The sequence below is a fragment of the Lissotriton helveticus genome, chromosome 12, assembly GCF_964261635.1.
Source record: "Lissotriton helveticus chromosome 12, aLisHel1.1, whole genome shotgun sequence".
Lineage (NCBI taxonomy): Eukaryota > Metazoa > Chordata > Amphibia > Caudata > Salamandridae > Lissotriton > Lissotriton helveticus.
Window position 1 is genome coordinate 482,874,867 of NC_136073.1, and position 72,089 is coordinate 482,946,955.

Sequence of the window (72,089 nt, forward strand, 5' to 3'; positions counted from 1 at the left end):
CATACCCAGTTACTATCATAGCCTCTCCCAGGAGATGCAAGATACATTTGTTTCTTCAGTGCGCCTATTTACTCAGTCCTGCTGTAGGGGGACCCACACATTTTGATTTGCAGAGCCTTGCTCAGCAAGAAAAAATGACCTCTCTGGTAATGACATATTCTAGGTGGCTGTGCATGAGGAGGGTCATGCCTTGGGCATAGAACACTCCAATGATCCATCTGCCATAATGGCACCCTCCTACCAGTGGAAGGGCACCCAGAACTTTGAGATGTCAGTCGATAACCACCTTGGCATCCAGCAGTTGTGTGGAAATGTTGATGGACAATATGTTCCAACCAGGTCCCCCAAAACCACAACAACCAACAAGCCAAAAAGGCCCATCCACATATTTCTACATTCAGGCCCAACACACGTGAAAGAAATTTTGACACCATGGCTGAGCTGAGGTGGGGATGTTTTTGATCAAGGAATGCTAGTTTTAGAGGGTATATGATACCAGGTGTTGAATAGCTACCCTCTCCCTGTTAGGCCGTTTTAGCTAGGTCTTCCCAGTGCCATCAATGCTGCCTTTGAATGGAAGGATGGCAACTTTGTGTTCTTCAAAAGGGACAAACAGGGTTAAAAAAAGCCATCTTGGAACTTGAGTACACCACATCACTGAAGGAGCTTGGGAGTGGTCTGACCAGTGTCCAGATTGGTTTAGTTATCTACTGGATCCCCAATGACAAGATGCACCTCTTCTGAGGTAAAAATTATTATAGATTTCATGAGGAGATAAGAGCAGTGAACAACGATTACCTCAAAATGCATCAGGTTGTGGGATGGAGTTTCAGACTTTCCTAAAGCAGCCATTATGGGCCCAATGGGACCCTCACCTCTTTCTACAATGGCAACAAGTACTGGGAGCTCAACATCCAGCAGCTGAAGTCTGAGCCCGCTACTCCAAATCAGTTTTGCACCACTGGATCGGTTACCACCCGACTCTTACGGAGGCATGTGAGACAGAGGTGGTCATCGCGAAGATGGATGAGGAGGGAGGCTTAATGAGCTGGAACACCATTGATGCACCTGTCTTCCTTGTCTGTGCTCTTGGCATCTCTTTCGGTGGCATGTTGTTACCCCAAAAAGCTCATCAGCTGCAAGAGACTATGGTTCTTGCAGGTCGATATTGTGCTTGTGCTGGCATCCGTGCTGCACATCAACAAAACAAATAGATGGATTCCCATCTCTACACATTGAAAAATGTGAGTTGTTTCCTTATTTTTTTGGGGGGCTTTGGGATGAGAGAAGTAAGTTAAAGGGGATAACAATCATTCCTTTCAATGGTGTTTTCTCTCATACAAGCGACAAACCCTACAACCTTCTCTTTGCTTCATACCAGATTATTTTAGACCGGAGTATTTACGCTATAGGTAGATGCAAACTCGGCTGTGATTAGAGATTGAAATTCAAATTACTAAATTGCCATTTGTTTAACGTTTCAACGTTTCAACAATCTAACAGCATTACTTATATAATTCACGAAGCCCCAAGGACAGCTTTTGGGCAGAATCCTAATTGGAGGAACTTAAATACTAATACTTAGGCTATCTTCATGTTTGCTCTTGGCCTGTATCTCTTGACTTTCTTCCCATTTGAAAAGTGTTTCATTTTACAATGTCTCTAAGGCTCTAATAATCAGGAAAACTCTGATTGGTTGATTGGTATAATGATTGAACGAGTTTTTGAACAGAGAGCATGTCTGGAAAAGCAAATGGATATTAAGGGAGTAACAAAGTAAAGAAGGCATTACTTCTTATCGATTTCCTTGCGATATCACAAGTGAGGAAGGCAGTAAACGGGAATATGACCAAATCTAGGTTACTCGGACAATTTCCAGCTCTTCACATTCTCATTCATGGTAGTAAACTTGATTTAACAACAAAATTCGCATCAACAATGTAGAAGTTACCACAAACACTTATTGAGACAACATAAATATGGCAATATTTCTGATCGGGGACGGGTCTCAATAACTTGCAGAAGGATGACAAAAATTATGTTATTCTGTAAGGGGAACTAGAATTCACTATCTTGTTCCAAATTGTTTCCCTACAAAACGCTTTACCTTGTTTGATACCTTCCATGAAGCTGGTCAGGTGGTGAAGCTACATGGTGTAGATGTGTGCTACTTGGTGGAGCATCTGTTAACGTGTCAATTGTGGAATAATTTGCATCCAGCAAAATCTCTCTCAACTATCTTAAAACACTATCAATCTAGCCATGGTCTTTCATTTTAGTATAAACCATCTTTATCCACTTCTTACAACAGCACAAAGAGATTTGCAGGAGGGCATACACCACTTGCTAGATGGTGGGTTAAGGCTGCATCCCCCACCTTGCAAAAGTCTCTTAAAAACCATAGAATTTAATCAATGGACTTGACAAATATGATTTCATAAATCACACTCATCACTTGGTCAACAAATTTAAATTGTGTTCGCTCACTCATGTGCAATGTTTTAACTATTCAAAATAAGCTTCCTCGTATCTACACTGTTATTGACAATAATTAATGTAACTTTAAAATCATTGACAATAGCTTTTCCCCCAAAATAATTACATATATGTGTGTGTGTTAAGTTGTTTCTTTTCCGCCAGTGAATGCTGGTGGGTGGGTGTATTTAGATGCTTGTAATTTTACAATGTGTGTTTTAGTATTCAGTGCAAGTATTCTTAACGCACATCTATATGTGAGCGAGTAAAGAGACAGTGCAGTAAATCTGTCTGTCTGGAGTGTCGTGCGGTACAAGGATGTGGAAAAGTGTGATATTGAATATGTCTATACCTCGTCATTAGGAAGAAACACATTACAGAACACCGAGAGAACAGATCCTTTAATGAAAGTTCGACCACCCAGGACGATCCTCTCATTTGATTTTAATGCTCAAGGGTAACTGGAGGTCACTTGTTTTTACAATGGTTAATGCAGTAATTTATACTCCATTATTTACAAGTGAAATGTGTTTTCTCGGGCTCTAAATTCACATTACTCAGAGATAGGTTCTCCTGTGTTCTGTCCTCTCCGAGGCCTCAGAGTTCAATCCATCAGTTGTTGCGATAGCAGAAGCATTACCGACTTCGGGTCATCCACCAACACACACAGCATGCTGGCTTAATGACTACAACATTGCACTGGCCCCAAAGATGCTCTCTTGATTAGCCCGCATGATCAGCATGAATAATGGATCACCTGTGCTGAGCAAGGGTGGTGGTGGCGGGAGCTGGAAAATGCAGAGCGGGCAGGGCTGCTATGGCAGAATAAAGCATCAGATTCAAATTGTTTTCATACCATGCCACATACTGCAAGGAGTGAGCACAGACAACATGCGCTCCAACGTAGTGGGCAATTCTCGCTCTGTATTCTTAAAAAAATATATATATATATACTGAGGGTAAGTGATTCATTTTATAGTACAATTGTGCAAAGATAGTGGTAAGAACAAGACATCGAGCCCTTTTTAGAGTTTGGCAGACAGTATAATCCACCACTAACGTGGCCACCTATTACAAGTGTATTATAGTCTATGGCACTTAGAATACAGCGGGTGATATATTTGTCATATTTTGACAAGGTATCCCGTCTGCTAAATTCTAATGCCCATATTTATGAAAAAGAGGCACTACGCAGCCAGTCATCTAGCTACACTGCATCACAGGGAAAGGGCAGTAATGTGCTGTATTTACAGCAATAAAGAGCATTCTTGTCCCTTCCCTGCGCTGGCGCACAATGGGCTGCCTAGCGCCAACACAGCCAGCCTTGTGTCATGGTGCAAGGGTGCCTGCATTGCATCCAGGATTGTTTTGGATTGTTCAGGAGGAGGCACCTTTCTGCCCAAACAATCCTGAGAGGCTTTTTCCTCTTTCTATATGTGCTGCAGAATGTGTATTTTTCAGCTTCACGCCTCTCTCTGGGAGGCGCTTCATACAGGCGCATTCCCAGGTTTACCTGTTCTTCTAAATCTGGGAATGCATCAAAATCCATGGAAGTTACATGGGAACACCCACGCAACACCCATGGAAATGCCTCCCTTGCGCAGAGTATTGAACGCAGTGATTTGTGCTGCGTTACTTTACTCAAGTTTTATGAAGCCACGCAAGGCCGCGCAAGGCGACCTTGCGGGGCTGCATAAGTCTCACGTTGCGTGGTGCAAGAGAGACCCAAAGGGGCTCGTAAATATGCCCCTAAACAAGACCTAAAGGGCCTCATTTATGAGGCCTTGCGTCAGTTTTGCGACGCCGGTGAGTCACTCTTTGTGACGCACCAGTGGCCTAAAAAATGCGCCTTGTTGCACCATATTTACAAAGTGATGCATCTAGGTAGATGCGTCACTTTGTAAACCCCTGTGCCACATTATACCTGCGCCAGGTATAATGTATGCAAGGGGGGGCATATTGACGCAAAGAAGGGTCGTAGAAGTGACACAGTGAAATCTATGAGATTTCACTGCGTCACTTTTAGGACGCCGTTGCGTCAAAATCTTGCGCCTGCCTCACAGCAGGCGTAAGACTGACGCAGGCCCTTTCACATGGCTTGGCTCATGTGAAAGGGCGCATTGCTGGAGCTGCGTCACTTTTGTGACACACTCCAGGAATGGGTCACTTTTGCGCTTAGAGATACGTCAGAAATACTGACGTATCTGTAGCTCCTTGCGCCATGATGCGTCATTCATTAAATATGACGCATAAGGAATGTCGTAAGGAGTGCGCACTGAGAAGTGAAGCATCGCTGCTTTCACGCAGTGATGCGTCATTTCTCATAAATGAGGCCCATAGTTTTTAGAGACAGAAGGAAAACTTATGAAATAACCCGAAACTTCTTTTTCTGGCTCAATATCCAAGAGCGTTATTTCGCTGCAAATCATGTATGTGCATGTACGAAAATACAACTGAGTTCTAATCCCTCAGGGTTACTTTTGGTGTTGAATTAGCAGGTGATGCTTCCAGCCACGGGCTCACCCTCTGCCCTTTCGTCAACAAAGCACCTTTTCCCTCTGTCCTAATTAGAATGCCCCACCCTCTATAACGTAACCTAGCAGTAAGTCTTTGGGCACATTCAAATTTCATTTTTTATTTCAAGGTAAAAGTCTCGAAATTCTGTGAATAATGAAAAACGAATATTGAAACTAAAATATAACGTGGGGGTATAAAAGATAACTTCACTTAATGATGAAAGTGCAGATATAAATCCGAAGAACAGATAACAGAAGTTCAGAATGCTCAAGAATTAGTACAATAACCAGATAGTGTCCAATTGCAGGAGGCAAAACACATTAGGTTCTACTGGCATAACACTTCAGAGGTATATTCATAGATGCAAGACAGCGGCCATTTCCATACTGGTAGGAAAAAAATGGAACATATAAATATTTTAAAGAAATGCTTTCCTAGTTCAAATCAAGCATTGAGGCGGCAACTGCAACTAAATATTTGAAAGCAACAAATCTCCTCCTACTGTGTACAAACTAAATGCAAAAAAGTAGGAAGTCAGCTCATCTCTTGGCAAAACACCGTGAATAAGACAAAATCTGTGACAAATCTGTCACAGAGTAAAAAAAATGAAAAGCAGCAGCTGTGTCAGGCAGATGCCTCTGGTAGTAAAAGTGACAGTGACATAAGCCGTGACAGTGGCAAAGGCAGCACTCGAGCTGGGAATGAAGAAAAGCATCCCTCCTCATCCACAGGCTTTGAGAGAAGCCACTTAAAATGAGCTCATAAAACACCCGAAGAAGGAAGGGCCGGTGTTTGTTTCACAACATAATGTGCAATTAGGTGGAGCTCTGGTCTTCGACTATTTGTGTCAGTTTCTCATTAGCTGGTACAGGGTTGTATTACCGCTAAGAAGCTGCCACATTCTAAAAACAGTAATCAAACAATTCGTTGATGAGCAGGAGAAATGGTAAAAAGTGGAAAAGGGAAAGGAAACCAAGCATCAATTAGAAACAAAAACAATCCCTTTCTCTCTACTAATGAAGCTACGAAGATAATTCTGTGGAAAGAAGATTTAGCGTTCCAGTTTTCCAACTTCAAACATCAGAGAGGCATCATATTATGTGGTCTATAATACATCTTTGTAATTTGGTTCCCAGTTTGGGGCAAAAGTAGCAATACTCATGATGGTAATTTTCCGCCCAAAATGTAGTTTTCTGATGATAAGATTGTTCGAAGGTGGAGAATTTGTACTTTGGCAGGTTTATAAAGTTCTCCAACTTCAAAATGTTTGCTATAAAAATACAACCAAAAGTGAGGTTTTCGTAAGAAAAAGGCCAATGTCAACTTCTGACAAGATTGATGTTGCAATAATGCCATTGATGGAGCAATCTCAAGAAATGTCAAGAGCGAGGGAAGTTTTGTAAAGGTGACAACATTTTGTGAATCTGCAATGTTGGTCATCTTTGCAAAACCTGGCCTGCTCAGCTATAATTTTGGACACCACTAAGATTTGACTCCATCAATCACACCACTGAAAAGCATCTGAGGTTTTCACAGAGTGGACAGGCTCTCATACATACCACAATGTCCTTGCCAAGTGGAAGTACCATTGTGAACAAATCATCTCCAGGTTACTTTTCACAGCAAGCATTTCATTGCCAAAGTAATGGGAAAGAGAGTGCACTCATGGGGGAAGAGATATATTAGCTGGTGCTCAGTGGTGGGAGTGAGTGCAGTTTACTGGCCGGTTCCTTTACCCTTTGCCTCCCTATGATGATGACTATAAATCGTGTTGCTTTTTTCCATGCATAGTTTCTCTAGTGCTTGTGTCCAATGAACATTATACTCTGACTTTGTTCTGTGAAATTGTGGCAGGTGTTCTCTTCCTTTTCATGTGTCTCCTAATTTATTTGGTCTCATTAAATCACATTTTTAGAGGAACATTATCTCTAGTAAAGAAGCACACTCCCCTGATGCATTTAATGCCGGGGTGCAAAAAACCTGCACACATTATACCATCCAAGCCAACTTGGAATGAATAAAAGTAGCCCCTGACACGTGTTTTGCTCTTATTAGAGCTAGTCAGAGAGGCATACCGTTGTCCAGGTACAGGGGGCAGCAAGTATAAGCAAAAACAATGCCCTTTCAGGCTTAGAGTGCTACAAATGTTATGTAAAACAGGAAGCTGAGCATCCTGGTTAGTTCCAAAGTTAAGGTTGAGAGCATCTCCTTTATATGGAACACTCTACACACCTCCGACACCCTAAAACTGCTCACCTCAAATGTATGTTTTTTTAGGACTCAATATTATCCTGCAATCAAAGCAATTAATTCTCAGGTATTTAGTTCCCAAAGCAAACACAAATGCACTGCTGCCTTTGCAGCGGAAATAAAGAATAACTATAACAGTAATCACCAAGGGCCGTGTCATGAAAAGGTGCACTGTCTTAGGGTATAGCCGAGCACCTGCTTTTTTGCATGTGAACTTTCTAAAGTTCATACCTATAACTCAGAATTTCTCTGAGTTAATGCATGGACTTTAAACAACACTAGTCAGAAAGAGAGAGCAGAAATGTGTGCTTGCTGTTTCTGACTTATGCAGTGTGCACTCCAATCACTACCTCAGAGAATTTCTGAGTTATATGTATGAACTTCAGACACCTCAAATGCAAAACAAAAAAAAGAAAACAGGTGCTTAGCTCTGCACTGAGCCACCGTACAATCTTCGAGATATGGCCTCAGGCAGGCAGTGGGAGCCAAATAGCCACACACAGCATATGAGTTCCATCTTCTTTTAGATAGAAACAGTAAGGCTAAACAGTGATATAATATTCATTGGCCAGAATTTAAAAAAAATCATGGAATGAAATTTGTATCTTGGTTATTTTATATGAAAAATGTTAAATGCTGATTATGTCTGTTGGATTGTGAATGGATCGGCTAGTAAACAGAAATAAAAAAAGGTCTACACTTCTTTGGGAAATGGGAAATATTTCAGTATACCTCATACAGGAAAAGCATCTACACCAAGATGAGGGCAGACATCTTCAAATAGCTTGGGATGAGATTTCTACACTACTTGTGCTAAGACTCATCAAAAGAACGCAGTAAAATGAAGCATATCATCACTGTGTGAAAGTTTTCTAAAAATAAACAAACATATATGAAGTGGAGGTTGTACAGCATCATTCAGCAATCTACTGTAATGAATGTTAAATTATCAATGAAAAAGTATATCATTAATTTTAAGCCACCCTAGGTTTCCCTAGAAGGAAATTACTTTTTTGAAACATTAGGTCTTAAATAAGTAATATAAGGTTCAGTAGGGCACTACATCAGATGACCTGCCTGGTAACATTTATGAGGTGTTTTCTAACAATTGATTGAGTAAACTTAGTCAGCAGGTTTTGAAGATGGACTACCACACACAAAGAGTGATGTAATTATCCTCTTTCAGCTAGGAGTGTAGAAATCAAAATGTTTGTTAATCACATTATCCAAATTCCCTTTGAATATATAATCAAATATTTTTTTTAAAGTACAAGTAGAGAGAGTTACACACATTGTACTGGTCTAGACGAACAGGGTGTTGGCTTATGGTTAATGATGGAAATTCAGAATTATAATTTGACTAATGTATTTGATTGTGCACAGCAGCAGAAATTGCAATTCATGATCATTAGTGTGGCTGCTGATAAACGGTTTGGGAATTTGTTTCTGGAAATCAAAAACATGTGATGCACAGTCTAAAAAGCACCAAACTTTCAATGCCTTAAAGGAGCCGACAAATAAAGCATCCTGGGAATGCATAGACTTGGCCAGCAATGTACTCAAAATATGGTGGTCTTCTGTCCATTCAGGATGGCAGCATGTGGGCCCTATTACGATGCTGGTTGGACGAGAGTCCGACTGGCACCGTAGGGGAAGAAGGACTGCCCGACAACGATTCGGCGAGACCGCTCCATTATTTGGATGTGACCGCCTTCTTGGCGGTTGGAAAGTGTATACTTTCCATTGCGACTTATGCTATGAGCCGCATCACAAGCCACAATAACAAATATTCACTTTTTAAACATTCATGCACCATGTGGCAGGCACCATGCGGAGCCTGCCAAACGATGCATGGATGTTTAGGGTGCACCAGAGGTGCCCCCCAAGGCCCATAACGGAGGGTCATGAGGGACAGTGTCCCTGCTAGGTAACCCAAAAAAGCCTTTCTGCCAGCCTTTTCATGTCAGAAGAAGTGACATGAAAAGGCTGACGGAAACGCGGACCGTAATCCCCATGACAGTGACTGAGAAGACACTGCCTCCATTGTGGGAAATGTCACCCGATCAACCGCCTGACGGGCTACTTGAGCCCATCGGAAGCTGTGATTGGTCCCTCCACCAATGCGGTCTGACGACCCGCATCATAATGTGGCAGTCTGACCGTGGCCACAGATGTCGGTGGGATCGACATGCCGTCAGGCCCACAAATATATAGTACTGAGGCCCATAGTGTCCAGTACCATCCTTAGAGCAGAGTAAAGACTGCCAAGGGCTAAATCAGCTCCTAAATCTTTATCCACTATGCAATTTGTGAAATGGGATCAAATCATATATATGTATGTTTTTTAAGCAATTGCCAAGGTCTTTCCTTTTACTGGCTTATTTTCTTGTTGAGATCAACTTTGGGAGTGCAAGGGCTGTATGGTTGCAGTTGAGAGTTCAGTGTTTACCCAGTGTGGGTTTCTGGGTGGAGGAGGCCCATGGAAACTGGGTAAGTGGCGGGCTGCACTCCAGTGATTAGAAATAAAGCTGCAAAATCTAAAACATGACATTTAGTGATAAAGGTTTGACATGTGTCATGTGGTCAAACAGATAATTTGACATTCATTTAAAGCTAATTCTAGTTTCAATACGGTGAAGCAACCAATTTCGAAGGGCTCACTTAATAAGTGTATCACATTTTAATCACATTTACACCTTGCCAATTACGTTTTCACATCTTATATTCATTTTCTCTTTTACAATTTAGAGGCAAATTGTCCTTTGGTTGTTTTATACATAATTGAACAGATACATTGGAAAACACACTTGCATTTGGGAATGGTTGAATGAAGTTCAAGAAGTAGAAGATATTAAACTTTTTTGGTAACTCGACACATATAGGTTGAATTGCTGCAGAGCTACGCTCCTGCCTGGAATGTTGAATCTCTCCCTCTCTTTGAAGGGACAGTGAACAAAAATGATATACCATTAAAACATGTATTTAAAGAAATATAAACCTCAAGATTGGTATTTAAGGTGAGAAAAATAACGTGAGTTCTCTTTTGCGCACACATACTCACTCATATGATAAACTAAAGTTATTCTGCTTTCTTCTAACCACCATCTATTCATATGAATGGATGGTTATAAATGCACCAGATTCTTTCTATCAAACAAATGATATTGCAGATAACGCACAATATGCAATAATGGAATAAACGAACCAGCTACTGCAAATTTACAGTGGCTTGCGTGCCTTAATTAAATGAGAAAATACACTAAAACGTGGGTCCTTGAAAGAAATATAAGACAAAGTATACAACAAGATCCTCTGGGTAATGATTATGGATTTGAATAATGAGGGGAATGTGGCCTCTTTTGAAAGTATGGTAAATGTGTAGGTTTCTCTTCTTTTATAAGCACTTTTACATTTAGATTTAAATTTGGGAGTTCTTAAAAGGAGGGCCTGAGATCAACTTCTTTCTGAGTTGTGATACATTCCTTCACTAGAGGTGTAATGCTTTCAGACCAACAAGATGCATTGTCGCAGTAATGTTGCGCTTTATTTAGGCTATATTGTAATAAAAAAATACACATCCTATTACACACAGTGTGATAGAGATAGAAGAAACACTGGACATGCCTAAAACCGCAAACGGTCTTCATTTAAATATTTGCCCCTTCATGGCTTTCCTCCTTTCTGTATAGGTTTTCTGTTTGTTTTTAATGACCCATTTGCTGGAAGTGCAATTTTTATTGGTTTTGCCCTTAAGCTGTGTGATGTGCTAAGGGTTCCCTGTCATTCTGTATTTCTGTGCTAGTGTTGTGATGGGAAGTACAATGAGTTGGGATGCGTCACTCTTGTTGTCAGCCTATGTCTTACCTCTTGACTCTGTTGCCATGCTCTTGTGGTAAGTAGGTGTATTGTTGTTCTAGCTATTAATTTGTTCTTTTGAAAGAGTTTTGAGGATACACCATGGAGTGGATGAGCTCCAGTTAAATTTACAATTGTCCTGTGCTGTTATAATTTCTTTAAATCATTGGCTGTCTTGGCTGTCGCGAACACCTGAGCAGGTTGGCTGCACACCATGTTTTGTCACTCTTAGCTTGCAAATGATTTGAGTAAATGGCATACTTTGTAAGTTGTTCTAGAGGTGCAACATTGGCCCACTGAGCTCCTCATTGTACTGCAGTTAGCCTGTCCTATTTTTGTTATTTCTATGATCCTCCTCTGCCTCACCTCCTTGCAAAGCCTGATGAGGTTGGCTACATTAGCGTGAGAAGCCTGTTTAGTGTTTGGCCATGCACACACATGCCTCTGCCACACCAAAGGCATGGGAAAACTCCCAGGTTGTCAGGGCCATTAGTTTGTTTGTTTTTTCAGAAACAAACTCCCACTTTGGGAAAAATGTCAAAAGCTTGGTGCTTGCCCATCAAAACCGACGAATGCCATACACCAAACGTTTGCCACATTGAAAGAAACCGAGGTACCTTTCACTGTACAGAGATGACCACACAGCTGGCAGTCATTTTCTATCTACCAAAGGACAAGCTAATCCTGCCTTCTCCTTTTCTAGATGGTGCTACTTCCTGAATCACACAAGCGGGTGTTCCCAGGAAAGTTGGTAAATTGTGCTTCTTAAAATTGGAAGAGAAGGTGCAGGAAAAAAGAGAGCGAAAACTCATTTTAGGCAGGATGGTTGGTAGAAGATCTAGACTGGACTCTTTGGGATACAGGATTGCACAGCATCACAGAGACACGACAAGACTCATTGTCAAGAGAGCAAACAGAAGACAGTACGTATTAGATAATGAAAGTTTGGTAATTGTAACAGCTAAATACTGTTAAAATATTTGAGGAAGTTTACACAGTGAAGCTTCGCTGTAACTATTATCCAATACAAACCCGGAAACTTGCCTCAGAATAGAAGATGAGAGAATAATAGTCACCAAACCATAAGAGGAAATCTGAAGGTAGGTCAGCGTCCTAGTCAACTAAGCTGAGTCACAGGAAATACCTAGAGCAATGTTAACAAACAGTAACTGGATCAAAATACCAAAATCTGTCCAAAAAACATATATAGGTGTCAGTACAAGGAAGCGAGAGACGGGATGGAATCGTTTTGATAGTACAAGCTGAGGCATCTGTCTCCAAGTTCAAGGGCAATTCATTATGATTTTTCAAAGTGGGACAGTAGTAATGACCTCTTTTAGTCTCTCAAATGCCTTTTTCTAATCATTCCCCGCCCAAATAAAACTTCTGTGCAAGTCGTGATATAGGTCTAACAGTCTCTGAGAATCCTTGTAGAAAATGCATGTAAGAAATGACAATTCCAAGATACTGTTGAACCTTTTTCACTGATATAGGGGACAGTCACTCTTTTACTGTCTTAATTTTCTTAATTCATATGGCTTCCCTTATTAGACATTTTACAACCCAAAAGACCACTGCAGTAACCTCAAAGTAACATTTTTTTACATTTTACAAACAGTGTGTCAGTAATCTTTGCAATACTTCCTTTACATGTTGCTGGTGTTCCTAAAGGGACTCGGAAAAAAATAAAATTTAATTCAGGTAAATTAAAACATAGATATCTAATACAGCTCTAAAAATATCATGAACAGATTGTTGAAACACCGTGGGGGCATTGTACAGACCAAGTGGCATGACTATATATTGAACATTTCCATATAGGGTATTAAAGGCATCTGCCATTAACCCCTTCGACGCTCATGACGAGCTGGGCTCGTCATGAGGTAGCCTCCTGGCACGCTCATGACGAGCCCAGCTCGTCACGTAACATGCGAATCCGCAAAATCCAGCGTACGGGCGGAAATCATGCCGCACGCATGCGGTTAATCTCCCTGCCTGATTCCCACCAAATTGTATGCACCCCTCAAATCCAATTTTGAGAATATCTTTCCTGATTTTATTTGATCTAGCAGGACTGATTTGAGTGGTAAAGAATATATATTAAGTATTGTGAACGCACAGTCAATGTCTGGAAGTTACTCACCTCCTGGTTTTGATATAAAGAAGCTGGGAAACCCAGCTAGAAAGGCATAGTGGCGGATTAACTCTTTCTGTAGATTTTCTTATATATAAGTACAAAGTACTTAATCTTCTTTACTAGTCAAAGTACAAATGTGACTATGAGGATCTTACTTTCAGGAAGATCAATTGGACAGTCATATGACTGATGCAGTGGTAGCCAATCGGCCCCTTAATTACTGAACACATCTTCAGACTGTTAAGTAAGGTTCTAGGATAGGTAATTGTAGCGTCCTCCCCAGCCTGGGTGCACACTAATTACTATGCTACACACAGAGCTTTGGAATTACACATCTTTATTTGTCTGCGTATAACTGAAAACTCAACATTCTAAACTAGCATTCACTTCATTATGCTGTAAAACATATGTCACAGTTCTACGCAGTCCATCAGGAGCCAAATGGGTTTTGTCATTGTTATAACTCACACGACACTACATCTCTCCCTCTGTTAAATAAAAAAATATTTTTTTTACAAATATATATACAATCATAGCTCTTTGATAAGTCCTCGTGGTGCTCTGATCACATGTTCTGATGAGGGGTGATACTCTTAAACCGGTCTAAGGATGTTTGTTCTGGTCAGGGAAGACCTGGCTTGGCAGTTCAGGCTGGACTGTTCCCTTGGGGAGCAGGGTCAAGACTGATTTGCATATAGCTAGGTCTAAACTAGAATGGAATGGCATGCAAAAAAAGATGGATTCAACCCAGATCTGTGACTGGGGTGAATGTTTGATTGGTCATTATTTCGTTCATCATCTGTTCTTTTTCGCACAGGTCATGATTGTGTCAAAAGAAACAGGGGTCAGTCAGTAGAACTGTCCATGATCTGCACTGGCCATGTAGAGACAACAGCAGTGAGGGGGTTTTCAATTGTCTTTTCAGACGCAGTCTCTACGTTGACATCAGTGCCTGATGTGCGATAAGGCATGTCGGAAATGTGAAGAATCTTGCATAATAGGACTTTCCAGGACATTGGGCAGTCACCATGTGTCCTTTGCTGGCCACAACATGAAATGGCTCAGCATCGAAGGGAGCATAAGATTTGTGTTTTCTAGACTGACAGACAAGTACTTGAACTCCTCTAATAAAAGTAACGTCTTTTGCATGTTGCCATTTGTCTGATAAGCCTTAATTTTCCTTTTACGATCAAGTCTTTTATATTGATTTCTTCTGTTGGTCCATTGAGGTAACTTAGTCGTCAAGTCTCACCCGAACATCAAGGTTACAGGGCTTCACCTGCGGTTGAGTGAGGGGGTTGAGCAGTAAGCTCAAAGAGTAGAATTCAAGACACTTTCAAGGTTGAGCTTTTCCAATACAGTACACTGGACAGAGTTCTTAAGAGTACTCATGAACAATTTGACAAAGCCATTGGACTGCGGCCAAAGAGGGGTGCCCTTAATATGCTTCACATTGAGATGACTGGGAAAGTCTCTGAATGCTCAACTGTGAAAGGTGGCTGTTGTCAGATTTCAAGATTGCAGGAAACCCCATGTTGTGAAGATGGAGTCTAATCTCTCAATTACTCTTTCTTGAGTGACAGATGAGAGATCTTCTATCAATGGAAAACGGGAGTAATCATCAACAATCACCATCAGGTGATGTCCATTGTCAAGAGGATCGAAGAAGTGAATGGCAAATCTTTACCAAACATGCTTTGGCAACTTTGACATGTTTAAGGTATGTTGAGTGGTTTTTGATGAAAGGCATTTACATAAATGAGAGGTATTCAATTATCTTTCAAATTTCTCATTGAGGTGAGGAAATCAGACTTGGTCTCAGAGAACTCGTTTTGTGGCAACCATTCCATAATGTCTTTCATGGGCCACTTCAATAATCTGTTGTTGCTGCCTTTAAGGAATAACAATTCTCAAACCTCTAAGGATAACACCTTCTTGAGTAATGGACAGTTCATCTGTGACATTCTTTAACTTCTGGTATTCACTGTCACTGGTAAGAGGTCGAGTGTGCTGGTTCCATGACTGATGTGTTATAATGTCTTTTAGTTTTAACATGTCACTATATTGACTTGTGGCAGTGACAATTTGTTCGAACGATATGGGAGCTAGTGTGTTTTATTTCACAATCAAATTTATGTAGGCTTCAGCCATCTTGGAAGAGGTACCATGGCACTGTAGAGGCACAAATAAAAAGTAGACAGCAGGGTTTTGTTTTTTCCCTGGATGGTGCCCGATTGTGTAGTTGTATTCTTGTAATCGTAGAACTCAATGTTCAATGCAGGTTGGCATCTTGGCCTTTGGATTGCCAAAGATGGTGCTTGATGATCCTTCACAAGCGTGAAAGGCTTTAAATATAAGAATACCTGGAAACGTTCACAAGCCTACACCACTTATAAACTTTCTTTCTCAAGTTGTGAATAAGCACGTTCAGTTTGGGACAAACTTCTACTTACGTATGCCACAATAGGTCTTTGCAACACAAAAAGATGATGGCCAGAATGTTGAACCTTGTCAAACATTCACCCCCAGTCACAGATCTGGTTTTAATCCATCGCTATTTTGCTCGCCATGCCATTCCAGTTTGGACCCAGCCATATGCAAATCAGCCTTGACCGTGTTTCCTATGGGAATAGTCCAGCCCGAACTGCCAGGCCAGGTCCTCCCTATACCGGAAAAAAAGCATCCTGGGACCGGTTTCGGGGCGTCATCCCAAATCAGCCAGCCTAGCTTGAAACTGGTAGTGTAGTGAGCACAGGACCCACGTCCAAGGGAACAGTCCAGCCCGAACTGCCAGGCCAGGTCCTCCCTGGACCGGAAAACAAGCATCCTGGAACGGGTTCAGGACATCACCCCTCATCAGCCAGGCTAGCTTGAAACCGGTGGCGTAGCGAACAAGGGACCCATGTCTAGGCATACCCTTCCCACTTAGGGTGAAATTGCAACACAAAAAGATGATGGACGGAATGTTGAACATTCTCAAACATTCATCTCGAGTCACAGATATGGGTTTAATCCATTGTTATTTTGCTCACCATGCCATTTCAGTTTGGACCCATCCATATGCAAATCAGCCTTGACCCTATTCCCATGGGAACAGTCCAGCCCAAACTGCCAGGCCAGGTCCTCCCTGGACCAGAAAACAAGCATCCTGGGATCGGTTTCGGGGCATCACCCCTCATCAGCCAGGCTAGTTTGAAACCGGTGACATAGTGAGCACAGGACCCACGTCTGGTCATACCCTTCCCACTTAGGGTAAAATTGCAACACAAAAAGAGGATGGCCGGGATGTTGAACATTGTCACACATTTACCCCAGTCACAGATCTCGGGTTAATCCATTGTTATTTTGCTTGCCACGCCATTCCAATTTGGACCCACCGATATGCAAATCAGCCTTGACCACAGTCCAGTCCGTACAGACAAGCCAGGTTCTCCTTGGACTGGAAAACAAGCATCCTGGGACTGGTTTTGGGACATCACCCCTCATCAGCCAGGCTAGCTTGAAACCAATTGCGTAGCGAGATATGGGATCCTTGTTTGGGCATACACTTCCAACTTAGGGTGAAATTGGAACACAAAAAGATGAGGGACGGAATGTTGAACATTGTCAAACATTCACCCCAGTCATAGATCTGGGTACAGTCCATTGTTATTTTGTTTGCCACGCCATTCCAGTTTGGACCAAGGCATATACAAAATCAGCCTTGACCCTGTTCCCCATGGGAACAGTCCAGCCCGAACTGCCATGCCAGGTCCTCCTTGGACCAGAAAACAAACATCCAGGGACCGGTTTCGGGGCATCACCCCATTTCAGCCAGGCAAGCTTGAACCCAGTAGTGTGGCGACCAAGGGACCCACGTCTGGGCATACCCTTCCCACTTAGGGTGAAATTTCAACACAAAAAGATGATGGGCGGAAGCTTGAACATTGTCAAACATTCACCCCGTCACAGATCTGAGTTTAATCCATCGTTATTTTGCTTGCTACGCCATTCCAGTTTGGACCCAGCCATATGTAAATCAGCCTTGACCCTGTTCCCCATGGGCACAGTCCAGTCAGAACTGCCAGGCCAGGTCCCTAGACCGGAAAACAAGCATCCTGGGACAGGTTTCAGGGCATCAGCCCGCATCAGCCAGGCTAGCTTGTAACCGTTGGTATAGTGAGCGCGGGACCAACGTCTGGGCATACCCTTTCCACTTAAGGTGAAATTGGAACACAAAAAGATGATGGACGGAATGTTGAGCATTGTCAAACATTCACCCCCACTCACAGATCTGAGCATTTGTGTGTTCGCTGTGCTGTACAAGCATTGTGCCTAACACAACTGGGCTAGCATTAACAACAACCTCTGTATGAAGTTTTGGATCAAAGTAAGCCATTTCAGTAGGGTTCTCGAGAGCTTGTTTGATTCTCTTGAATCTTTGCTCATATTCATGTGAACAATTAAATTAAACATTCTTTTTGTCAAATCTCTCAACGGAGCACTTACAGTGGAAAATACTCATATGTATCTAGAACAGTTGCTGGCCATGCCGAGGAATGAATGTAACATGGAAACTTCTTGTGGGGGACTGGCAGTTGACAACGCTTGCACTTAAGCTGGATCAGGTGTCATAACCCCATCAGAAAAGATATGGCCCAAAATGTTAGCTCTGTCTTATAGCACTCACATTTCTCAGCATTCAAAGTTAAGTGTGCCTCGATTAGGAAATGCAACACTTTTGTGAGAGTTTGATTGTGCTCCTTCGGTGAAGCTCCGAAAACCAATATGTCATCTCTATAATTGAAAGCATTCTTGACAAGTTGACTGATACATCAAATGACATCTTGAAAAAGCTCTGCAGCTAATGACACACCAAAACTTAGTCTTTTAAAGTGGAGCAAGACCAATATCTGTAGAAAGGTTTCATGTACCTGCAATTCTCCTTGAGTTCCAACTGATGCTACCCATTATTCAAATCAAGGTGAGGGAAGATCTTCATACTTGTGTTGTTATGTCAGCAATGCGCGGATCTGGATATTGTTCTCTTTCAAATGCCTTATTCGCTTGATGCTTATCAACACAGATGCAAACATCTCCATCACAGTCCTTTTTGCATAATTCCACTATGGGAGATACCCATGCATTGGAACAGTGAAATGCTCAATGGTATCATATTTGAGTAATGATTCAAGTTCTTTTTCAGAAGCTTCCTATAAATGAAATGCAATTTGTCTGTGTCTCTAAGCAACAGGACGGACATCCTCATTAATATGTAATTATACTTTCATAGTCTTGAGTTTTTCTAACCCATCATACACAAAGGGAACTGACTTACTATTTCGTGTTGAGCATTCATGTTATAGTTCACTGATATCAGTCCCATATCAGCATTTGTGCTGAATCTGAGTAAACAGGCACTTGACACTGTACCTCAAAGTTCACAAATGGGTGCTTTTACTTTGGTTATCTTGTTTTTCATCATTTCAAACGAACCTTGACTTTTTAATACTGTGGATGCAGCCCAGGCATACACTTTAGATTTCGAAGGCATATGTCTTGGCAATGGGGATAGTTCATTGTATTTCTCCTCAAGTATTTTGTTTATGAGGCACCACTGTAGATAATAAAAGGTATTGGTCAACCTTTTACTTTTAGTGTAATCTTCAGACAATGTTTGAATGACTTTTATGCTTTTTTATGTCAATTTTTCTTTGATTTGTATTTTTCCTCACAAGCGGCCAATCCAACATACACGTTTTTCTGAGGTAAACATCAACATTTCAGAACCATCATCTTTACTTTCACTTGATGTTAATACTGAAGAGCTTTTTGATGATGATTTAGATGACTTCTTTGTTTGGTGTTGATTTACCTCAACTGGTGTTGTCGCAGGGTCTTGTGGGCATGCATAGAACGTCGCTTCTTGAATGTTCGGGTGGCCATTTTGTCTTTCCGCAGTGACACACTAAGGGGATTATTTACAAGCCCTGTGCGCTGCAGGAGCGTCACTTTAGTTGATTTTCCGGTGGTGCAGAGCCATATCTACGAGGCAATGAGAAGTCACCCTGCGTGACTTTTCATGGCCTCGAAGATATGCTAAAAGGCAAGTTGCCGAGTTGCCTCACACTGCTTCGGGGAGACGTTCCATGGGCATTGCGGTGGGTGTTCCCACTCAGCTCCCATGGTATTTAACCCATTCCCAAACAACACAGTATAAATCTTGGAATCCGTCAAAACTGTACGCCTCCCCAGGGCAGGATTAACAATTGTTTTTGTGCTGGAAGGTGCCCCTTCCTGCACAAAAACAATCATGCCAACAATGCACACACCCTGGCATAATAGAGCAAGGGTGCCTGCCTTGGCGCTAGGCACCAATTTGTGCACCGGCAGAAAGGACAGGAATGTGCCGTATTTCATTAATACTGTGCGTTCCTGCCCTTTCAATTTGGTGTAGGGCAGCACAGCAAAAAGACTTGTGGCACTGCCCTATGCCAAATCTTTGCAAATGGGGCCCTCACTTTTTTCCTCGACTTGCAAACCATAAAATAATTCTCTCCTTCTCATAGCATTTCCAAACCTGTCAAATAGCAGGACATTTACCTTCATGTGAAAATGAATATCCACACCTGAAGCACAACTTCTTTATTCCTGGAGACATCACTCTGTGTCCTTCTGCCTTGTGCTTCAGCTTACGTTTCATGTTTATGACTGACTCACTCAGGGCACCTCCGACCTCCATGTCAGAAGCTTGTTGAGCGGCATGCTCTTAATTTCTGGCAGCCATGAGAACTCTCTCCAGACTAAGGTCACATGTATCAACCAATTTTGCCATCGCAAATTGGCCGATTAACAGAATCGGCCTCTTGCGAATGCAAAAAAGGCTATTTTCATGTATCAAACCCTATTTTGTAATTCTGTAACCTGTTACTGAATCGCAAAATTGGTTAGCTATTCGGTATTTAGAAGGGGTGTGTTTAAGGAGTTCCTTCCAAATAGCGAATTGCAGCGGTATGTATGAATGTATGAATGTTTTGTGACCGTGAAGACGGTCGCAAAAAGTTTGCAATTTACCACCAACTTCAAGTTGGTGGTAACCCATTCGCAAATGGGAACAAGTGCCCAAGGGACCCCTTCCCCTTTGGGAATGGTGGCAAAAACGTTTTTGAGAGCAGGCAGTGGTCTCATGGACCACTGCCTGCTCTTACAAAATGAAAAGAAAATGAAAAGAAAGCTTTTAAAAATGTTTTCCTTTCATTTAAAATAAAAAAGGTTTGCTTTACTTACAAGCAATTACGGACATGGTGGTCTGCTGACTACAGCAGGCAACCATCCCTGTGATTTTAGAGATTCCTAGGGGGTCATAAATTGTGACCTACCTCATTATTATTAATGAGGTAGGTCGATTTGTGAGCCCTTACAAATACATGAAAATCGCAATTAGGTAATTGCTAATACAACGGTTGATACACGTATACAGTTTCTCAACAAATTTGTCAATGGTTTCACCCACATGTTTTCATTCTTGACTGAAAATGTACCTTTTGCAACCTACATTTGGCATTGGATTGAACTTGAGATTCATGGCCTCTTTGATTTGATGGTATGTAATTTAATCAGTTCACAGCATTTTCTTTATGACTTCTTTTACACCTTCACAAGCAAGATTCTGAAGGTATTTGATAATTCTCTTGTGATCTGTTTCTTCTATCGCATCAATGAAATCATTAAATGTCTCTATCCAAGCAGTCCATCTGGCGCACATTTATGGGATTGGCTGACACTGAGTGTGGAGCTCTGTTCGACACTGTCTGCTTCATGCATCCCATCTCTAAGGACCTTTGCTGTGCTGGCCATTGAGTCATCTTACACAGTCTGTGGAACCTTGACCTCTTTCTCAATTCTCCATTGGAGTCTTTCACTTTTCTGGTAAGCACATGACTGTTTCTTGTATCTGAATCGCTTTGTTTCTAGGCATCTCTTTGTACTGTTAACACCTGTTTGATCTTTGCCTCACAGCATTACGATCGTAGTGTTATCTTGCAATTTGTTGTCGCTATTGGCTGCTCTTTCAAAACCTGGTTGTATCTGCCTTTACGTTGTCACTCCGTGTTATGTTTAGCTTTAGGTTGCGTAGTAGAGCAGTACCTCTCCTTATGGATTTACCAGCAAGTTCTTGGCCAAAGATGTTGAGTCTACTTAGTGAAGTTTTCATTACCTACAAATGCTTAACACTGGTTAGAGCTGGATTTTTAATCCACATGCGTGAAGCGTCAATTCTGCACTTTGACAGAGGCACATGTGGCGCACCCGGGCAGGTACTGGACCATGGCAAACTCTCTGGGAGAGCACTGTCGATCTTCAGCTTACTTATCCCCTATCTCGTTCCCCGTTGTAGCATCCTCCCCAGCCTGGGTACCAGTAAATGACTACGCCACACATGGAGATGTAGTATCACATGTAATTTTTCGCCTGCGTGTAATCACAAGCTAAAAATTCTAAACCTACATTCACTTCAACCCGCTCTAACACTTATGTAACACATCTAGGGAGTCCATCAGGCGCTGAAAGGGTTCCATCATTGTTAACTCATACAACACTAGCTACAATAATGAAGGGGATTCAGTCTGTAATCCAACACACTCTGAGGGCAGAAGTTGTTTTTGATCTTGGCGTGGAAAACTTTTCAGTTCGTCGCACTGGGAAGAAAAAACTTTAGTACTGCTCTCTCCAGCTAATCTGGGGGTTATGAGGATCCACATAATTCTGACAGTCACAGTGACTGTAGGGGCATCTATGAGGTCAGATCGTATCTTTTCTCTATGCTCTTTCTCTAACGGCATAACCAGTCTGATGTTTTTTAGCGAACTCCTACATTTATCAAAAAATTGTCTTGAAACCCTATAAAGGCTTTGGGTTTATCTTTTTCCTGTTTTAAAAGCCCAATTAATGTATGAAACGACTGATCCATGAAACAACCTGATACCTCATACACAATTTGAGGAACCAGATTCAAGGGCCATATTAGGGATGAGTTATTTAGCAGGAGTTGGAAATGGGCTCTTTCTATTTCTTCAACCCTTTGAACTCCTACATTTATCAAAAAATTGTCTTGAAACCCTTTAGAGGCTTTGGGTTTATCTTTTTCCTGTTTTAAAAGCCCAATTAATGTATGAAACGACTGATCCATGAAACAACCTGATACCTCATACACAATTTGAGGAACCAGATTCAAGGGCCATATTAGGGATGAGTTATTTAGCAGGAGTTGGAAATGGGCTCTTTCTATTTCTTCAACCCTTTGCACAAACTTGTCATCCTGGGGGAACCTGACAGTTGTATATCTGTTCCAGTCATTCTTTGTAGTTTCCCGCCTGGCGAGGACTGTTTTTAACAAAGTACCCTGCAATCCGACAAAAGAGTCATAATCCTAAGCCCTATGTTTGTTCCTTTTCTTCCAGAGTGAGAGTCTTTCCGATGATACCAACTGGCATCAGCTCTTCAGGAGACTTTATACAGTCTTCTGTGGAGCTCTTTTCAAATCCTCACTAAGGGCACAAGGATCTATTATGGTGTCCTGGTTCATTCTGGGTATCAGTTTGTAGTTTTAATTCTATCAGAGCCTGTAAGAGATTGTGGTGTTTGTTGAGGTGGTAAGTACCCACCTCAAGTAATAACCACAACTCTTGTCAGGGTCAATTACCAAATTCACTGACTAAGCCTGAGCTCTAACTCGTGTAGCTATGGCACAGAGCAAAGAAGCTTAACATGGAAGCAACGTGTAAAGTATTTATGCACAGGGCCAGCTTTAGCACTGGTGGCACCAAGTGTAAGAGTCTTTTTTGTGCCCACCACCCATGACCTCCTTCTCAACGGGTTCCCTCACTGCCACCCCAACAGTGCCCCTCATCTCTTCATAGCCTCTCTCTCTCATACATTTTATTTGTTTCATAGCGGTACTGTTGGAAACTGGGTTACTGGTTGAGGAGGGTAAAATGTAATAAATTGTTTGACACTCATCCGACAAAAATCTAATTAGAAGAACATAGGCTATTAGAAAGATTTACATAAAACAGTGCCTAGAGGCAAAAACAGCCAACTGTGATGATCTGGTTGCACAAGACAGGGACGAAGCAACAGGTTTAGGCCGACCACTAAAGAGTGCACGCTGGATACAGAGACCAGGTTAGGCCAACTGAACAAAGTACTTTAAATCCTGGTTTGCAGACAGTTGTGAAATCCCAGGTCGAGGATGCGCTGCACAGCAGCGGTTGAAGGGAAGCTGTGGGCTGTGATGCACAGTCCGGTGCCGTCATCGAGGATGCAGTAGATGAGGAGCTTGTGATGTAAAGGCATGCGTCGGGCATGCATTGCACAGCAGCGGTTCTGAAGAAGCTGCGGGCTGCAATGTCATTCTTTGAGGATTTTTCACTCAGTAGCAGTTCCAATGCGGCTGCAGGGAGAGGCATCTCACTGCATTGGTTCTGCTCATTGGACCACAGCAGAGCACTTTCAGGCCCATTTCCAAGGGTCCAGGACTGGTTTGGCACCACTTGTGGGAAAGATTCACAGCAGGAAGAGTCCAGGTTCTCAATAGTATGTTAGTGGGATTGTTAGCAGAAGGACACCTTTGCGTGTATGTGAGTTTCATTGCAACTCCTACTCTGTGTGTTACCCTGCTGCAGTTGCAATAATTTCTTCCAAAGCTGAAGCAACCAATCTACTCAGAAGAGTTTCTGTATGAAAGATTGTTCAAATCAACATTAACACAGCATGTATCAATTCATCACAATTGTGTAACAGAGTGTTTAGGAAGAATGTATATGTGATGTGCTACTGACATTGCTGGTAAGAATGTAGGACAGATATTGATGATAGGTTGTAGGTTTTGTTTTATAGAGAAAGAGAGAGTTGGGGGTTATACTAATAACTGGCGTGACATTAATGTTGTTGGGAAGAGGCTGACCATAAGAGCAGGTGCAGGTGCATTGTGTAGAGAACAGCTTCTTAAGTGGGGTGAGATGGAGATGGGATGTAGTTGACCCTCCAGGCAGAATTATAGCCAGCTGAACCTAGAGAACATCTCCTTAACCTGCTTACTCTTGTATCATTACCTCTTTTTAATGTGCCCCTTGGTGTGTGCCTCCTCTCCCAATGCTTTCAGATAGTCTGTGACCTCCTGCCATAAAGTTGTCTTCTGGGCTCCACTGAGGGTGTTTGGAGGTAACCCATGCAGTTGTTTCCTCTTCAGTGAAATTTCTCTCACTCTTGAAGTGAGTGGTGGTCTGCATGGTTCTGCCTGAAGGTGTGTGCAACAAGATCCAGATGACAAAGATAAAAAAAAGCAGATCCTACAATGTAGGCAGTATTTATGTTGTTGAAAGGGAATGTGTGTCAGCTGATTATCATTTTACTATTCACTTCCATGAGGAGGTCTCCTATTCACTATCATGCAGAGGTTTCTGCCCTTACTGCAGGGGTTCTGCCCGATTGTGGAGGTCTCCAATTAACTACTTTGTATTTGTATTCCCCTCCAGTGTCAAGTTTCAGCCAAGAGTATTGAGGTCACGCCACATGCAAAATATGTTTGTAAGTTATTAGGAGTACCAAAGGAAATGATGGACGGAGCGTTGACAATACAAGCACTCACCCCCAGTCAACTGATCTGGGATTAATCCATCACCGTTCTTTAGCCCACTCTGCCACCCCAGTTCAGACATGGCCATGTTCAAATCAGTCTGACCCTGTGCCTCATGGGAACAGTCCAGCCCAAACTGCCAAGCCATGCCTTCCCTGGACCGGAAACAAGCTACCGAGGACCGGTTTCTGGCATTTCAGCCGTCTTCAGCCCGGCTTGCTTGAACCCCGCGGCAAAGTGAGCAAGGGACTCACGTCTGAGCATACCCTGCCAACTTATGGCGAACAAAGAAAAAACAAAGGAAACAATGGACAGAGCGTTGACAATACAAGCACTCACCCCCAGTCAACTGATCAGGGTTTAATCCATCACCGTTCTTTAGCCCACTCTGCCACCCCAGTTCAGACATGGCCATATGCAAATCAGTCTGACCCTGTGCCTCATGGGAACAGTCCAGCCCGAACTGCCAAGCCATGCCTTCCCTGGACCGGAAACAAGCTACCGAGGACCGGTTTCTGGCATTTCAGCTGTCTTCAGCCCGGCTTGCTTGAATCCAGTGCCAAAGTGAGCAAGGGATTCACGTCTGAGCATACCCTGCCAACTTATGGAAAACAAAGAAAAACCAAAGGAAATGATGGACGGAGCATTGACAATACAAGCACTTACCCACAGTCAACTGATCTGGGTTTAATCCATCACCGTTCTTTACCCCACTTTGCCACCCCAGTTCAGACATGGCCATATGCAAATCAGTCTGACCCTGTGCCTCATGGGAACAGTCCAGCCCGAACTGCCAAGCCATGCCTTCCCTGGACCGGAAACAAGCTACCGAGGACCGGTTTCTGGCATTTCAGCCGTCTTCAGTCCGGCTTGCTTGCATCCAGTAGCAAAGTGAGCAAGGGACTCACGTCTGAACATACCCTGCCAACTTATGGCGAACAAAGAAAAACCAAAGGAAATGATGGCGGAGCGTTGACAATACAAGCACTCACCCTCAGTCAACTGATCTGGGTTTAATCCATCACCGTTCTTTAGCCCACTCTGCCACCCTAATTCAGACATGGCCATATGCAAATCAGTCTGACCCTGTGCCTCATGGGAACAGTCCAGCCCGAACTGCCAAGCCATGCCTTCCCTGGACCGGAAACAAGCTACCGAGGACCGGTTTCTGGCATTTCAGCCGTCTTCAGCCCGGCTTGCTTGAACCCCGCGGCAAAGTGAGCAAGGGACTCACGTCTGAGCATACCCTGCCAACTTATGGCGAACAAAGAAAAAACAAAGGAAATAATGGACAGAGCGTTGACAATACAAGCACTCACCCCCAGTCAACTGATCAGGGTTTAATCCATCACCGTTCTTTAGCCCACTCTACCACCCCAGTTCAGACATGGCCATATGCAAATCAGTCTGACCCTGTGCCTCATGGGAACAGTCCAGCCCGAACTGCCAAGCCATGCCTTCCCTGGACCGGAAACAAGCTACCGAGGACCGGTTTCTGGCATTTCAGCTGTCTTCAGCCCGGCTTGCTTGAATCCAGTGCCAAAGTGAGCAAGGGATTCACGTCTGAGCATACCCTGCCAACTTATGGAAAACAAAGAAAAACCAAAGGAAATGATGGACGGAGCATTGACAATACAAGCACTTACCCACAGTCAACTGATCTGGGTTTAATCCATCACCGTTCTTTACCCCACTTTGCCACCCCAGTTCAGACATGGCCATATGCAAATCAGTCTGACCCTGTGCCTCATGGGAACAGTCCAGCCCGAACTGCCAAGCCATGCCTTCCCTGGACCGGAAACAAGCTACCGAGGACCGGTTTCTGGCATTTCAGCCGTCTTCAGTCCGGCTTGCTTGCATCCAGTAGCAAAGTGAGCAAGGGACTCACGTCTGAACATACCCTGCCAACTTATGGCGAACAAAGAAAAACCAAAGGAAATGATGGCGGAGCGTTGACAATACAAGCACTCACCCTCAGTCAACTGATCTGGGTTTAATCCATCACCGTTCTTTAGCCCACTCTGCCACCCTAATTCAGACATGGCCATATGCAAATCAGTCTGACCCTGTGCCTCATGGGAACAGTCCAGCCCGAACTGCCAAGCCATGCCTTCCCTGGACCGGAAACAAGCTACCGAGGACCGGTTTCTGGCATTTCAGCCATCTTCAGCCCGGATTGCTTGAATCCAGTGGCAAAGTGAGCAAGGGACTCACGTCTGAGCATACCCTGCCAACTTATGGAGTAACTATAAATTATGATTATTCTGACTCCGCCCCAAAACAGAGGAGCTGGGGACATGAAGTAACTTTACACTTGAAATTTGTAAATATGCAAAAGTAATAAAGTCACTCCAAACTGTAAGAGTAAAGTTACACATGTAAATTACCCACAAGTGTTAGTTACCTTTGTTAATAGCCCCTCAGTGTTTAAGCTCAGTGCTCTCAGCAGAAACACAGCACAATGGCACCAGTATCTTGTTACGGTCTATTTGTAATGTTCAGTACGTCCAGCAACATCACTATCCCTTTTATTTAGTTTGCTGAGATTTCAATTTTTCGTATAGTGGATCTTTCATTGGGCTACAGGCAATGCCTTCTTTGTTCTGTGATTCCCTCCTCCTAGAATCTGGTTTGCAGACTGCATTTTATGCCAAGTTTCTGCCTTCTCAATATTCTTTAAAATAGTGCCTTTTCTTTGTTCCAGTTGTGAATGCAAATAGTCCTTAGCTGATTCCCAGAAAAACATTGTTTAATTTTATTTTATCAACAACTTCCTGGGAAATTCTAGTTGAATATACCACATGCTCTACTTCTTTAAGGATGAGGCTTTGACATGCAACATTTGAGTCTATCCATTGTTTTGTTTTGCGGTGTATCCACAAGATAGTTTCTTTTTCTTTTTATCTTCAATTGTCACCGGGCTTGCATGTCCCTGATTTAAAAAAAACAGGCTGTTAGCAGCTTTATACTGCAAGTCTTGCCTGTGCTTCTCAGATTGATAGCTCTTTGAAATTCCAGTGGTGGGAGAAACTGATTTCATGAAACATTGATAGCAAAGCGTCAGGTAATCCTGTTGGGTGTTCTGCAATGCCTTCGCAAGGTCCTTCCTACCCGCACGTGCACCTTTGAGATGATGCACCTGTTTACATAAAGCATCAACCTGATGCACTCTGTCATTCATGGTGGTGCTCAGTTTATTCTGTACTGACCCATCCATTGCTCTGATCCACACTATATTACCAGTCGGATGTATGACGTTACAACGCATACATTTACATTGCGGTTTTTACAATGCAAGTAATTACAACGACTTGCGTTGGAGGGCACTGGACTTAGGAGTAGTATAATTTACTATTCCAACTCCAGTCTACGTACAGTAGGGAAGGTGTTGGATAGTAAATTATACTATTCCTTGTCCTAGAGCACCATCTAGGGCAAGTCGTTGTAACGACTTGCGTTGTGAAAACCGCGATGTAATAGCATCGCGATGTAATCCCTGTGTTGTCAACGATGTTTCCCTACCAGTCAGATGTATTTTCTTTTTCTCATTTTGCACATTGTTGAGTTTTATCAGTCACAGGGGCTGATTTACCGTATGCTGCGCTGCGTGAAAAGGAGTGAGGAGGAATGCGCCAAATTTACTGATATATGGCACATTATTCCCCTTTCCCTAGCACTGAAATTGTCTGCCGTGCGCCACGGAGACACCTTTGCGACATGGTGCAAGGGTGTCTCTGTGAGTCTAGCATAGGTTTTGTACTGGAAGGGTACACTTCCAGTACAAAATACTATGCATAGACTGACTTAAACCATTTCCTTCTTTTTATGTGTGCTGTACAGTGCAGCACACTTACAAAGTCGGACAGGAAGGAGAAATTAAAGCATTTCTCCCTCCTCGCGCCGCCTTCAAAAAGGCGCAGTTTTCTTAAGCAAAACTCTGTCTACTTTATTGAGTAAGCTGGGTTCAGCTTCAGAAACCTTGGTGGTTGCATGTGAATGCCCATGCTCCACACATGGTATGCCCCCTTGGCGCTAAGTAAAGGAAAGCAGCCCTATACACTGCTATGCGTTACTTGCACATTATTTCCAGCGATAGAAATTAAATAGCAAAAAAAGATTTTGCAATGATTTGCTTCACTTCTGTGACACAAGCATGGCATACAATCTTAGTAAATCTCCTCCACAGTGTTTATCATTATATTCATGATATAAAGCTGTATGTCAACATAGTCCAAGCAAACGTTTTCGCCTTGACTCTAGCACAGGTCTCCTCCCCACATGCTTTCTAATCTATGTGTCATTACAGGTACCTTTTCATGTTATTAGTATGAACTAATAGTTTACTGGACTGACCTGGCACCTTCAACCACAATGAGCTGGTTATAATTATGCCTGCTTCGAACAGGGAACAAGTTGCGTACTTGAGCACCTTTCGTTGTTCCCATATTTGAGCTCATCTCTCAGTCTGTAGAGTGTCGGGGTAAGTCATATACATTTTGAAAGTTCTGCCTTACATTAAGATTTTTTGTTCATGGTTTCATCTTCTCCCACCCTGTCGGACAGTGGATCAATATATCGATGATTGTATATTTTTATTCAGAGTTAGAATTTCTATAGACCTTGGTTGAAATCCCTGACTCTAAATGTGAGAGGATTCTCATAAGACTCAACTAAGATATTCATAAAAACTTTCTCTCACGCTGAACTCAAGTGCTGAGTGTCACACACTGTTACTAGTGACTATTCATGTAGCTGTGTGCAAAATATCAGTGCAGGATTTAAAGATGTTCATAGGGGATCCCAGTGCTGGACTGAGAGAATGCACTAGTTGGAGTCATTTAACCCTTTCTGTATGATTTTCTATAGTACTTCCTCAGCAGAATATCAATTGTGTCATATTTTTTTGCCTATCTAACCTTAAATGCCATCTCACCTATCAGGTGGAAAAAGAGGAGCAGTGATGTGTGGGTGGATCACCACTGGGGCGGGACCCGGGTGGTGTGGTAGTCATTCATGTAACATACATGATATTATATTTACACACATACAATGCATACTGCTCCAACTTGCTGGACGATCCCAAATCACTCCTTCTTCAGAGTACTGGCTACTAAATCCGTTTCAGTGCATTTTTATTGTCATTTTTTAGACTTAAATGATTCCATATCCTTGAAAATGTCCAAGTGAAGGGGGCGCAAAGTATGCTACATAGTTGACTGTTAATTGTTGGTCTACATCAATCACAAACCGTGCTATTGATGAATTACAAAAGTAGATTAGATAGAACTTGGTGGAACTCTTTGGTAAGAAAATGTTTGTCTGCTACCCTTTATGTATGTCACATGTGAAAGATCACCAACTTTTTTGACATATAAAGCTTTGTGTTTTGTGCTTTGTGTTTTGGGCACTTTAGGATTCTATTCGAGCATGCACCCAAATCATATACCTCGTCTATCCATCCTTCCATGAAGTTGCCTATGAATTCATTCAGGACGGATCTCACGCTAACTAAGCAAGCATTGGCATAGCCAATAGGTCTCGCCTTTGGGGCCTTATAAGTGTTTAGCCATGCAACAGTTAGTGTTGTTGGGAATTGTCCCGGTTTTTGGCTGTAAAATTCCGGTCACCCTTAGAAGGGGACAAACAGAGGAGTGTAGCCCGGGTCTGGCGGAAGGGAGGGGTAAAGGTCAGTTGTGAGTATGGTAAGAACATGAAGAATTGATTGGTGAACACATCAGTGGAGGAAACAATTTACAGGATTGAGGAGGAAAGAAGAGGAAGGAAAGGGGGGAAAGAGAAACCGGAGGACCTGAGAGGAGGGAAAGAAGTGAGCATCTCCTGTACCTGCCGTGTCAGCCCATCACACCCGCATGTCTGGCAGAGGTTGGGGTGCGGGTGGGCTGCTTGACCCAGGTCTTGGTCCAGGGCAGCCTCTGGCCGAGCTCGGCTCCTTGTGTCCCAAAACCAGCCACTGGGAAAATCTTTGACACCGGCCTGGCAAACATTGAGATAGAAAGAGAACATACGGATGAAGCAAGCAGCAGAGAAAACGAAACCCGCTGAGCTGCCAGCTGCAATTAACGTGACACCTGTGCCTCTTCCTCCTGTGCGCCACGGCCTTCACTGACTGATGCTGAAAGGGCAGCAGCTTTGGGGAATTTTTCCCTTGCTGTAAAGCTGTAGTTCTTTGACACGTCATTTGCATATAAGCCCTGGCAGACTATAAAAACTGTTGCTGTCTGGTAAGGACTACCAAGTACCTCGCCAAAGAAAGTCCGTGTGCCAGGTAGCATCCGGCCCGGGCAGACTTTGGACAGTGACTCAAGTAAGTCTGCATTCAATATTGTGTGTTACATTACGGTATGATACCAACTGGGTTTAAATATAGTGCTTTGATGCCGCACTTCTGCCGTTTCTAAACACTTTAAACAAGTGCTGTCTCTTTTACCCTTGTTAATGGTAATCTGTTGACCTCAAAAGTTGCCGTGATTGGAACTGCATCTGAAAGACCTCTGCAGATGTCAGCCACGAGCGTTTAACCATCTTCCGCCAAGCATTGTTCCGACACTATGTTACTGTGTATTTAGCAGTATGAAGTTACCACCTCCTCCCAGGCCTTCAAAACTAACCTCAAAGTTCTCCTCCTTCAAAGACACTTCCAAATGTAATCCATGACCTCTCTATTATCTGAAGGAAGCCCTTCCATTATAGAATAATCTACTTTACATGACTATGGAAGTGTCTTCCCAGTGTGTTCTTGTGGTCTGAGAGTCTGCCATTTAGTGCAGTATTATCTTTCTACCTGTATTTGGTACTCGTGTGTAAAATGCACCCGTCACTTTCTCTAGCAACACACTGTTTTCTACCTCTTACATATGTTTATTTTCGATATCTGCACAAGTGCCACCAGTGCCTACGTAACCTTTCTTCTTGTGCGTCCTCCATATATTGCAGTATTATTCCTCTATGTTTACGTTGTACGCTTTTGTAACCTGCACACGTCACTTTTTCCTACTGTAATGCACCGTTTGCTACCTCTTTTATTTTGTTGGTTCACGATTGTCACTTTTGTAATGCACCGTTTGCTACCTCTTGTATTTTGTTGGCTCACAATTGTCATTTTTACCTCATTTAATGTAACGTTTGCTTTTGTATTTTGTTCACTTGTAATGTTCTCATGTATCAGTTCTGTTCCTATTGTGAAGCGCTCTGACACTTTCGGGTAAAGTCCGCGCTATATAAAAATGCATAAATAAATAAATAAATTATGGCTAGATTGTGTTAGCTTTTTGTGTAGCTCCATATGTCACTAGGAGGCTGCTAGTATGGGAACTACCACGTCTACATAAAAGGCCAAAATGGAATTTAAGCTCTTACTGAATGACTGTGTGAAAGTTGGCAGGCTCTGTATTTTGGCAAAACAAGCATCCTTTGGAGGTATGTGAGGGTTCTCTTTACAGAAAACCTTTGAAGAACGTGGGTATTCTTACTAGCCGGTGAGAAAACTCTACATTGGAATGATTTATTTGCCTTAATTGATAGAAACCATATTTCATGTTGGGGTTCATCATCCCCTCTGACCATCCTCCACCTCCCCGGGATCCTGACCCTTAAAGACCCCGTATTTGCCCTCTGCTTTTTGACACTAGAGGGTTGGTGTCAGCACCCTGTACATGCATTTTATTAAGCAGGTTTTTCCAATCACGGGAGTAGTGAAGTGCCAACAGGGGTAAAGTGTGTAGGAGAGGTGGGGTTCACTCACCAATACATTTGAAAATAAAAAAAGCCACCTGAAAAGTTGTGTCAATAAAGTGGATGCAAAACTTTGACAGAGAAGTTGCCATCAAGATATGTGGCGAGATTAAAAAAGAGTTCTTAGAGTAACTAGGGTCAGGAGTCCTCAGAATTACCTCCAAAGGCTGGTGAGAGATGGCTGTAACAAGTAATTCCCCGTACCAAAGCCCAGGAGCAATGTAGGAATTATGTGAAAACTATGGGGCTTATTTACAAGCCACTTGCGCTGACAGTGCGTCACTTTTAGTATGGGAAAAAGTGACGTACTGGAGGCGCAAGTAGCTTGTATTTAAGCCCCTAAGGACGCTACAGTCCCTCTGCCACCAAGAAAAGCGGGCGCCAGATCTGAATGAAACACTCATCTTAAGATATCAAATTCTAAAATGGCGGTTGCCCCGATTGCATGGTTCGCCTGATGTGTTGTTGCTCATCTTGGCCTGCCCCTGTTAGGAAGCGGCTCATGTGAGGAATAGATGAGTGCGCTCTGAGAGTGGCCATCCCGTAATGACGTCAGGCTGCAACTTAAAGCCCAATCAGGCGTCACCAAACACAACAGCTTGCCAGAATGTAAATGTAAATGTAAATTGATACTTGTATAGCGCACTACTCACCCGCAAGGGTCTCAAGGCACTTGTACGAATACCGCTGTGGCACCCATTCTGGCTTTCCCTGTGAGGTGTCCACTCCTAGGCACCCCCAAGGTGGAGGCCAGGCATCCTTAGCGTTGTGGGGGCAGTTGTGGAGATTAAGCAAGCTATTGCCCAGAGTTGCAGAGTGGGACTCCATGATTGGAATAGGCACCGAGGCGAGAATTATCAGGTCCGAGGAATCTTTGAGCCCAAGACCCGCCGAGGCGGGGAATTGAACCCTGGTCCCGGGCTAGACCTCTGCATCAGGGTCTGCCACTCTAACCATTGAGCCACACTTCTCCACAGAATGCGTAGTGCTGATGGTTAGTGGGGGGGTGCGAATGGGCAAAGAGAACATTTTCTTCTCTACACTGGATGGCGCTGTGAGGGCAGAATAGAATTCGTATCTAATTCAGCTCCTCTATGGAGTCAATATATATGCAGCCCGCCTCATAAATGGATTTAGGTTTATACATTGACGCATACCTTGTCAGTACAATTGTGCCTTTTGTTTCTCTGTGGCTTCTCGGCGCTGTATGTGTATTAAATATTGGTTTCTTGACAAGGAAACCACAGAAGTGCTAGCTTCATAGCTATGTGGGAAATGGTCTTACAGGCAAAGCAAGAAGCTGCTTCCTCTTACGGTTATTAGATTAATCATAAAAAATTGCAGAGAATAATTCCACTTCGATAGCTAGATCTACAGGGTTTATAAATAGACAGGTGGCAGAAAGACAGACTGACAGACGGAGCAGACGGACGAAAATTTGACTTACACATTTAAGCAACGTCTGTGGCAGGAGGAGTACGAAAGGCAATATTTCCTGTAGTACGTTATCTCCCTTCACACTATCTACTACTAAAAAGGTAAATTAACGATATGCTCTCAGCCTACGTCAAACCTTCTACAAAGCGGTGTCCATAGCTAATTATCTACAAATCCAGTGGAATGGTTTTACTGGCCAGTACCTGCCCAGCAGCGCCTAATTTCTGCCGGTGTTGGCAGGTGGTGGGTACTGGCACTCATTTGTAGGGACCGGGGCTTATTTTCATTATCAGCCCTTGACCCAGAGAGAGAAAGCCAGAAAAAGAAGAAGAAAGAAAATGAGAGGAAAGGAAAGGAAGGAAAAACAGAACAATAGAAAAAGAGGGACTACGAAAGGAAGAGAAAGGAAGGAAAACGGTGAAAATAGAGGAACAATTAGAAAAGAAGCACCAGAAAGTAGTAATAAGGGAAGAAAGAAGGGGGGAAAGGGACAGGAATGCAGAGCAGAAGGAGAAAGGGGGCACATAGGAAGACAGTGACAAGGGGGGAAGAGAAAGATAAAATAACAGTGACAAAGAGAATGAAAAGGAGAAAGAGAAGGATCGGAAGAAAGAGACAAAGGAAGAAAGGGGGAGGAAATGAAACCAGCACAAGCGCGCGCCTCGCGCGGCAGCAGGGGGAGGGGACCTGCCCGATTCCCTTGCGGGAACATGCAGCAAGCCGTGCTGATTGCGACCATATGGTGCCACCATGTGGTGCTGCTCGCTCCCACAAGGGAATCACCAGACGTTCACGCGTTGCCATTGCAAGCATTGCAACGCGTGCATATTTTTGCCCCCAAAGCTGTGCCGATGGCTAAAGGTCTCTCTCCTATACAGCGCATGAGCGCTGTGTAGGCAAGCCCTAAAAAGAGGCATGTGAGATTAATTTATCCTTTATGACCTTCCTGAATGCTTATCCTTTGCACATACATATTTGAATAGATCATATGTGTGCTTTTTAAAAAAAAATAAATGTGTTAAAAATCTGTGCTGTTATGCTTGTTTTTTTTTTTAAATAAATGTGTTAAAAAACTGTTCAGTTTAATGTTCTCTATGAGTGTGCCCAAACACTCTTGCATCGCTAATAACATGCCTGGTTGCTTCATAATAATTTAGAACAATTCACAAGGTTGCAGTGGAATACAGGGGCAGATGTACTACCTTTTGTAGCATTTACAAACCTTCTGATGATTCACAAAATCAGAGCGTATGTGGTGAGGGGGCGTGGCTTGCACGCCAAGGAGTGATGGCGGCTTCTTTGTGAGCTCCGCCGTGCGTCTCCACGGCATATTACGAACCTCTTTCTCCACTTTTAAGAGCCCTGCTGCAGTCTTTTCGTCGTCGTCGGATGGGCTGCTCATGAAGGATGCTTCGCTCGCTGCTTGTCTGCCCGTTTTCCTCTAACTTCAGCTGCCGGTAATTTTCTTCCATTTAAGACGCGGGCGGCCGCCATTTGGTGCCACCGAGCCCGCATCTCTCACTTACACCAGTGCAACGTTTTTTACCGGTATGCTGCCCCCTCAGTTAGCAATTATATTGCGTAGCCATTTTGCTTTTGACATTCATCTGAGTGTGGTGTAAAACGCAATATTTCTATTATTTTCTATGTTGTTTATCTTGTCAGCTGCTTCTGCCTTTCTGTTTTCACAAAGTAATCGTCCGCCATTTTAAAATATCGGCACTCGTAGCCCGTTTTTGGATGCATTGCTACTCCTGTCATAATATTTACTGGCAGATACAGTACAGTTACATATAAATGGCTTTCTTTTCTCTACAGCAGCCTTATATATCTTTTCTTCTGTATGGAGACTATTTTCTCTGACTAACTCTGCCCAACTCTTTTGAGGAATGGTCTCTTACCTCCATGCCAGTGTATACCTCCCTCATTCCCTCGAACTGATATCTACTGCATATTTTTGAGCACTCCTATTTGTGAAATCTTTGTGGTCTCAGTGTTCCTGTGAAGCGCTTGCTCTCTTCAAGACGTCTTATTTGGTGTTTTTCCTCACGCTTCCAACATGGCTCATGACTCAATCAATACAAAATCTTCTCTAACCAGAGCAAAATCAAAGAGACCAAAAAATGACCCGCCGTCTCCTATTCTCCCATCTTCAAATCCTGTTCTGGACTCTATCTTGGAAGAAGTCCGTGGGTTCCAACCTTTTATGTCTGCAACCAATGAAAAACTTAAACAAATCGAAGAAAGGTGGGTTGTTATGGAAGGTAAAGTTTTGAATTTGGAACAACGTGTCAGTGACATTCAGGATGTTTCCTCTAAGATCCCTTCATTGGAAAAGGAGACTCACAAGCTGAAGCTTCATACCGAGGACCTTGAAAATCATAATCGCAGAAATAACCTACGCCTTTATGGCCTGCCAGAAAATATTGAGGGTTCTAACATGGTATCATTTCTACAGATATTTCTTCCTGAACTTTTGGAGCTTCAACCTACGTCACATCCTCTCAACATTCAAAGAGATCACCGTTTAGGGCGTCTTCATCCCAACGCCACTAAGCCTTGTGGCATCATTATGCTCTTTCTTGAATTTACAGAGTTAATGACTGTGTAGAAGGCTGTTAAGCTCAAACAACATCTCATATGGTCTGGCCACAATAGCTTTATTTCTCAAGATCTCTCTAACGTAACGAATTCTCGACGTAAAGAATTCCTGAATCTCCGTCCTCAGATGAGACAGTTGAATATCCAACATGGTATCCTCCATCCATGTCTTTGTAAGTGTACACACAATGGGCGCACTCGCTCTTTCGATGATCCACAGAAGCTTCATTCGTATTTACAGACTGTTTCTCCCTCTGGCATGGATACTAATGTTTGATACTCTTTTTTTTTTCTTTTCTCTTTACTAAGATTGCTCCTCTATTGTCATTCATTTGTCTACTTTGTATCTTTCTATTAAATATCTCCTCTCATCTCTTGAAGTTCTGTTTCCTTTTCTCCTTTTATACTGGTCGCTGGAGTCCGTGTCCTCTTTGGCGTCACTACGCTCCCGCTGCTTTGGTTTTCTCTCTCTCCTCAGACCTGGCTTTTATGCCTTGATCTGTCCACTTATTTCTTCTCTTATCTCTTCATCTCTTTTCTTTTTCTCTCTTCCTTTCTTTGCTCTTCCTCTTTTTGGTTTTGTTTCATTGCCCATGTATTTTTCTTCTGTTCTTTTTCTGAACAATCTCTCTTTTTATTTTAGTATTTCTCGTTGTTCTCTATTACAGTTTTAGGATCGATGTATTCTAATAGTATGAGCGTCTTGGGTGATTTGTCCACATGTAATGTTTGTGTTTCTTGTGTTCTTTTTTGTAGTTGTCTCCTTGATGTGTATCAACTCCAAATGTCCCCCATCTTCCCTGCCTTCTGTCATGTGTAATTTTGTTACTTGGAACGTCCGGGGTCTTGGACATCCTGTCAAACGTCAAAAGGTACTATCCCATTTATCTAAGCTTAATTCCTAAATTGTTTTTCTTCAAGAAACTCATTGTACTGATGTAGAGAAGACAATGGGTGGGCCAAGTTGTATCTTCTCCTACTACTAACATAACAAAAAAGGGGGTGTTGCTATATTGTTTCTAAAAACTTTATCAGTCCAAATGCTATCTACTCAAAATGATGATGATGGTCATTGGGTAATGGCTAAGATTGTGATCCAAAATAAGACATTTGTTTTGTTAAACATCTATGGTCCTGTCCGACCTGATCCCAAATTTTGGAATGATATTAAAATTCTTCTCTCCTCAATTGATTGCCCCAATATTGTAGTCGCAGGTGATTTCAACCAATGGTAAGACCCCCATCTCTGATAGACTCTCCTCTTGTAAATTTCAACCAGACAAATCCCATAAATCTTTTCAATCTGCCATTACCTCTCGTCCGTTATATGATGTTTCGAAAACTTGTAACCCTGAATTGCTTGAATATACTTTTTTCTCAAATGTGCATCATACCCGTTCAAGGATATATTTTTGTTAGCAAGTCTCTACTCCCCTCTATTCAAAAATCCGAAATTGGTTCCATTTTTATTTCTGACCATGCTCCTGTCTATGCTGTTCGGGATCTTTCCCTTACTTCTTCTAAATTTAGTATCTGGAAATTCAATACCTTACTCTTGTCTGACAATGTTTTTAAAAAAGTCGTCACTATTTTTATCAATGAATTTTTTACTTTCAACACCCGTCAGACACTTCTATTCCTAACAACTGGGATGCTTTTAAGGCTGCTCTTTGGGCCTTCACCATTTCTTATGTATCTAAAAAAAAAAACTATATATGAAGATCAAATGCAGAAAAGTAAAGGACTAGAACATACATACTTCTTGTCACGGTCGTCGCCTCCTCAGGATCAGGGTGATGCTCAAAAGGGGTCCACCTCCCGATCTCCCTACACTCTGACTGATAAACAATACACAGAGCATAAAGGGAATCAGGCGAGGGAAAGGTAAGGAAGGGTCTGGAACGGGAAAGGATAGCTGAAACGAGAAAAAACACAAGGGTAAGTACATATATCTCTAACTACTCTCAAAGAGTCTCGCTAGTAGAACACGTACCAAAAGCAAATGTCTGTAGGCTGTCCTTTTCCCTTTGTGGTAGGTAGCAGATCCGTCTCTCTATACCTATCACTCGTTTTCTATAATAAAAATCACAGATTAATGACCATTCATACTTTCTCCACACGGTTGATATAATGTCAAGCGCCCCGTGTTCCAAACATACCTTCCAGTCTTCCCACTAAGAAAATAAAGGTTAAAAAACCCTTCTCCAATAACCGTTGCAAAGCGTTGTCCATTAAAAACAATAAAGAAACAGTAACTGCACACAGTTTCCAATGTCTTGCACAAAAAAAAGACATATCCAAGAAAAAGGAACTAGTTGTTTGTCCTCCACAAATATATCCAGGAAAACTAAGAAAGAGTCTCAGACCTTCTTTGAGGCTTGCCCCCCCCAAAGGTCAAAAGTCACAATGTATAATGTTTATTGCAGCAGAAACATCCAACCGTTCTTATCCAGGAATACTGTCACCACAATGTACCGCAATTTGAGAATACAATCCAGAAATACAATGAAGCGCGTCTCAGCCGAGAACGCAGGTTCTCACTCACTGCTGTGAAGACTCTTGTCTCTTCCGAGAGCACGATTAGGCAATTCTGCAGCAGCCGCGAACTAACAGGATCCAAAATACCAGATGGATAACGTCCGGCAGCCGCCGAACGTTCCGCACCAAATAAACAGGAGCTCGATCCCTGCGTCTCTGCCGAGAACGTCGAGAACTCCTCAACAGCCGATTCACGTGTCTCAGCCGAGAACACGATCAGGAAAAGCTCCACAGTAGCCACAAATGGAGGAACACGGAAAACGGGAGCTTGAACAGCAATCACAGCGCCTCAGCCGAGAACGCTGTGTTGACACAGTACCAGGATTCAAACAGGATCAACTCGGGTCAGGATACAAACAAAGAATCACGTACAGCTTGCGTTGTGCTGTGTCCTTCCTATATGTTGATTTTGGCTCCTCCCAAGCGTTGAGCCTTCTGGGACTTGTAGTCTGGCAGGCGCGATTGGCAGATCATGACACTTCTCCTCTAAGCCCACTGTTGCCCTTCATGATCTAATTGTAGCAAAATCTGAGCTTAATAAAATTGCCACTGTTGAAGCATGTAATACCCTGCTCAAGATTAAGTCCAAATTCCATGGGGGTCATAATAAAGCGGGGAAAATGCTAGCAAACTATTTAAAAATCAAATCTGAGTGTAAAACTGTTGGCCCTATTCTCAATGCATCTATTAATAAACTAGTCTCATCAGATGAAGAAATTGCCGAAGTTTTCCATGATTATTGTCAATCTCTTTATACTGATGATACACACCACTCCATCCAGAACTTAACTTCTTTTTTGGATGGTCTCCACTCACCACCATCTCTTCCTGATGAATTTGATCAATTAGAGAAAGATATTACTCTTCAGGAAGTGCTTAAGGCCATTAACTCTTTGAAAAGATCGAAGGCGCCAGGTCCTGATGGACTGCCTGTTGAATTTTACTCTACTTTTCACTCAATTTTTGCCCCTAAACTGTTACAGCTTTTTAATTCTTTTATTGCTGATGCCAAGGCCTCTGGGTCCTTTATGGATGCATTAATTGTCATTATTCCCAAACCTGACAAAGACCATTCCCATTGCAAAAATTACCGTCCCATATCATTAATTAATTATGATTGTAAAATGTTCGCTAAAATTCTTGCATCCCGCCTTGATTCTATTGTCCCCCATTTTGATAAAAACTGACCAAGTTGGATTCGTGAAAGGCAGATTAGCCTCTAACAATGCTCGTATGTTTTCTAATATTATTTCACATGGCAAAGCATTTAAAGCTCCTCTTGCGGCCCTTTCTTTAGATGCTGAGAAAGCTTTTGATCGTATTAATTGGCAATTTATGTTTCAAACTCTCCATTGGTTTGGTTTTGGTCCCTCTTTTATTTCCTTTATCAAACTTTTATACTCTTCCCCCCGAGCCAGTATTTTTGTTAATAACCAATTTTCAAGGTTTTTTTCGTTGTCTAGTGGTACTGGACAAGGATGTCCTCTCTCCCCTGTATTGTTTATCCTCTGCCCTGAACCATTTTTAGAGCGCATTGGAACTAACTCTCAGATTACTGGCTTTAAGCTCTCCTCTGTTGAAACTAAAATATCTGCATATGCAGATGACATATTGATTAATATGGTTAACACGGTTGAATCTCTTCCTCCTTTCTTGGACGAGGTTCGCTTATATTCCTCCATTTAGGGTTATAAACTTAATTTATCTAAAATGGAAGTTCTTCCCTTAAACTCTATTTGTTATCAATATATGTTCAACACTACTGATTTTACTTGGTGTCCCTCCAAAATTAAATACCTTGGTATTTGGTTTTCTTCGTCCCTAGCTGATACACTTAAATTTACTTTTCACGCCCTTTTGCAAAAACTTCAATCCCTCCTCCTAATTTGGTTCCCCCTATTTCTTTCCTGGTGGGGTAGACTGGATACTATCTAAATGATGATTACCCCCCATGTACTATATACTGTTTCTATGCTCCCTACTAAAATTCCTACTGTTTATTTTTCCCGTATCAATTCCATTTGTACCAAATTCCTGTGGAATAATAAACACCCTTGTATTGCTCTAAGCAAACTCATTTGTCCTAAAAATGAAGGTGGTGTTCACTTCCCTAATTTTAAAACTTATAATTCTGCTTTTTTGATTAAACAATCCTTTTCTTTAGCTTATGATTTTTTGGAACTTCCTGTTCCCAGTTGGGTTCTTTTTGAACGCTCACTGTTAAAGGATTTTTCTTTTCACAATATTGTTTTTATGTCAAATTGCTCTTTTTTGGCCAAGGACCCTGTATTGAAATATTCCCAAACACTGCTTTACAACACATTCTCTAAGGATTTCACACCTCTTCAATGCTTTCTGTCTTCTATTGTGTGGTATAACAAATTTCTTAAATACAAAGGCAAGTCTTTTTACTACAAATATTGGAAGGATAAGGGTATCTTGTTCGTCCATCAATTTCTCTCTAACTATTCTGTCCTTCCCTTTCACGAATTACAAACCACCTATCAACTACCTGACTTCTTTCTCAATGAATATATCATCATCATGACTGCCATACAATCTCATTTGTCTACATTCTCACTACCCCCTACCTTACCTCCTCTCACTCCCTCTACTCCTCTCTATCCTTTATTTTCGACTCAACGACCTAAAGCTGCCCTTGTATATCAATTACTGTTATCAAATGTTATAGTTCGTTCTAAGTCAACTATTGAGATTGCTTGGGAAACTGACCTGTCCGTTTCCCTTTCTGTTCTAACTTGGGATAGATTATGGTCCAAATTGTTTAAAGTTTCTGCCGCTGCCCGTATTACTCAATCTTTGTTTTTTATTTATCACAGAGTTATTATTACTCCTGTTAGTATTTGTAAGTTCTCACCAACCTCTTCCCCACTTTGTTGGTCTTGTTCTAATGCAACGGGCACGCTCAAGCATCAATTATACGAATGTCCTTCTGTTTTATCCTTTTGGAATTCTGTTTGGAATATTTGCATGCCAATGTTTAACTGTTCCACTTCTTTATCACTATTGAATGTTTTTTTAGGTTCTTTATCACCTGATATAGATATTGTACCCTCCACTGCAAGATTAAATGATCTCTTCATTGCTCTAGCTTTTAAAGTTATTTTATCATCCTGGAAAGATAACTCCAAATTGTCAGTACTTACCTGGTGGAATTTTATTTGTGATGACACAGAATTGCTGCCGCTTTCTCTTCTTCTGTTTCTCTAAAAATTAAATCTGATCTCCTTTGGCTCCCCTTTACTACTTATCTTTCCTCTAAATCTCCCTTCTGTTAACTTTGTCTCTTCCTTTTCTGCAAATATTCCCCTTCTACATGACGTGGGTCTTTCTTTCTTTTTCTTTCTTTCCCTTTCCTCTCTTTTCCTTTTCCTCCCTCCTCTTCCTTCTTCTTTCTCCTTCTATATTTTCCTACCCTTTTCTTTTTCATCTTTCTAGTGTATATTTTTTCATATGTCAGATGCCTCATGTTTTATTTTATTTAGTTAAACATTTGTCTTCATATGGCTTATGTATTGTATTTGCAAAATCCTAATAAAAATCTCTTAAACAAAAAAAAAAAGAGTGTTTGTGGCAGCTGAAAAGATATTTGCTACATACTAATCTAATTTTAGGAGTCAGTACATTTTTACAGAGTCCCACATGGGTTTAGATATGTATAACGAATCACAATTTGGAAGTGGTGTGTTGTGGGTGACCATTCAAAATTGCAATTCAATACCTGATGTATCAAAGGTCTGCAACCGGAATGCCATTCACAATACATGGATAAGTTACTAATCTCCAAGTTGGGGTCCCCTGTGGTCCTACCCCCTTTCAGAATCGGAGTGGCAGCTTCAGGGGCATTAGACAGTGGTTCAGAGCACCAACTCTAACTGAAGTATTTCAAAATAAAAACAAATCTTTTAAAGCTGGCTCATTTTCTTTAAATAACATGCGCTGCTTTAAAAATCAAGTTTTACAATTTGAAATGCAATATTAGGCATGGTGGTCTGCTAAACCTTTCTGGCCACCATCAGTGGGATTGTAGCCAATCAGAGGGAGTCACAATTTTTGCAATGCCTGATGACTATTATTGATGCATGCTGTTCTGCGACCCCCTCTGATTCAGTAGTTTGCGACCCAAACACTATTTCAGTAAGCAAAATAAGATACTGGTTGCAAAAAGTGAAGTCACAATTTGTGTCTACTTTTTGTGACCCTTACCTTCATATATCTGGTCCATTTTTAGGCAGTGCACTCTTTGGAAACAATAGTTGAGAAGAGGATAGAAGAGATTGTGTGAAAGTGGCAAACAGCATTTACATTTGTAAGTGGTAAGTTAATGAGGTCTGGCACCCAATGGATGAAGCATTCAATCACTGGATAGCCCTGATTGAGTCGATCGAGCTGGAAGGGATAAGACAGCATTGTTTATTAGGATGAAACAGAGAAACTGGAATCTAGAGCTGCTGATAACATTGAGTGGCTTTTCCTGATGGCTCTTTGGAAGGCTGTTAAAGAGGCTGAAGAGAAAAACAGTGAGTTTAGAAGATTAAGAAAGAGCTTGCTGGTTTGCATGAGAAAAATCAGATCATAAGGAAAACCATCGAAAATACAGTGGCAAGTGAAAAAGCGACGAAGATTGGGGGAGGTGTTTCGGGCAGGGACAAATCCATTCTTGTCTGGATGGACCAGGGTGAGAATGCAGGGCGCAAGTCGATTAGCTACAATCTTTGCCTGAATTTTATAATCTGTGTTTAAAATCGCTAAGGGCCTGTAGGAACCCAGTGCCGTGGGATCCTTTCCCGGTTTCAATAAGGAGACTACATTGGCTGTACATAAGGAGGGCGGCAGTAAGGAATTGTCTATCGCAGAGCTATAAAGGGTGTGCAGGATAAGTTCATCAGCATATTTCTTAAAAAACTGCCGGGAGCCCGTCTGGACCTGGCACCTTCCCTGACGCCAACAATGATAGTGCCTCCCGCACCTCATCAACTGATGTATGGTAGTCCAATGACAGGTGCTTGTCAAGGGATAATGTGGGTAATTCTACTGAATCCAAAAAGGCTCATATCTGCTGGGAGTTCCCATGCTTATTGGATGTATAGAGAGTAGAATGGTGACAAGTCATGGCTGCAGTGATGTCCAGTTGCTTGTATCCCATATGTCCCGAATCATCCCTTAGTGTGAATTGGACTTTGAGGATGCTCCTGTCATATTAAATTAGCAAGTAGTTTACCTGCCCTGCCAGACGTGGCGTGCTGAATGAGCTAAGAAATTGTGACAGCGTAATCTGTCCAAGAGCTCAACCCGGCCAGCCGGCAACGCATCTAACTGTGCTTTAGTCTCAGGGTGGGTGACTGAAATATTTTCATAACAAAGGAGTTTTTGTTCGAGAGCACCTATGGAAGAGTCAAGCTGTTTGTGAATGTTCCATGTTAGTCTAAGCAGTGTCCCCTAGTCGTGACCTTTAATGCCTCCCACTCTAGTGACAAAAAACCCCTTTAGAGCCAATTTTGTGTTCAAAATACTCTAGCAGTGCTGCGAAAGGCTTGATCCTCAAGCACAGCCGGTTACAACCGCAAGGTTGGGATTGGAGGGGGTCTCCTATCCCAGCTATTCATCTTGAGCTGGGGGATATGATCAGAATGTGTGCAATCAAGGTATTCGGTATCCTGGATTAAGGGAAGCAATGCAAAGGAGCCCAGTATGCGGTTCAGCCGCACATGAAGGTTGTAGATAGGTGAGTAGAAGGAATATATATGGGCACCCGATTGCGTGTATGCCATACATCAGAGAGGGACCGGTGTCTGAGCAAATTGCACAGAGCTTGCACATTAGACAATGCTGCAGTGCATGTGAGGGGTGGAAAAGAATGGTCCAGCGAGACATCAAGGACTGAATTGAAATCGCCACCCAAGAACCATTGGATGTCACTCCAGTGCGATAATACCTTGGATAGGAAGAATAGGAAGGTGCTCTGCTCAACACTGAGAGCGTAGATTGAGCCAAGTAAGAGGGGCTGCCAGTTAAGTTTAGCCCTAAGGAACATATAGCGACCCTCAGTGTTGATCTCCACCTCCTCCTCGTCCCAAGGAGCCCCACCTTCACCCATATCAATGCGCCCCTTGCCAGGGAGGAGAATTTAGAACTGTGCACCTGTCCATGCCAGCGGTGTCGCAACTGACCAGCTTCAAGGCTTGTCAAAAGTGTTTCTTAGAGTAAGGCAATACCAGCGATTGGTAATGTCTTTTGGAGAGCCGAATCTACAGAGATGAAAATGTAACTGCTGAGAAGTAAGGGTTCTGTGCCTGTGCCCCAAAAGGAGTGAGTTCCTGTTTGAATTTGTTTTCTTAGGGTACAAGGAAATCCAATATGTAATTTTCTGTGGCAGGCACATGTCTCTGCCCCAGCAAAGAGCCAGGTCCATTTTCTTTTAACCTAAGAACAATTCTAAAAGCAACTGGCTTCTTATTGGGGAACAAACTTGTATGTCTCTGCTGTAGAAAGGATCCAGAAGTTGTTTGATTTTTTTTTCTTTGATTAAGAAAATATCAAAACAGTGCCTAGGTTTTTGGTTTGGAAAAAAAAGACGCACAATTGGTATATGGAATGCAGAATAAATCAAAACATTTATCCCTAGTCAAGAGACCCACATAAAGCCATGATTCTTTTGCTCACCATGCCACCCCATTTTAGACTTGGCCATATGCAAATCAGTCTTGACCCTGTGCCTCATGGGAACAGTCCAGCCCGAACTTCCAAGCCTAGTTCTCCCTGGACCGGTTACAAGGTTTCACCCCTCATCAGCCAGGATAGCTTGAACCAGTGCCACAGTGAGCCCGGGACCCACGTCTGGGCATACCTGGCGCACTTAGGGCGAGAAAGCAAAAGGACATACAATTGATGACGGAATGCAGAACAAATCAAAACATTCACCCCCAGTCAAGAGATGAGTTAAATCCATCATTCTTCTGCTTGGGCACAAACACACAGCTCCTTCCTCTCAGAATGTGGTTTATGGGCAGATAAGCATTCTGAGATGAAGGTGTTGCGAATTTGTGCCTCAGCAAGCTGCCAGACACTGTTTGGATTTTATTTTTTAGGTTAAGAAAATATCCCAAAAGAATCTGACTCTTTGCTGGGGTACAGACACACAGCTCCTTCCTCTTTGAGTGCTCCTGTTGAGCACATTAGCATTCTGGGATGAAGGAGTTTTGTGAAATTTAACCATGAAGTGTTAATGTGTTAGTGGTTGGGAGGATGGTAGGAGGAGTTGGGCTACTCCATGGCCACTCTCACCTTCCTCCCTCTCCACTTCCACAGAAATATGGACCAAGTTGATGGACAAGTTTAGGAAGGAGCTGGATAGTAATAGCTACCCTTACCCATCCCTTAGCCTCCCACACTGAATCCAGCCTTCCCAAGTACCATGCATCAGGTGTTAGACTAACGCATTTTAGTCCTGGTGTCTTCATCACTGCGCTACAATATATTAAACCGCACCTATAGTGCACCCTGAACCATCCAAGGTGCACTACGAGGAGCTGCTGAGAATGCTCTGGCAGTAAGGGCATTATCAGCATACATGTGTACTGTCTCGGAAAAAGTAAATACACATCAGATATAATCTCTGGGGGTCGGAAATCATTAAATCGCCCATATGTGAATCAAGTAGAGCCTGATTAGCAACCGCATGATGTCATCTATAAGCAGAGCATCACGGTCTTAATTAATACAACCCCATGTGGATCTGCCTTTTATGAAATGTAGGCATGAACTAGAGCAGAGTGTCAACTAGGCAAATCGTCACCAAAGTCAACCTGAGCCCATGTCACAGCAGCCAACAGCGTCGACTGTTCTTTTTAAATACAACAGAAAAACAATTGTGTGCGTGGATGACGCCCATGCTCCCCGGGCCATGTGCATCTAGTTGTGACCCTGGGGCTACCATTAAAATAAACTAAGAGCAAGAACCCTCGGCCAAGCTTCATGTGGATCCAGCAGCGATTTAGCGGCAGGATACTGTCCCTAAAGCGGCGCCAAGGGGGCTTGATAATATGTCCTTGTGAATTCCCATAGATGCCCAGGTTCTGGTGTGAAGCTGGGCTTCTATGGGAATTCACCAGGGCATATTATCAAGCCCCTTATTGCCACTTTAGTGGCAATTTCCTGCTGCTAAAGTGGCGATAATGTTATCGCCATTCTTGCTAATATGGCCCTTTGTTGTTTATTTTGGACGCACATATACCGCAGATAATTTGGCCTAAACAGCAGACCGCTAGCTTGTTTTCCAGTGCTACCCGCGCCAGCTGAGACCTCTCAACCCCAGGTAGTGCGGTGCCATTCAGGATGTTTTCACTGCCAGTGCCACCGGGAGGAGAACAATATCACATGGATCTTACCGCGCTCCTGCACCCCCCCTTCTCTCACTAAGGCATGATTGATGACAGTGATCGTGTCACGCATCAATCTCGACAGCAGCTTCCTTTGCGTGACACGTCAGTGACAATAGCTTTGAACTTTTTGTAGCCCAACATCACCATGCATGCTTGGTGATGCTGGGATTCTTGTGCCCTGTCCTGCAGGAGCACTCAAAAGTGCCCCGGCTGCCCACACACTAATCAGACACACACAGCGCCCGGGTGAGAGTGAGGAACGACTAAGGAGGGGACGGTGACTGACAGAGAGACCAGAGTGAGCAGTCTAATTGAGTGCCAGTGATGGCACTGCAGCAATCAGGCAAGCCAGCCAGACCTCTCACTACAACCTATAGCACGTCCTGTAGCTCACAATGTGGTCCCCGGGATACCTAAGAACCCACCACTAAAGACATTCTCTGGCTCAGCATGGCACTGTAGTGAGGATGGCAACTAGCGACATAGGTGAATCCAGCAGAGCAGTGAAGAAGTGCAATGGGGTAATGGTTGTCGGCATGTGGGAGCGTGGTCAAAGACATTATGGCATAAAGGACAAATATTTTGGTCTTTCGTCTTCAGGTACACCTTAACTGAACGATTCATCATCCAAGTTAAATAAATTGATGGAAAAATGCACTCATTTTCCTTTTACATTTACCTGATGAAAAATCACTTGCTTAATGTATTCACAGCAGACAGTTTGTGTGTCTTCTGTATAGTACTCCAAGGTCCAAGCTGGCAACTGGAAGCACTGTGAATATACAAATCATTATTATGTAAAATCTTATTGCTTGGGATTACACTAGAAAGTCTTACACAACATGTGTAGAGATTTAAGGTTTATTATAAAACACGTGTTTTCAAAATGTGTTTTTAGTAATACACAGTCACACTGTAGTTCAAACCTTTACGATGTTCGTCAAAAGGATATGCTCTAGAATTAAGGTGGGAGCAATTTCTTAAAAGTAAATCAACGTTTGTCACCAAGAAGCTTCTCTTGTCTTCAAAGACAAGCTCTGCCAATTCGTGTGTAGCAGCAAGGCTTTCTCATATTTCTCAAGCAAGCACACCATCCAGCTATTCATGTTTTGAATTCTGGAAGGGGCAGTAGGTTAGGGCCACATGTATCAACCTATTTTGCGTTTGCAAATGGTGCGAATCCCTTAATGTGACCGTTTGTGAATGCAAGATGTATGAAAGGCTTTGACAGTGCATTTTAGGCAATCACACATTTTTGCAATTACCTACAGTTGCGACTCCGTATAGGGAATCACAATCTGCGATTCTCTAAGCACATGTACCAAGCATTTCATAAATGTGTAGTGGGCAGGGAATAACCATGTGCATGCGAGGTGGATGACAGCATATGGGCAGGTAATTCACCATGCCTGTTCCACGATCTATCCCTCTCCGACGTCTGCGGTGGGAACCCAATGGAGGTGGAGGAGTAAATATTAACACCGCCTCCTCCTCACCGGAAGAAGGGTGTTCTCCATGGCAGGATGGCGAATGGACGGTATCGACGAAGGCGGAAGACGAGGGATCATCAGTATGTAAGAGGAGGGAGTCCCAGGAAGCGAGGAGAAACCCGGAACACGCTGACTGTCGGAGGAGCCCAGCTGTGACGGAGAACGAAGACACCAAACCGATGGATGTAGAAAGCCCAGCTGACACTAGGAGAAAGGAGGACACCGGTGAAGACGACAGACCCGAATGTTGTTGCAAAGACGGGTGGATGTCCCCGGGGATTGCCTTCAAGCCACAGCAACTCAGGAGAGTTGCAGCAGTTACGGTAGATGACTCGGGCAGGGAGGAGGAAATCCAAGGGTCCGGCATGTGTGCCTTCATATGTGCACATTTTGTATTTTGCGTGCTTTGGGGGGGGTCTTAGGCTCATAGACACCCTTGGCTTTGCATTTCCTAATTTGCGATTACCAATTTGGAAATCTCAAATTCGGTATTGCAAAACCATTTGCACCTATAGCTCTTTAGCCCCATAGGAACTATAACAGTATAGCATTTCCTAATGGCGATTCCCTAATTGCAATTGCTACTCTGTAGGAATCGCTATGAGGGAATCGCTATTTTCTTACATACCCTTTTGCATTTTGAATAGCGATTACCTAAAATTCACTATTTAGGGCATGCAACATGGAACTTTGATACATGTGGCCCTTTGTGACCTTCCATTTTAGGTGTTCTGCTGCAATTTTTTATTAGAGTTTCTCTTTGCGCTTAACAGATAGTTTCTGATATTTATCTCTTCCTTTTTTTTTTTTTTATATGTATTGTTCAGTTCATAACATACAAAACAAAAGCTGAAGAAAGAGAAAAAAAACAATTGACAAGCATAGGGATAAATATGTTACAAGCACTCATAACTAGATCTACCAAAGATATAATTACACCATAGTGACATTGTTATTGCAGCAAGACGTCTAGATGTTGAAGCATAGGCTGCCATACTTTCAGTCCTAATTGTTTCTTTTTCAATGACTTAAGACAATACAAATTATATTCCAAATAAAATATATTGTAAAATTTGGCTCGCCGCATTTCATACGATGGTGCCTCTGGTTTCAGCCACATTGTAGCTATACACAGTCTAGCCACCGCCATGGCCATAAAAATAAAATAACGATTAGAGTAGTTATTCAGTATGAATTCTGTCCTATTACAGACCCCAAAAAGCAGCATTTCCCGATTTATTACGCAAGGCACCTGAGTTGTTCCTAGCAAAAATCGTTGAATGCATAAATAAAGCTGATTTGATGCATTGCAATCAAAAAATATATGAACTATGTCAGCTTCCTCCATTTGGCATCTAAAGCATTTACCATCATAAATATCGCCCCACTTCATCATTTTGACTGGTGTATGGTATAAATTAAAAAGGGTTTTATAATGTTGTGTTCTCAAATTTGCAGACATAATTACTTCACTTGCAAAATCAATCGAAGTTTGTAATGTAAAAACTGAGTTGTCTAATCGTACCTGCCATTTAGAATCTTGCAGATCTAGATCGTCTCGTTGCTTAGAAAGTAACATTTCATATAGCATCCCTATCTTTGCCTCTTTATACATAGCTTCAATAAATTCACTACGCAGAATATCCTGTGACCCCACATGTTTATGTAAAAAATCACGTAACTGTAAGTATTTAAAAAAATCATTCTTGGTTATTGTATATGTTACCATTAAATCAGAAAAGGCCATCAATACACCATCCTTATACATATCGCCCAAATAACATATCCCATTATCACTCCAAACGTTCATCTTTGTATCCCAGAATATCCCCAGGAATAATTCTATAGATTCTAATGGTGTATAGAAATTTAGCCGTCTTATGGCCAACATTTTACATATCATTTTCCACTCCTTGTATGCTGCAATCATAATTTTGAATCTAGTGCGTTTATAATAACTTGGCTCAAAGAATTTCAACAAAGCTGCACGAGCCGAATTCCCTACTATCATCTGGTAAATATTAGGAGATTCAAACTGTCGTGTGACCCCCCTATTATCATATATTTTGAATTTTGTATAAGACACACTAAATAATATGAAAGAAAATTTGGAACCCCCCACCCTCCACATGTCAATGGAAGCGTCATATATTTTGATGCCCGCCGAGCTTTCTTCCAACCCCAAATAAACCTATCGGTAATGGACTGAAGCTGCATTAATTGTATCCGCGTAAGCTCTAAAGGAACTGTCCGAAAATAGTAAAGTACTTTTGGGAGACTACACATTTTTAATACATTCCGGCGCCCAACTATTGACAAATGTAGGCATTCTACCTTTTCTAGTTGTTTTTTAACAGATCCTACAATATCAGACCAGTTTACTTCTATTATTTACTGGATAGACATCCTAATTTTAATCCCCAGATACTTAGCCTCCGGTGTTACTCAGGATTCGCCTGGACACAACCCAGCCGTGCAAACGACTTGAGTTTTAGAGATATTTAATTTGTACCCGGCAACCTGTCCAAACCTTTGCCTTAATTCTTCTACCTCTCTCAAAGCGGACGCCGGATCCGATGTCACAACTGCAATATCGTCCGCATATGCTAAAACACGTATATTATACTCACCCACTAACATCGATTGAATAGAATTAGTTGCCTTCAATAACTGTAATAATCGTTCTATATAAATAGCAAAAAGCAAAGGGGAACACGGGCATCACTGCCGTGTTCCCCAGGTTATGTGTGTAGTAGGAGATTCATGTCCCATAGTGCAAATTTTAGCATGAGGACACTTGTACATAATACGTATTGCCTGCATAAAATCCGATCCAAACCCCATCCTATGCATTAAAACCCATAAAAAAGCCCATGTGACACGATCAAATGCTTTTTCAGCATCTAGGAAGATAATTCCAATATTCTTTTGTAGCGTTGCTGCAAAATATATAGCAGATATCACCCTATGAAGGTGATTAACCGTGCTTCTACCAGGGATGAACCTATGTTGCTGCCGAGATACAAGTGAAGGAACAACTTGCAGAAGCCGAGTTGCCAATATTTTAGAATATATTTTAGCGTCGGCATTAATTAAAGATATAGGCCTATATGACCCAGGAGAGCTGGGGGGCTTGTCCTTTTTTTTTAAAACGACTATGTTAGCGTCGTCCCAGGAGGCCGGAGGGTTTCCACCTTGAGCAGTTACAAAAGTAATAAGCATGTCCTCTTTAATTTCAAATAATAGATGATAAACCTCCAAGGGGAGTTTATCAGGAACAGATGTTTTCCCAAGTGCCAGCTCGTCTATTGCTGAATGCAGCTCCAACATAGATATTGGGGCCTCCAGTCTCTCCCACTCGGAAGGCCCGAGTTTACAGAAACCAAAATCCTGAAGATAAGACTCAATTAACTCCTCAGCAACAGGATCTTGAGTATAAAGTTCTTGATAATATCTGCAAAAAACTTCCATAATTTCCTCCATAGTTTCCACCATATCCCCTCTGGCATTTTCTAGTACCTCAATGCGCTGCGCCGCCTGTCTACCCCGCATTCTTTGAGCCAAGCATCTGCTCGTTGCTTCCCCATATTCATATCTTTCAGTTTTATAAACCTGATATTGGGCAGAAATTTCCTGACTCCATATCCCATTAATCCTAGCTTTACAGCTAGCAACCTTAGTTTGTGCTATACAAGAGTCGGTATTGGAACGAATTATGGCAGTAAGCTCACATTCTGCCTTTCTAAGTTCCTCAATCAATACGGTTATCAAAGCTTTTTGTTTTTTTGTTTGGCCCATCCATAACTACATATTTCCCCACGAAGTCCCGCCTTAAGCGAGTCCCAAACCATAGGTTGAGAAGCAGTGCCCCGATTAAAATCTAAAAACTGCTTGGCCCATGCCTTAATATAACTTATAAATTGCTCATCGCAGACTAGTTTTTTATTAAAGGTAAATGTGCGTACTTCACGCTTCATTTTGCAGCATGTCAAGTCTAATACCACTGGGCTGTGATCAGAAGTGATTCGCGGCATTACTTGCATATTTGCACCTATTGTAAGAAATCGGGGGAGAAATATATAGTCTAATCCTAATAGTTTAGAGTGGGAAGAAGAAAAAAACATATGCCCCGGATACCCAGGTTGCAGCGTTGCCCACCCATCAACCAGTCCATGCTGTATTATCAGCTGACTTAAAGCCCTGTTCTCAAAAGAAGGATTCCAAGTTTGAATATCACCATGTATATTAAAATCCCCAAGTATTATCAAAGGGGTTGCCCACTGTGACAGTTCTACATTTAAAAACTCAAATATTTCGGCCTCATCCAAATTAGAACCGTATACTGTGTATATTGTAATCTTAGTCGTCTCTATTAAACACTCAGTGATCGCCCACCGCCCAAAGTTATCCACCCATGTCCTACCCGTTCCTACAACCCCTCGGCTAACCAATATCGCAACACCTCTATTCATAGTAGTTTGTTTTGAAGCTGCAAGCAGGGCAAACCCCATCGAGGATAGGATTTTATAATTAGACCATGGAATATGGGTTTACTGCAAACAGAGAACATCTGGTTTGATAAGACGCAGCTCATTAATCACCCGTTTTCTTTTCACAACATTATTAAGACCGCAGACATTAAAGGAGCAGATGGGTAAACAACTAACCGCCATCATCACTTATAAATTGCATGGCATTAATTATTATTGATAACCAAGAAACTATATCTAATCCACAATTCTCAAAAAGACTGTTATGAACTGACATTTTATCTTTACCCCCAGCCCCAATCCACCACCACTCCCCGCTGACCCCAAGTGCCCCCTACCCCACCTACACACCAATGGTCTGAAGCCCCCAACCCCCCCAAAGTGCCCCCCCCTTAACTAAGGCAATAGGGTAGAACACCCTTGTGATGTTCGGTGATTTGCTCCCCTTAAGACTCCGCTCAGATACATAGTCATTTTTCGTTTTTTAACATAATAAAATAAGAAAAAACATCCACAAAAAAAAAGATCATAATTGAACGAGAACTGTACTAAACATTCAAGCCAAAGTGAGTAGATAGTCTTTTGCTTCAACCTCAGATGTAAAAAAACGGGTCTGTCCCTCATGAGTAGTTTTTAAAGTTGCTGGTTGTAGTAGAAATACTTGAGCACCCTTGGCTTGAAATGGAACAATAATTGTCGAAACTTTCAACGTTTCTCAATAGTAGAATGGCAAAAATCTGGCCGCACAAAAAACTGTATTCCTTTGCCAGTTCTCTTCCTGTCAGGTCTGGCCTCATCATAAAGTACCTGTCTTGCCAGAAAATTATTTAATGAAATCATAATTGCCCATGGTTGCTGGGGTCCTACTTGTGTACTTCTTGCTGGTCGCTTCCGAAAAGGGAATCTATGAGCCCTTTGGATCTTGCATTTCCAATTCCATTCTGTCAACCCGGGGAATGCTTCCTCAAAAAGTTCGATCACAAAATTCCGAATATCCTGCCCCTCTAGACCTTCTAGAACCCCTAGTATTCGTAAGTTGTTCCGGCGGAGGCGCTTTTCCAACTCATCAATCTTATCCTGGACGTCATTTCTGTGTGCTTTTATGTCTACCACATCCGCCTTTTTACGACACCATCTGGTCTTCCAGAGATGATATCCTGGCCTCCGCTTCTACCATACGATCAGTAAAATCATTACATGTCTTGGCGAGACATCGAACAGTGTTTTGGAGTTTCTTACATGCTGTATGAGTCTTAAGATGTTCAGCTCGGGCCTCCAGCCTATGGTCGTTAATAGACCTGTAGATCTCCTCCAGTAATGCAAGGGCAAATGCTTGGTTAGATACCGCAGTTACCATCCCGCCATCTGCTTGCTCAGAGAGATCTAACCTCCCCAGTAACTGTGTTCCCACAGATAAATCCCAATCGATCCCCTCAGTAATATTAGCCGTTCCAGTACTACCTCCTCTATCATTCTTCTTTCGTATAGTAGAGGCCTGTGCGGAGGTGCTTGCAGAAGAAATATTCTGGTATTGTCTACCATCCATGTTAGGGGTGTTTGAAGTATAGTCTCCACCATCATCTTCCGGAAGTGATAGTTCATCTTCCAAATCTGACCCTTCAGAGTGTTCTACTTAGCGGCTCCTGTGTTTCTCCCTCACTTACAGCCCCTTCTCCATCCTCCTTAGCACTCAGAGCATCACCGCCTTCATCAATCTCAGCCGCGATATAAGATATCGCAGGAGGTATCCTTACCTGAGAGGGAAAATTTTGCTCCATGTTTTCGCCATTTTTCCCGGCATTATCAGTAGTCACTTCTTCTAAATTAAGATTAAAGTTAGGATTGGAACTGGAATTAGGAGCAGGAACATCAATACCAGCTTTTTGTCCCCCAACAGCAGACTGGAACATTTGTGGTATCTTTGGATTGCCCAAACTTATGTCTTTACTCAGCCCAACAAGTCCCGAATCCTGAGCACCCTGCATTTCCTTGGATTTTGCAGCGAGTGCAGCACGTGTGCCAATTGTCGCTTCCCCAGCGGGTCTAGTTTTTCCACCCCTAGCCGCTTTAGGTGGCATAGTAAGATATAGAAAGGATTTTAACTGCAGAACATAAACTTAAACGGTTATATACGGCCAGAGTCCTGATATTTAATTGTGATGGACTTTTATCTCCTTTTCCCCCCTTTTTTTCACCCTTCGCTCTCTTTATTTTTTTTTTAAACCAAAAATTAGCAACAATTTACAGCTGATAGGCAAAGTACTTGCAGCAGTCCCAGTAGCCAAAATAAATATACATATAATATCAACCAGTCAAGAAAGTAGCTTGCTTGCTCCTGTGCTGCTGAGTGTCAATTTCATTTTTTTCCGCCAAAGCAGTCCAGCGCACACGTCCTCGCTGTGTGGCTTCCCCAATACCTGTAGCTTGTAACCTGCCTCCGTCACATTGAGGAATTCAGCAATCGACAACCGGCATCCACAGACTCAGTACCCCCTCCTGCAATGGCACGGCTCTGTATTGAACTCCAACGCACCAAGTTCCCGCAGCTGAGAACTGCCATGCACGCCACTGACGCTGCCGCTAGGCTCCCGAGCGGAGAGAGGAGAGCCGTCACGGTCAATCCGATGGTCCTCGATGCAGAAAAACCCCAGAACGCCTCCACCACGGCAGAAAGTCGGCAAATGGACTCCAGTCTTTCGTTTTCCCTTCACTACTGCCGCTGCCGCTTTTGCCCTTCCACCGCAGCACACCGGAGCACAAAAATTAACCGGCAAAACAGCGAAACTCAGGTGAGCCGAGTCGAGGGTCAGAGAGCTCCTCACGCACACGTCCAGGCGGACACCATCTTGCCTCCCTGTCGATATTTATCTCTTCCAATGTACTTCATTGCTTGGTTTTACTCAAAAGAAATTGTCACTCAAAATGTCACTCATTAGGTCATTGAATATCACTCATAAGTACACTGAAACCCTGGAAATGCCACACATAAGCCTGGAAACTTGGGCAGCTATGCCAGCCGGTGGGGTCCAACCTGTCGTCCAACTTTACTTCAGAGCTGACCCGGAGCGTCACTAAGTCAGCGGAGGCTAGAGGCTGTATGTCTGTGACAGGCTGCACCAGCTGGTGTGATCTGGGGACGCTGCAGGGCTGGACAGCCTAATGATTTTCTATTGGACTGCTAAACTAGTCTTTTTAAAATAAACAGCCTGGCTGTGGCCTATGGGTGCCTCAGCCACTGACTCTGAGGCTTGCCCAATCCCCGGTACATGCATCCAGTAAGTATTATCTTCTGTATTTACCTGTGCATGAGCCTGCATATGTACACATAACTTAAATAAAGTACTGTACCTTAAACACTTGTTTAATTTTTAATATCATGGTTACATATTTGTTTAACAGTATATTCAGATTACAAGTGCACTATGTTAGTGCCCTTCCATTTCTGGTGCTTTGCAGCAGTTTTAAAATCTTCTTAGAGTTTTTCGTTGCTCTAATGGGTGTCATTTCTGATATTTCATCTACATTGCTTGATTGTGCTCGCGAGAGTGTCAGTCATTGAAATGTCACTCATAATTACTCTTCAATTATGAAAATGTCACACATAGCAATCGGAAACCTGTGCTGCTGTGCAAATCAATCCTGTGAAGGACTTGAAGGTGATAGAAAATACCTCCAAGGTGTCACTGAAAGTGTTTTAATGAGGTGGTCAAGAAGTTAGCATTGGGCCTCCTCATTCGGCAGTTTACTTGAGCCCAGAAGGGCTTCTTGAGGGCAAACTCTTTACCAGCACCCCCAGCACGAAGAAGGAGTTTGTCCTCCAGTTTTAAGAATGGCTGCTGGGCACAGGGAGGTGAAGCGGGGAGGTGAGTCACTGGCAGTATCGACACATGTACACATCAATAAGGCAGCCATGGAGTTAAAACAGTAGCCCTGTGGGAGTGCCTACACTTAAGATATTATGCCTGCATGGGTCCTATTTAAAATTGACCATGTGCTTAACAGTTATTTGATTTTTCAATTTCATGACATTTTAAAAAGACAGCAGGTGTACAAGCACTATAAAAGCCACTTGATTCTATTTTTATGAAAACATACACAACTCATTTGCTTTACACGTTTGGTCATTTTAAAAAAAAGGCGCCACTAAAATCACAAACTCATAAAACCCCAAATTCGATCAGCCTGTAAAATCCAAGGGCACAATATGCCAGTGCATCCTTATTAAACAATTTATGAACCTTTGGTTGCAAGTATTCGAGAATGTACAAAACAAATACATGGATCAGCATGCAAGGGGCTAATGCATAAGCCATTGATGTGCCCAATAAAAAGCCCTGCTTGAGATAAACCGATTGATAATTTATTCACATCACAATTAATGTTCAGGGAAAATACGATTTCTGAAGTAGAACAGCTTACAGCAAGTTGTTTAAAAATATGTCTCTAGTTGTGCGCAACGTCCTTTGAAGCCAAACCATGCTGTGTTTAATTGGTTTCTGCAAAGATCTTACACCAGACAACATTTTATCAATAGTGCCAGTCACGCAAGCTAAAAACGAAATGTGTCAGTCTGCTGTAACTACATATCCTTGAGCTGCTGTTTATTACCGAACATGTGCTACACATTCTGCTGGAAGAAATATGACATACACAAGACATGCATAGTATATCCATCTCTCCTGTCGCTCATATCTCACAATATGAAGGCACATAAATTGTGCATAGCCTCCATGATAGACATCCATTACCTTAGTAAACACAAAACTAGGGTTCTCATCATGAGAGGCCAGTTTAAAGGGGCTAGTAATACTGAAGCTGGTATATCTGATTCCGAGGTTACTGGTGACACACGCTGATCCCCTGTTGACCCCTATTTGAAGGGAAATAATGTGAGGCAATAGGTTCTACTGCATCAACTTCCACATGTACACTTGTACTGCCTTTACTTTTACTCGAGGGAAAGCCCTGCAGGTATACCTTTGAGGATTTATCATCAGTAAAACACACAGGGCCATATTTATAAAAGATTCACACAACACAACTCAGCAAGCCACCTTGCTGCGCTGCGTGAAAGAGCAAAAATGCATTGCACTTACCAATATCCGCTACATTCCTATCCTTTCCTAGCACTGGTGCACAATGACTGCCTAGCGCCAATGTAGGCACTCTTGTGTCATGTTGCAAGGATGCCTGTGTTGGAGGCAGGATTGTTTTTCTGCAGTAAGGGCCACCTTCCCGCACAAAAAACATCCTCAGAGGCATTCTCCACCCCATAAGTGTGCTGCAGAACGCAGCACACTTAGAACGAGGAAACATGTAGAAATTAAGATATTTCTCCTTGTTGCTCCTCTGGTGGAGAGGAGTGCAATTGTAATGCATTCCGAGGTCTACCAATGTTGGCAAATGTGGAAATGTGTCAGAACCCATGGGTGGATGCGTGGGAAGATCCACGCTCCACCCATGGCACGTGTCCCTGCTGTAGATCAATGCAAGACAGCTCAAATCACTGCCTTGCATTATTCTAGATTTAGCAAGCCATGCAGGGCCACGTAAGGTGGCCTTGCGTGGCTTGATAAACTTAATTTAGATTTAGCGTCGCCCTTGCGTCCCGTTGCGTGACGCGAGAGCGATGCAGAACCTTGATAAATATGCTCCACAGTGTGCCTACACTCTAGAATACCGGATGCCTTGACATTGCACCTCTAGTGATCTCCAATGCGGTCACTAAACCTTGATAATTGCACCTGTGGAAAATACCTCCTATCCATAATTGGAAATGGGGCATAACATGCAGAAACGGTATTTAACACACTGAAATGTCATGTTTGCCTTTTTCTGACTCTTTTCCCTGCTACATTATGGCTAAGTTGTGAGGGTGTGATATTTGTCACATAACTCCAAATTCAGATCCCTCTGCTTATTCCTGTTTACACACAGATAAGAATTTAGCCCTGAACTTGTAATCAAAACTCACAACTGCACACATTTCTCTGCTTATTTTGGAAGGTGCCACAGAAGACAGACTGAAGCAGAAACTATGGGATATTTGCACACTATTACAGACCAGAATCAAAGATGAGGCCAGAGTCAATCGGGGATAAGCTTTAATATGCGATACAGAAAGAATACTGGACTTCTACTCTGCCGTAATGAGAGTGAAAGAAACAGTGCCACTCACAAAGGAAAAGTAGGACTACATAGACAGTGAGGAAATATTGCATACAACCATACAAACATCTTAATTGAGACCCATATCAGTAAGAAAAGGAAAATTTGCGAACTCCCTAATAAGAAAGGAGTATGAAGACCACGTAGAAGGACACTCAATATGTCTGAAACACAGTTTACTAGTTGTTTACAGTATGACATTTGTCTTTAATGTTGACATTTTGGAATTATCTTAACTATTGATAAAGGTGTTTTTTTAAATATATGAAAATGACACTGTTTTTCAAAGAACAGATAAACTTTGAATGAAAATGACTGGGGATGTTTAAGTGACTTGTCCATAAGTGCAACAATACAAAAATGTACATTTAAGTGATTTTAGGAACCCCATGCCCTGGAGTAGTGTCATCCAAATTTTGAACAAACCTCTCATCAACTGGGGGAAGTGGGCTCAAAGCCATGCTTGATGTATGATGGTCATTTTTCAAATAGAGAAGTTAAGAAAACAATTTTTTACTCTTAAAATAACTTGAATACAAAGTGAAGGTTATCGAAGAGGAATCATGGCTAAGAATTTTATTGTGTTAGGGTGGCAGTAATACAATTCCTAGATCAGAACCCTGATCCCAAATAGTTCGAATCTAGACTTTTAGAAAGTATCAACGCAATATCTCCTGCCTAAAGCTGAAATCTGCACATAGAAACACATCAAAGGGAAGAAGTTCTGGAGAACAAGTGAAATTGAAAGAGGTGCCGATAAAACATGGAGGGACTTGAGAGATGATAATTCCGGTTTGTACAAAAGGTGATAAGATGTTTGCATGCGGAACAAGAAGAGGAGTGTTAAAGTGTAGCTGAGTCACTTGCCAACAAGAGAAACTTGATTAAAAAAAAGATAAAGAAGCAAGAAGAAAACAGGGCTCAAGGAAGGAAGCCCTGATTATTATGGCTGTCCTGTTTCCCATTGCCAGATTGCCACCGACGCTTGACAGCACACTCTCCATTCTGTGGCTATACATTGCTTAATGATCATTACACCATGGTGAAATATTATCTGATTTAACGCTAGCAAAACTATAATAACTGGCAGTACCTTTATCTTCCTGTACACTGTATCCTGCTATGACAAAAATTTAACATAATGGGTGTTGCAAGCCATGTTAAACATCAGTTTCATTTAACCTTATCTGGTTTCCAGTTTTATGAAGTAACAGAATCTTATACAGAGTACAAAGACTACTGCCAAGTAGCATCTTAGCATGTTTTCAGATTGGTGAATAGTGCACATATCTGTATCTGATGAGTCTGTTCTCTACTGAAATCCAACATCAATTGGGCACACAGTTAACATCACAGGAGAGACCTCTAAATATGAATCTTTACTGAACCCAAACACTACAACTCAGAGAGACAAACTTGGGATGGACAATATTTGAGATTAAATATGGTATTGCAATGTCCTTATTAGTAGATGTGAAAATCCACTCTAAGGGCCTCATTATGATGACTTTAGTATGACCACCATCATAGCGGGGCTGGGACTGCCCGACTTGCTGTCGGCTGTCCCACCATAGAAATTGCAATACCACCATCTTCAATGCGGTCATGTCTCGGGTCTAGAGATCTTCACAACAACAAGTACTTACTTGCACCTACTGAGGTGAACCACTCATGAACTATACGTACCAGAATACTTAGGGGCAATCCGGAGGAGGGGCTAGCGGTGTGCGATTCATTGCGGTTGATTCTACAAATGGGCTTCCTTGAGCCTTTAAGCGGACGAGCTTCTGGATGACACACCTGCGTGCCGGTTAGGCATCGAGGCCTGTGACGGTTGCTTGGCGGCCTTCTTTTCCATCCCAAATACGTTCTCTACTGATGAGGGAAGATATCCTTAAACCCGGGCCATGTCTCGGGTCTAGAGATCTTCACAACAACAATTACTTACTTGCACCTACTGAGGTGAACCACTCATGAACTATACGTACCAGAATCCTTAGGGGCGATCCGGAGGAGGGGCTAGCGGTGTGCGATCCATTGCGGTTGATTCTACAAAAGGGCTCCCTTGAGCCTTTAAGCTGACGAGCTTCTGGATGACGTACCTGCGTGCAGGTTAGGCATCGAGGCCTGTGACGGTTGCTTGGCGGCCTTCTTTTCCACCCCAAATACGTTCTCTACTGATGAGGGAAGATATCCCGAAACCCGGGCCATGTCTCAGGTCTAGAGATCTTCACAACAACAAGTACTTACTTGCACCTACTGAGGTGAACCACTCATGAACTATACGTACAAGAATCCTTAGGGGCGATCCGGAGGAGGGGCTAGCGGTGTGCGATCCATTGTGGTTGATTCGACCATCTGCAATGCGGTTGCAAAGTGTATAATTTGTATTCCGGCGGATGCTGTGGGCTGCAGCACCCTCCTCAGTAAAAATAATACACATCGGACATGTCCCTGCGGTGCCTGCCACATGGTGCAGGGATATGTAGGGGGGCACGATAGGTGCCCCCCAAATCTCAAAGCTGAGGCCCAAGGGGGAAGGGGGGCCCGCTATAGGCCCCCAATGTTCCTTTCCACCAGCCCTTCACTGGCGGGTTCACCACCATGAATGAGCCGGCAGAAAGGAACATTGTAATACCTACGGAGGTGCCTGCCAGGCACCATCACCATTGTAGGAATTACAGCACCTTCAACCATCTGACGGGCTCCTTGATCCTGTCGTATCCGTGGCAGTCAGTCTCTCCGACCGCCAAAATACCACCAGCATCATGATGAGGTGGGCGGGAACGCAGTCACTGATGGCGGTGGGACTGCCACTGACGAGGTAACGGTTGCGGCCCCACCGCCATCATAATGCGACCCCAAGTCCCTAGATGCCAAAAAAGTGTTAACAAATCCCAGTTTCCACTGGAGTGGCAGTGATTTGTTCCAGACTCCAAAAAATCCTCGAAAGTTAGCATCTGGTTGATTTTAAATTGAGGACACTAAAGGCAATCATTCCAACACAGTGAACATATATGCAGGTGTTTGTGTTTGGAGATGAGCTTAGTTGTATTTCTGTGCTTGCTTGAGGATTGGTATACTGTGCTTCCTGGGTAGCTCTAATAGCATATATGCCATTTGTGATACAAGTACTACTGCACAATTATATTTCAGCGTGATATTACGCTTGCAAATATTTAGGGAGAACTGCATGTTTATGGTCTAGACCAAGAAAGTACACATTGGTTAACATTTTTATTTTCGGATTCCCCTACAAAGATTACATGTAATACTCCAAATTTCATATGGGACAAAGTGAGGAAATCTGCACAGGGAACATTGAATGAATATCTGTGGAGGGAGATAGAGCAGTCTTCGACCTCGCATGCAGCCAAATATCTGGCAAAAAGCCTTGCAAATACCGGGCTGGAACAGCTTTGGGCTTCCTCCTTAGATCACAAAACTTTCAACAAAGTGGTAAAAAAATCCATCAAACACCAGTCGTGGGTAAAAGACAAAAAAGATTTTTCAAAAAGAACTCACGCTTGGATGACTTTGAATTCATACTCATCAAAAGCTCCTCAGAACTACTTGGGCTTGGGCTACGCCAAAAAGACAAAAATGTGCTTCTTAAGATATAGACCAGGGCTGCTGCCCTGCACTCAGCATTTCCCACACTGGTTAAAAAAGAAAGCAGACTTGCCATGCCGGCTGTGCGGTGATATGCAAGAAGATATGATTCACCTACTATGCTCTTGCGAGAAAATGCAAGAAGAGAGGAAACTTCTTTTGAAACGACACTTTATTCGGTTTGGGATACGTACACGAAGGAGTGCAGTACTTACTTGTTTTTCATCTCAGGACCCTCAACTGAGCTGCGGTCTCGTAAAATTTTTAAAGGCTGTGGAGGATAAAATGCCAGGACTAGAATCTTGAACCGATCTGATTCCAACTCGTTTTGTAACACAAACTATGTCTACTTCCAAACACTGCGTGATAAAAGAAAAACTAATACGATTTTATAACTATGAAGAACAGAACATAAATGTTAATACTATGATTGTTTTAAACATATGTGATTTTATATTGTGATTTTTTTTTTTGTTTTTAACTCATAATTTGTATCGTATTGCATTGGTTTTAATTAACTGTGCAAATAAATTACTTACTTACTTACTTACATATGTTTATCAGTAGGCCTCGATTTGTGTCTGGTAACCCCAAAACCAGGCAGAAAGCCTGGTTGTGTTAGCTACTGACATATATGGTATTGACCAGAAGAGCAGGCAACGCAGAATGCAGGTTTCAATGACGGGCACTTTTTTGACCTTAGACAACTTGGCCTAAGTGACGTGCAACCTTAAAGAAAATGTGTGTTGGGAGTCAACAGACCAAACCAACAGTAGAGCAATGCAACAAGAAAGAAGGAATATTTGGTGTCTTCTTCAACGTAACCATGTAGTAAGAACAATAAAACCAATATGAAACAAAATGGTTAAAGAGTTCAAACTTTATAGCTAAGCAAATAAATGGTCGAAGAGAGCTGAAAAATTGTAATTAAACATCTTAGAAATGAAAATGTGCTACTTTAAGGCAAATACAAGTAATAAAACAAAGGATACCATGTCTTGTAGAAAAGTATTTATTCAACACCCACCGGGAAGCCTGTGGCTGCAGCAGACATCCAACTGACACTCTGGCACAGCTTAAGTAAACACGTTCTCTCAGCTGATGTCAGTCGCATTCCTAACAGAGAATGCTAAACTTAAAGGGCAAGTTACAACACATCTCCCTTATATAATAATATAAACAAAATGTGAGAAGGGAAAAAAGAAATAATCATAAAATACGAGGAGGAGACAAGAAGGAAAAAAAGAACTCATAAAAATTACTTAAGGTAATAGTCTTGTAAATACGATGGTGACCTCTTAGCTCTAGTATCACGAGTAAGAGGATCAGAACAAACCTTGTTGTTAATACACTGAGAGAGATTCTTTCGTGACAGACTGGTCTGAGATTTTATTTTATAATTAGAATGACCACCTTGAAGTTTGCATTGGGAGTGGCTAGACTTAGACTGATAAGACAAAGATTGATACTTAACATACTCATCCCTTCGTACATTTTGTCAAACGAGACATGCTCCAAACATCCCCACCAGCAAGCATAACAACATTGTTCATAACTTTGATAATGCGCCTAGGGCCAAAATATTTAGACACACCTTTTGGTGACCGTACTGCTTTTTTTACAAATACAAGATCACCCACTCTCCAAACTAATTTTCTTGACCCCATTTTGATATCAAACCTCCGTTTATTATTGTTTTGATATTTTTGTACTTTCCAATTTTTTACAACACAACCCCTATCCTTTACACTCAACCACAAAGGATTCTGTTTAGAACCAGCTGTCCTACCCTTGAGTTTTTCAAATGGAGAACAACCAGTCACACTGTTGGGAGTATTCCTGTGTGCCCATAACTTCTCTCTAAGTATGGGTTTAAGTGGAACTCTCATCTCTAAAGCAGTCTGGGCAGAGGCTCTAACCAATCTTTTCATGCTCTCGACCAAACCATTAGCCTGGGGGGCATAAAGAGCAATTTTGTGATGGCTAATGGATAGATCCGTAAGGAAATCCGACATCTCTTGAGAAGTGAACTGTACCCCGTTAACTGAAACAAGGATATCAGGAACACCCTCACATGTGAAAGCATCCTTGAGAAACTCAATAATATTTTTTGTCACTACAGAACTCATGCAAGAAGCAGACACCCATTTGGAAGTATAATCAACAAGGACTACAACACATCTCTCAGAGGGAGCTAAAGTGTCAAATGGGCCAACTATGTCTACGGCGAGTTTAGACCAGGGAGGTTCAGGTATGGCAACAGGAGAAAGAGGAGGAGTCCTCACCTTTCTAGATTTGTCATTTCCAGCACAAATGGTACAATCCCTGACAATTTCTTCAACATGGCGGTCAATCTCCGGCCACCAATAAGATTCTCTGACCCTTGCCTTTGTAAGACTGCGGCCCTTCAGGTGCAAGATTGATGATTTTGTTCTCGCATCAGAAACGGGGGTATCAATCTATCACCCCAGAAAAGCTCATCTTGCACAATGTTCAACTCGTCTCGAACATTCCACTAACCCTTAGCACAATCAGGAACATCTTTTAAAGTGGGCCAACCTTTGACAGTGAAATCCATAACCGGTCCCCTAGCTTTATCACTCACAAAACAATTTTGCCATTCTTCTTTGTTGAGAGCTGACTATTTCACCCAAGAGACATTTAGGCATTCAGGATTGCTAGCAACATACTTTTGCAAAGGCATTGTAGATAGGAAATCTGCCGGAATGTTTCTAAGTCCAGGCAAATATTCCACACAAAAATTACATTGCCAGAGCCCCTCAATCCACCTCTTGGTTCTCAGAGTGGTGCTCTCAACATTCCTACAGGAAAACATGTGCACAAGAGGCTTGTGATCAGATCTAACTAAGAATGGCAAACCCCATAAGTAAAATCTAAACTGATTAATGGCCCATGAACAGGCCAGGGCCTCGCATTCGATCACAGAGTAATGCTCCTCTGCTCCTTTCAATGACCGTGAGGCAAAACCAATGACTCTTTCACTGCCATCCACCATCTGAGATAGAACAGCCCCTAAACCTCGCACACTGGCGTCTGTGGTCAAGATAGTCTTTTTGTGTACATCAAAATGACCTAATGTTGGCATCCGTGCAATTTCTCTTTTTACCTTATTAAAAGCACTAACACAATCATCATTCCAATTGAAATCAGCACTCTTTTTCAAAAGAAGTCCTAAAGGTTGCATTACACTTGCAAAATTGTACACAAACTTTGAATAATATTCGGACAGTCCAAGAAAAGATTTAACTTGTTTTTTGTTGGCAGGAGGTGGTGCCTGTAGTATTGGTTCTGCAAGGTCAGTTTTGGGGCTGATGCCGTCACCAGAAATAGAATGTCCAAGATATGATGCTGAATTAACCCTGAATTTGCACTTCTCACTCTTTAAAGTGAGTCCATGTTCCTCCAACCTAGATAAGACATTAAAAAGAATTTCATCATGCTTGGCCCTATCTTGACCATGGACAAGAATGTCATCCTGAAAAAATAGTACGGAATCGATACCTGACAATACATTTTTCATTACTCTTTGAAAACAAGCTGCTGCACTTGCCAAACCAAATGGCATCCTGATGAATCTGTGTTGGATCCGGGGTCTCTAGTTAGCTGGGGTATGCACCCTAGTCCAAGTAGGGACCACCGCTTCCGACCTGGTAGCTAGGCGCAGAGCAGCAAAGGCGTAACTTCAGAGGCAATGTGTAAAGTATTTGTGCAACACACAACGGCGATGACACAGTAAAAATACTCACAAGAGGAACACCACACCAGTTTTGTATAAGAATAAGAATTTCTTTATCTAAAAAGTATGCGAGAACCAAAAAACAGGTAAATCCAGCTCCAGGCAAGATCAATAATAAAAAGGATTCCAGGTTCCAAGCAAAATCAATAACCAATAAGAATGAATCCAGTTCCCAGGCCTGATCAAATCACCAAAAGCTCATGTGTGCCAAGGGCTCCTGCTGGTAATGTCTTTCTCACAGTGTCCTTGGATGGCAAAAGTTCACTTGAGGTAGGTCCTTATGGTCAAAATTCACTGGGGGAAGGTTCTTAGGCCAAAGTTCCCTTGTAGCATAATAAGTGTCCCTCTCATAGAAATGATGCTCCCTGCGTAGGAAGTGCGGCTGCCCAGGCGCTGCTGGAAATGCTAAACATGCCCCAGTGTCAATTACCAAGTAATTATGACTCCGTAGGCCGGTCAGTGAGGGACGGTTCCCAGGCAAGCACAAAGCTCACACTCCAGGTACCCGGCCAACCCGCACCCCGCCCAATCGCAGCAGCCTGGTTGCACTGAGGTGTTACCTGGGGTGGTGGTTGCGGACGCGGGTGCGAGGCTCCTCTCCCCCTGGGGCCTCGGGCTCAGCAGGCGCTGCATGGGTGGGGGCGCGGCAGCCCCTCCCACTCTTAGTCGCGTCCCCGGTCTTTAGCGGCAGCACTCCCACCAAGGGAATCCCGGTTGCCAGGCGACGCCGGCGGGCGGGAACCAATCGCAGCGCGGCTTTCTCCTGACGTTCGGGATGACGCCCCCTAGGCTCCCGCAGCTCCTGGGCCGCGGCAGTGATTACGGGGTGGCCAATATGAATATACCTGAACTGCCGGTGCTAGTACACACACAGCGCTTCTTCCCTCAGTCTGGGGGTCACGGCCACACAGCGCTCCTTTAGCACAGCGCTTAACAGTGCCTCCAAGTCTGGGGCAACGACGGAGCCTCCTGCCACACAGCGCTTTGCTTCTCAGCGCTACACAGCGTGCTCCGGTCCCAGTGGCGGTGATCTCAGGGCCAGTTTCAGTCGGCTTGCGCCAGAAGCAGAGGCAATCACAGAGCCCTCGGGAGGATCACGGGGCAAGCAGTGCTGAGGGCAGGCACAGTGTTGCAGGGCAAATCTTGAGAGTGTTGTTGCTGTTCCAAAGGGCAGTCTTTAAAACGCTGTGGTCCAAGGACAGGTAGTTTCCTTTAGCTTAAAAAGGTGCAGTCCCAAAAAGGCAATCTTTAAAATGTTGAAGACTCTTTAAAATGTGGTTCAAAGAAAAGTAGTTCCTTTGGGATGTTGTGGAGACACTCTGGTGGTGATGTTGCAGTCTCCCATGCAGGGCAGGATCAGCAGACAGTAGGGCAGCTCAGCAGGTTGTGGGGCAGCAGTACCTTGGAGCAGTCAGCCTCCTTCCCAGTGGCAATCCTCTTGCGCAGCAGTCCTCACTCCAGAAGGGATTCTTCCAGGTCCAGCAGTGTAACAAAGAGTGAGGCCAGGATCCTCCCTTATATATTCTACAGTCCAGGAGCTAGAAAGTGGTGGAAGTCTCTGGAAGGGTCTGGGGCAGGGGCTTCTGGAAGAGTCCAGGGAGTTCTGGTATGTTCCCTGCCTTCCCTGACCTAGCTGTCACCGTGACGAGAGACAGGCCGTTAAGGCTAAGGTGGGCAGCCCATCACAGCTCATCCCAGGGAAGAAGGTGTGAATCACCACTTCCACCTCCCAACCCAGGCAGGCTATCAGTATGCAGAGGGGAGGGGGGGAGTCTGCAGAGCCTAATCTAAGTGTAGGCAGGAAAAGGTCCCCTTTATAAAAGTGGCATCCCAAGCGTAGTAATGCCCAAACCCTATATATCATTGGAAAGGGTTCCCCGCCACGAGTCCAACAAGACCAAACATGACAGACTTATTATGTCCCTGTCAGAAGTTATCCCAAATGGGGAGGTTCCCAATGTTAGCCTTTAGAGAATTACGCCTTACTGCGGTAGCAGTGGCTTGTGGCAGATATGCCAGCCTCACAAGGTTTTAGGGGAGAGCACCTGCACCTCAGCACTGTTTAGCAGTGGTGAGGCGCCCAGAGTCCTAACTCCAACAAAAGATAAGGTAAAAATGGGAGGCAAAAGGGCAAAAAGGTAGGGGAAGACCACCCTGAGGCAGGCAGGTCCAACAATCTGTAAGCACCTAAAGGGGTTACAAAAAAGGTTAAAGGTCATGAATCTTCATGGAGCAGAATCTGATGGTATGCTGCTGATAAATCCATAACACTAAGCAAACAAGAACCTCCCAATTTTGTCAAGGTTTCATTGATATTTGGCAGAGGCTGTCTGTCAACACAAATTGAGTTATTTAAGCTTCTTAAGTACACACGCATCCTAATTTTAGTTCCTTTCTCCTTAGGGGCCAAAACGATGGGAGCGAGCCATTTTGAGGACACTATTTCCTCAATAACTCCCAATTTGAGTAGTCTGTCAATTTCTTCCTGAAGTGGGTTCATCATGAGTTTAGGCACCTTCCTTACTTCGTGCCAACTGGTTTTGCATTATTTTTAAGAATTATTTTTTGGCTGAACCCATTCATAAGACCAATCTTTTCACTGAAGACTCCTGGAAATTTCTCTATAATGTCTTGAACATCACTCTGTAGAAAAACCTATAATAACTTGCTCAGGTGCATTTGGGTTCAAAACAATGCCAACGTCTCTTGGGTGGCGCCAACCTAAGAGATTATCACCACTTTTGGCAACATAAATGTTACCCACGTTTCTCTACCTTTGAACACAATGTACTGTATGGAATGTCCCATTAAGTCAATGGTTTGTACTCCATACCTTAATGGGTTAATGTCAGGTGCCAAAAGTTTTATTTTGTGGGTCCCAAAGGTGGAATACCAAAACTTGTCGCTTAACAGAGTAAACGGGAACCAAAATCAGCTAAAACTTGGATAATTTAATCTGCAATGTACACATCACATTTAGGCATAGTCACGCTATCAGATTCCAATGACTTTACGTCATTAACAGGTTCAAGTGTGCCATCAGTGATACAGCGAAATGCTTGTTGGGAAAATTCTTCATCATCCTCAACTAAATGCACTTTGGTATTCCTACACATTTGGGCATAATGACCATCGCAATTTCTGCAATTTGTACTCCTGGCAAAGCAATTAGGGAAATTAGGCCCATGGTTTTGACTTCCACACCTGGGACATTTGAACTTTCCTTCCTTGTTTGGATTAAAACTAAACTTCTGTTTGTCAGGCTTGCTAAAACTTTTCTCCTGCTTCATATTTGCTTGGTTAACAGTTGCAACTTGGATTTCAGATGAAGTATTCTCATGGCAATTTTTGTTTATGCTGGCAACAGGGTCAACATGTGTTGTGCTTTTACGTATCTGTTTGACCCAATGAGAGATGTGCTCAACGCTCTCTACAATGGTTATGGCCTCTTTTAAATTAGGATTCTTTGATAGTAACTTTTCTTGAATCCTTGGATCATTTGTGCAGCGCACAAGTTGATCACGAATAAGAGAGTCAGTCAGCTGTTAAAATTCACATGTTTGTGCCAATGACTTTAGGGCAGCTACGTAGTTGCCAACTCTCTCTCCTATTGCTTGTACACGCATACAAAATTTGTGTCTTTCCATAACTACATTTAAACGTGCTCCAAAATGTTTTTGCAGTAATCGGATACTCATTTCATAGACATCGTTTGGTTCTCCTGCCCCTCTACCTATGGGTATAGGATCTAAACTGTCATAAATGTTTCTCCCTTCAATGCCAAGATTGTGTAATAGAATACCCTGCTTCCTTGCAGCAGAGAATTTTTCCCAACCAATAGCAATAAGATAGGAATCCAAAAGCGGTTTTCACTTCTTACAAGGAAGGACAGGTTCACCTTGAGGTTGACTCACACCAGTGGCCGTCATGCTGAAAGTGAAAATAACTTAACAAAGTCAAAGTCAAAGTCAAAAAGATTTTATTTGTTACGGTACTCTATTGAGGACCACAAATTTGTTAAAATATAAAAATACAATAAAAATTCATACAATTAATACATTTTCAACGAAATTTTCAAAAACTTAAAAATTCTATAACAAACGTATTCATTAGGTGGATTTTTACATAGTGTTAAGAAGTCCTTAGTGTTAGCAATCCTACAAGATCGGAAGATGGGTTCTATACATGATAACCTTGCATTTACAATTTTCTCGTTAGGACAGATAAAAAGAAGGTGTGCCAAATCCTGTATGCCCCCTTGACAGAGGGTGCATATCACAGCTCTATCCGGACTCCACGAAGAACAAAAAGTTAATACTGGGAGTATACCTAGGCGCAGCATCAAGATCGCTCGCCTTGCACCATGTGCCAGAGTGAATCCTAAATACAACTGTTTTTGTTTGTATTCCTGAGAGTCAGCATAGGTCCTATACACAGATAGTTTTTTACAATGGTTATGGTCTAGCTCATAGCTCAATTTGGGCGAGAAGTTTTTTAAGAAGAGTTTTAGTTGTGCCGGCGTCCAGGTTGACAGAATTTCCAGACTAGTTTTCGCAAGCTGGAATGCAACTTCCATATTTTTAAAAAAGGTAAAGTGAGCAGAATCTTTTTTAAATGTTTCAGCTTTTAACAAGTATCTCAAAGTTCCTTCTTTTGAATGTAGTAAATTATAAGCCCACCTGATGATGCTTGTTATTGAAGTGGCATATGCACTCGTGATGGAGCATTCAATTCTCAATGCCTGTACCGGTGTAGATATGGGAACTTTCATTAGTTTTTTTAATATTTAACTTAACAAGCTAATATAATAATTTAAAATAACAATTTAACATAAAGAAGAAAAAATAACAAGCTAACTCAAATTTCTTGATAAGCTAATTCTTTATGAGCATGTGTTAGATTTGGGGGTCTCTAGTTGGTACAGGTAGGTACTTGTGACAGATAGGGACCCTTGCCTCTAGTCAGGATAAGGGGAGTACACTCCTAAATAA